Source organism: Mytilus galloprovincialis, chromosome 3 (genome assembly GCF_965363235.1).
Source record: "Mytilus galloprovincialis chromosome 3, xbMytGall1.hap1.1, whole genome shotgun sequence".
Taxonomy (NCBI): domain Eukaryota; kingdom Metazoa; phylum Mollusca; class Bivalvia; order Mytilida; family Mytilidae; genus Mytilus; species Mytilus galloprovincialis.
The window spans coordinates 28377497-28447602 of NC_134840.1; the positions used below are offsets into that span (position 1 = coordinate 28377497).

Genomic DNA, 70106 nt, shown 5'->3' on the forward strand with positions numbered 1-70106 from the left:
TCCCTCGCCGGGTGTAAAAGGCAAGTGCTTAGCCTGGACAAGAGTACTTCTACGCACCACATCCATTATGTATTGTTTTTATCGTTGTAGAGCCTGGTCGAGAGGGGTCATGTACACTTGGGACTGACTCGAGATAAAAATAATCTGATAAACACAGTACTTTAAAAGTTAAAAAGTTACTTAAAAAAAAGGCTAAACATAAATGGAATAATGTACAAACGATACGCGGGACTAATGATGAGATATTTACAGCTAAAATATACGTTCAAAAGGGACAATAGCTCCGGATTGCAGAAAAATAACAAAATTGTCAAGATTGCGGTACTTTTCCTAAAAGATCGGCAAGTACAAAACAGCTAATAGTGTCAATGGGATAATTAAAATCTACCAAGGAACACTTAAAGTTAAAATCGAAGTTAAAATGTGATTATGAGCACACATACTTGATCCAGTATTAAAACTATGGTATATCTGTAGTCTAAAAACTTCTAAAACTTCTTCAGCTAAAAAAGCCGTGTCAACCATTACCATGCAGTACGGATTTTTTTTTTTAGAAAAATAAATAAATGTGTTGTTCATAGTTCGAGCACAGAAGTGATTTTTTTTTAATAATTTAAATAGTGAACCAAAAGGTAAAACAATCTATACAGAGGAACAAGCGATCAGTATGCTGGAGTTTCTTATTGACAACATTTTGTTGAATTTGGAGGTAGACCTTTTCAACAAATTGTCGGCATTCCTATGGGAACGAACTGTGCGCCTCTCCTTGCCGAACTCTTCTTATTTTCATATGAGTCGGAGTTCCTTCAGACACTTGTCAAAAACAAGAAGATAAAAGAATCCAGATCATTTAATTTCACATTCAGATATATTGATGATGTTTTTTCCATTAACAATCCTAAGTTTTCTGATTAAATTCCATTAATATATCCCTCAGAATAAGAAATAAAAAAAAACAACAGACACGGCTTCCTCCACCTCATTTTTAGACTTATACCTCGAATTTGACATACGCACACATCTCAGTACCAGAATCTATGTCAAACGAGACGATTTTAATTTTAAAATTATCAATTTCCCCAACCTCAGTAGCAATATACCAACTTCACTTGCATATGGGATATAGTTATGAAAGGTACCAGATTTATAATTTGATACGCCAGACGCGCGTTTCGTCTACATAAGACTTATCAGTGACGCTCAGATCAAAATAGTTAGAAAGCTAAACAAGTATAAATTTGAAGAGCATTGGGGACCCAAAACCAAAAAAAAAAAATGTGCCAAATACGACTAAGGTAATCTATGCCTGGGGTAAGAAAATTCTTAGTATTTCGAATATTTCATAATTTTACAAACAGTAAATTTATAAAAATGACCATATAATTGATAATCATGTCTACTCCGAAGTGCTGACTACTGGGCTGGTGATACCCTTGGGGACGAAACGTCCACCAACAGTGGAATCGACCAAGTGGTGTAAATAGTTATCAAAGGTACCAGGCTTATAATTTGATACGTTAGACGCGCGTTTCGTCTACACAAGACTCATCAGTGACGCTCAGATCAAAATAGTTAGAAAGCTAAACAAGTATAAAGTTGAAGAGCATTGAGGACCCAAAATTCCAAAATATTGTGCCAAATATGCCTGGGAAAATATATGTTTCGCAACGTTTTAGGTATTCGAGAGCTTGCAGCTTCTACTTTTAAAACGACACCACTGTCTGAGTAGAAAGTTGACGAACTAGTGGTATGTCAAAGAACGCCTTGTCCTTTTTCTAAAAAAAAATTCATCGGAAGGTACCAAGACCTTTTGATAAATATTCCGTATCAACTTTACAAATAGTACATGAGGGTCTTGAAGTATAGATTCTAGGTACTTACGTTGTTTAGCATCTTAATAAATTGTTATAATATTCTTTTATTTGTTTTAATGATAATACTTTTACTGTTTAGTCTGTTTTTAGTGATACCCATTTGACGTGGCTCTGTACTTATACATTGTCATTTTGTTATTGTTCTATGGTAAAAGATTTGTATTCTTGTCTTTCATTTTCCCTAATATTCTTTGTCTATATGCCTTGTTGTGTTTCTTTTTTACATATGACGTGTCCTGTACTTAAACATCCCGTCGTTGTGCTATTGTGCTATGGTGTATCCTTGTCTTTCATTTTTGCTAATGTGCTTTGTATATATGTCTTTAATATTGTGGGATTTTTTTTTGTTACATGATTGTTTGTATTTATAGTGATTTAGATGATAACATAATGTTGACTGCTTTACCTCTATTCTGACATATTTACCTATTATGTCTATTTGTTTTGTTCACACACCGTTGTCAATACAATGGAATTTTATGCGACTGTTATACAAGTGAGAAGTAAAGGTAGCTTTAAAACTAGGTTTTATCCACCATTTTCTACATAAGAAAATACCTGTACCAAGTCTGGGATATGACAGTTTTTATCCATTCGTTTGATGTGTTTGAGCTTTTGATTTTGCCTTTTGATTGGGGACTTCACATTTTGAATTTTACTCGAGTTCGGTATTTTTGTGTCAAGATTCAAAGTTTTATTTAGAGTCGATATTCAATGAACTACATAACACAAACTCTAGTGAGCTTTTCAAATCGACTTATTTTAATTTTTATCACACACTAAATACCTATCAAATGTGGTATATTTTAAAAATGGTGAGATGAGATTTAACAAGAAATGTGGAAACATCAAATAACAAAAATGCATTACAAATTGTATCAACAAATTGTATTAACACGAAAGTACTCGCAGTTACCGAAAAGTAGTTTTAAAAAAGCCAAAAACAACTAGTAATCCTGTGTTAGGATGCTAACACAAAAGTCGCCAAAACGGACCCCTATTCATTGTTCTGTGGTATCCATAGTGCTTCTTAACATTTATGAAAAGTGTCATTATATTTAAAGTATTTTGACTTTTTTCACATTTTTGCTGTTTCCATGGTAACGGCGGCCATTTTGGAAATTTTAGTGTCAAAAGTCATGTTTACATATGCTAGGCAATGTTTGTTTTAAGTTTCATCAATTTTAAACCATTTTGAAATTTTTCACATTTTAGCAGTTTCCATGGCAACGGCGGCCATTTTGGAAATTCTTAATCCAGAAGTCAGGTCTACATAATCTAGGCAACATTTATTATAAGTTTCATTAAATTTGAAGCATTTTGAAATTTTTCATAATTTTGCTGTTTCCATGGTAACGGCCGCCATTTAAAAAAATCCAAAGTCGAATTGCTGATGCAAATTGTTCTCTCCATAATTAATAATAATAAATCATGCATCAGAGACTGAAATCAACCAAAACACTCCCCGGGGATTTATAATTCGTTAGTAAAGTTGTATGACCGAGAGCCCTGGTCTCTATCACTGAGTCTCCGAATAACATATTTCGTTATCTTTAATTATTTATGCAACGCATATCTTCTAAGATGCATATTGATTGATTGACTGGTGTGTAACGCCACTTTTAACACTATTGTCCTATTTCGTAGCGGTCAGTTTTTATTGGTGGAGGAAGCCGGACTGGAGTGCCTAGAGAGAACCACCGACCATTGATAGAAAAACTGAAAGATACCAGAGGTACAGTCAAACTCATAGATCGACAGTAAACTGACAACGACATTGTTAAAAAATAAAAAAAAGACAAACAGACAAATAAAAGTACACAAGACACAACATAGAATACTAAAGACTAAGCAACACGAACCCCATCAAAAACTGGAGTGAAAGGATCTCAGATGCTCCAGAAGGGTAAGCAGATCCTGCTCCACATGTAAAAGGTGCTAAAAATTGGAGATCTATGACACAATTTGTCGTCAAAAGTATGCAATCCTGTTGTTACAATTTATCACATTTAACCTACTCATTAATTCGCACTTTGATTTTAAAGACGCACACAAAACAAAATTGTAACAACGAGACACCCTTTAATGACGTTATGAGCATTGCAATGAGCTAAAATATACATAGGAATATATCGAAATATGGAACCTCGATCAAAAGCGAAGAACTGGATCTTTCATCACTGTATTGGAAACCTAAACTACCTAGATTAGTGTAAATCAGATGTGGATCAGATTGTTTGTCGAAAAACACGTCATCCAAACGTAACACATATGTTGTCAATCAAGAAATCAAGCATCTTGATAATGTCAGTTTCAAAAAATTTTGTTGTTTGAATCAGAGTGATTTTTTACAAAGTAGGATTTATCCCTCCTTACGACAAGATACCTGTTTTAAGGTTGGCCATTCTTTTTTTATGAAACAAATCAGGACCAACTCTTGTAATTTGACCTTTAGTTTGGTACGCGGAATCATTGTGTAGAGTGAAGAAAAGTCAAATGTTTTGATACTATTGCAAGATGTAAGAGTCTTAGATGTGTATGTACTTTTAAAGATCTTTTGATTTTTTTAGTATCCATATCTGATTCACGCCACCATTTTTCCTTTGTCTGTAAGGACACTTATATTGTTAAGGTATCCAATACAGTGATTGAAGATCAATTTCTTCATTTATGTCCAAGTTTCAAAGTAACTTAGAACAGACTTATAATTATCCCAGATTTCCTCTTCTGCATGTGGCGTGGGTGTATTTGAGTGCCCAAGTGAATAATCCATACCTAAGTCATTTATCAAGCAGTTTATGTAATATGATTTACACACAAAAACGATGTTGTTTGAGGCTTTATCTGCAGGAACAGCAACATATTTGTCATGGAGGTAGGACAAGTGTTTTGAAACATTTGGGTTTTTAGATATTGATGTAGGATTAATAGAATCTTTTAGTTTCCTAATACTAGTACTGATTTGTATTAACGATCATACAGTCTTAATCCATTCGGAAAGAGTATTTACGTCTGTTTTCTTGCGTTTAACCCATTGCCTGGCATAATTCTAGACTTAATCCATCAGTATTTTGAAGTTGTATATCCAATTGATGTAATTAGGTTCATGATATTTCGGGCTTTTGGATAACAAATTTAGCAGAGAAGTGTTATTGACAATTTTTAGGTCACCAGTAATTACGTGGCTAGCCAAATTATATAGGAATAAGTAACTAGCACAGATGCAAACAGGAGATTTAGAATTGAACTTGTCAATATTGAGATCCTGCAACACGTGTTGATGAATTGAATTTTTTGTTGTAATTGGTTTCGTATAGGTAATGATAGATACAGATTGATCTTTAAAATAGGGAGGTATTTTCGAGTGAACTGATTTATGATGAAGGATATTGCCACAGTTGATGAAATCGAGACCTTTGTTTGCAAAGGAAAGTTTAAGAAAGGATATTTTATCTTTTTATCTTTTCCAATACAAACTTGTTTTAAAAGTCTGTAACTCGCAATATCTGAAATGGTAGCTATCAGTTTGTATCGGTTTGAATAAGGGTTAGTAACAGTGGTTTCCAAACATAAGTTGCACAGAAAATGTTGTTTTGAAAGGGGTAGTGTAATACTTCATGCAATTGGGATGAATATTTTATGGCTTTTGTATAAATGGCAGCAGGTCATTATAAGAGACATCTTGGACAGTAGGTGATGTTAAATGTAGATGACACTGTTAAATGTAGATGACCATGACTACGTCTACGTAGAGGAGTAGAGTTGAAAATGTTCATCACATTCACTCAGCTACATGCAGGACTGGAAAGAATACCTTACTATCAATTTTGTGACTGTAACCATATGGTGTCGCAGTTCCCAAATGTTAAATCCAGTAGTCCTCTTTTTGTCTACGGAGAGGTGTTGCTAGATGCGGATTGTTAGTCATGTGGAATATTTTTTCGATGATGCAAACTTATATAGAAAGGATAGGATGACCAGGTTGACTAAAAATGCTATTATGTATATTTATTATTTTAAAAGCCAAAACTAAATTAGTGACTGAATTCACATTTTTTTCTTTTCTTCTTATCTTCTTTTCTTAAATTTCAGATTGCTGACCAAAGGTAATCATTATTGATTTCATAAAATAGCATATATTCAAGATCACAATATCCACAATGCTGCAGTTTATGTTTTGAGCGATTCGTTACTAAGTTTAATAATTTCAACTCAATAATGGAATTCTACCTTCAAAGTAAAATAACAAAAATACCGAACTCCGAGGAAAATTCAATACGGAAAGTCCGTAATCAAATGGCAAAATCGAAAGCTCAAATCAAAGTGAGCTTTAGTCTTTTATGGTAAAAATACGAATTGGTTACAAATGCATTTCATGAAAGATACCGATATATTATACAGTTTTCTTCTCCAGATTTTGTAAAATTCCTAAAAATATGTGGGATTTTGTAAAACTTCGAGCAATTATAGTAATTTTGGCTAAGGTACTACTTGACATGGATCCGGTGCTGTATATTTTGAAACTATTTCGTTCCTGGTATTGTAAAATGTCTTGATTTGCAAAACTTGTTGATTTAATTATTTGTAATTTTTCAATAACCGTAAGGGGATTAGGAAGTGGTCATATCAGAACTGTCAAAATGTAACTAAGAGAGTTGTTAGACAAGGGTCCAAAATATAGAATTTCCCAGCCCATCAACTGGGAAAAGAACTTCAGGTTACTGATGGATGCAGTTGAGGACTATGCTAGAAAATGGGTAAAGCGCGAACCAGACAAACCAGAACTGGACACTTTGTCTGAATGGATCAAAGCTATTCGATCATTTATTCAGAAACGCATTCAGAAACTACGATGTACTATGAGCACAAGGGTTTCTAACCCTTTCAAGAATCCGGAGGTTGTGGATGCTTTATCCTCTTTGCATGACAAACATGTCGTTGTTTCAGCAGATATTGCCTCCAATAATATTGTCTTCATATGTAAAAGCCACAACAGAGTTTGGAATAAACATCACAACTGGCAAGCCTACATATTCTTTAACCTAATTTACACAGGATCAAATTTTACAAAATCACAAATCTGTCTTTCTTTTGGTCAACATCATTATACTAGATACCAAAACTTCACAAAACTCCTTATAAAAACGCTACATAGCTGGATCATCAAAATGTTCGACTAAACATATTTCTGAAGTACTGACTACTATTCTTTCTACAGTAAAAAGTAAGATCACAAAAATACTGAACTAAGGGGAAAATCAATTCGGAAAGTCCATAATCACATGGCAAAATCAAATAACAAAACGCATCAAAAACGAATGGACAAGAACTGTCATATTCCTGACTTGGTACAGGCATTTTCAAATGTAGAAAAAAAAGATGGCCTTCAAAATTATTGTGATGAGATATATTCTACCAGTGGTGTTAACCAGATGTGGATTCTCAAAAATTCTAAAGATCTATTGCTTAATCTTAGATCACAATCTTTGCAATTTTGCAGCAACATTAAGAATTTTGATTTTTCTACGTTACTACTATTCCTCATGCTTAATTGAAAGATAGACTTCACCATCTCATTAAACACAGCTTTTTCTATAAAAATGTGAATCGTAGATACAAATTTCTTGATTTGGATTATAATACTTCTTATTTTGTGAACAACCACACTGAATCTACCAGAAAATATACTGAAGATGATATTATAAAAATGCTTGACGTTTTGATCGACAACATATTTGTTGAGTTTGGAGGATTGCTATTTCAACAGACAGTCGGTGTTCCAATTGGTACTAATTGTGCACCCCTACTGGCCAATTATTTTTGTACTCGTAGCAGAATTCAGTCAGAAACTTCTAAAAGACAAAAAGTAAAAGCACCTTGCGAAATTCTTTAATTTTACTTTTAGATATATTGATGATGTCCTATCACTGAATAACCCATATTTCAGGCAATACTTACATCTCATATATCCCAGTGAACTTGAAATTAAGGATACTACTTATACTAGAAGGACTGCTTCATACCGTAATCTTTTCCTCAATATTGGCACAGATAAACGACTTCACATCAAAATCTATGACAAACGGGACGATTTCAACTCCCCAATTATCAATCTCCCATTTCTCACCAGTAACATATCCTCTGTCCCTATCGTATGGTGTTTACATATCTCAGTTGATAGCTTAAACATATTCATTTATAGTGGATTGGGAAACAAGTAATTGCAACTTATATTAATCCCTTTCCACTTTGCGGGTGCGAATGCTGCCTTGTAGCAGCTTTAACCTGCTCTTTTTCGAAATCTACAAGGGTGTCTTTTACGTGCAAGAGATATAGCTCTCTCTTAACACGGGTCAGACATTTATCGTCCCCTTCCGACAAACTATCATCGTTTCTCAAGACCATACTCGCAAATGGGGTCAAGGGAGAGCCGAAATTTCAGTCCCTGAAATTTTCTCCCAGGAACGGGGATCGAACCAGGAACCTTTGTGTTGATACGTTATGCTCGTGCATGTTCACACTATACGGACTTCGTATACAGGAGTGTGCTCCTTACGCAGAAACTGCTCCAACAAAGTTATGAGAAGGAAAGATTAAAAATGACACTCCGTAAATCACGAATTGGTTGATCCATACGATGTGTGTGTGTGTCTAAATTAAGGACAGTTTTACCACGTCTTGGATTGTGATTTACCATTACGTATTTTGCTGAGTTGCTATTAGACGTGGCACGGTATTTGTTATCCAGCATTTATGTATTTAGTTATGATGTTGTATTTGTAATTCTGATCGGATATTGTAAAATGTCTTATCGTTTGTAGTTGTAATTCTATTTTTATTATTTTCTATTCGTATGTAAAAGTAAAGATATATATCACCCAGTTCCTATCTAAGATTTTAGTTTAAAGCAACTATACGTACACTATTTATTTGTTTTACAGTTTGGAAAAAAATACCGACATAGCTAGACAATACAATTAATTAACTTATTTCTAACACAATTCTATATTAATATTCTTGTAATTGTTATATAATACATCAAATGACATAGTTACAAACCTGATCTTCATCAGTATTAAAATATTAAGAAATTTACCTGTGACGTCACTTTTGTGGCGTTGACTGCGTCGTGTGAAAGACTGTTTGTGGTTCTATTGTGCTGTTTTGTGTGCTGTCCTATGTTGTTTTACGTGTTCGTTTTTATTCTGTGAATAGCATGTCAAAATGTTCTATTGTATTGCTTATTTGTGTATTTCTCTGTCCTGAATGTTGTTGGATTTATTTGTGCTGTATTATTGTCATGTAATGGTGTCATTTTAGTGTTATATTTAACATTGCTATGAAAGTGCGAGGTTTGGCTAGCCACAAAACCAAGTTCAACATACCATTTTTTTTAAATGTCCTGTATCAAGTCAGGAAAATGGCAGCTGTTATCTTATAGTTCGTTTCTGTGTGTGTTGCATTGTCGTTTGTTTTTTGTTCACTTCAGTGTTTCTGTTGTTTCGTTGTTTTCCTCTTATAGTTGTTATGTTTCCCTCGATTTTAGTTTGTAACCCGGATTTATTTTTGTCTCAATCGATTTATGACTTTCGAACAGCGGTATACTACTGTTCCCTTCTTCATGAAGGATTCCATGGCAGATAATAAAATATTAATCGCTTTGAAACCAGTTTTAATCCATCATTTTCTACATTTGAAAATGCCTGTACCGAGTCAGGAATATGACAGTTAGGCCATGATTAGGTACTTTCCGATTTGATTTCCCTCTGAGTTCAGTATTTTTGTGAATTTAATTATTATTTTTATTTGGAGAATTCGTCGGAGTTATGGTCTAAAATTTTCATTTCATTTGCGCAAGTGTCGTATTTGTTAATTTATTGAGTATCGCCTAAATCGTAAGTTGTCCAGTTGTTGTAAAACAAATCGTATGTCAATGCTTTCAATGGAGTTTATTGGAATTAACTCCGTTTTTTAATCAGCTTTAAAAAAAAAAACATGAAGTTCATGGAAATTGTTTTCTTTTATTTCAATAACATTTAAACATCAAATATTTGACAACAATATGCATAAACTAATTTAAAATGTAGTATGATCGAATCATTGCACCAGCTACACAATAATACACAATTATAAATATATAGTAAATAGATAATAATTTTTTTTTGTACACTGTAATACGGAAGCCGTTGATATGCAATTCAGTTGCTATAATATAAGCATGCGCGATAGATTTCAATGCATTATTTTTATATTCATCTTTCCTACATTGGCAGCTGAAACTTCCACACTTTGTCTTCTATCTTTGGAGTATATTTTCAAACCCCTGTACCAATCATCATCAATTTGAAATTAAACAATTATTATGGGTCTTTGCTGGATATGTTTTCGTTTGTTGTCTTTTCTGCTTTTAGTATGATATTTTTTCGTCATAACACAATGAAGCAAACGCGTATATATTTGAAAAAGAAACAATGTAAAAAAAGTCGAAAATATCAATGTAAACTGTCCTTTTGTGATTCAGTCTGTGTTTCTGAACACTGCTTACAACTACTTTGTAATATAATAGTGTATTCAAAGCATAAAAACACATACACTGCGGTTGATACAACACTTGGAATAATGTCCTGGTGTAGAAAACCATACATGGAATAAATAATGATTACCCCAGGTCTGATAATGTATATACATAGTATGTATGCAGACAGAATTGTCCGGCAGACATAATTCTGATACTGGCATGATTCACATACGTTGTTATCATTGCAAGGCACAAAGAAATACATTTCTTGATACCTTTCTGGAAAAAAAAGATAAATAAATATTTTGAAAAGGCAAATCTTCTTGCTGAATATCATCAATAATTAAAACAAAAATGCAACATCTACGTGAAAGAACCCTTGGCCTTGCATCAATTCTTTGATGCGTAGAAAAATACCCTCATTTTTCTTTAACAGTTCAAATCTCCGAACTTTCACCGAAGACAATTCCCTTGCACAACCAATATATTATATTTAATAAACACTAAAATTTGCCCATGTGTACGTCCGTCCTATGAAATTATCATTTCATTTACTTAGGAACTGCAAAAAATAGCTTCCTTAAATTTGGTAGCAAGTATATGTAAGCATCCTATACCGTTTGGGGCGATTTCACTTTTATCGCTCAATAATTTCATGTTTCCAAAAATGGAATAGTTCATAATTATACTTGTAGTTATTTTTTTCTTGTCCTGAATGTGTATGATTCAAAGTCGCCAATTTAATACCACTATGTTAAATGAACACGTGTCCGATAATAAAAACAAAATATGTTGATGGGGGAGGGGCCCTGGATATATGAATATGCAGTCACATCCGATTGGATTTGGAGCGACATGTAAGGAGCGTACCATTTTCTCTTTATGGAAACCTTGCAAAATCTTTTGAGCGGTCCGTGGTGCCTTATACAAGATAAGATTTCTGTCCCTATCAAACAAAAGCTCTTTTCCAATACATGCCAAACTACCCGCCGTTTATCTTTGGTTACCCACTTTGCAAAGCCTATGATTTATTCTAAGTTTAATATCTTATAAATAAAGGCAACAGTAGTATCCTGCTGTGCTAAGGTCAAAAATCGATTGAAAGAAAAAAAGGGTTACGAATTAAAATTGAGAGAAACACATCAACTATAAGAGGAAAACAATGGAACAACAGAAAGACTGAAGCGCAAAAAAAAAACGCCAATGCAATCTACATAGAATCATTAGATAACAACTGTCATATTCCTGACTTGGTACAGAACATATTTAAAGTAAAAATGGCGAGTTGAACCTTGTTGTGTAGCTAGTCAAACTTCACGCTTAATTGCAATGTTAAAAATACCGCTGAAATGAAAACTTTGCCTAACAGGAATACAGTACAAATGAATGCAAGAACGCTCAGGACAGAGCAATACATAAATGAATAATAAAATAGTACATTTTGACATGTTTACCACAAAATAACAACGAAAACCTAAAATTAATTGACGACAGTACACAAAAACACGAATTATTGATAGAATTACGAACTGTGCGTCATACGAATGTATCAACGCCACAAAAATTGACGTCACAGCTTTCAGGAAATATTTGTCGAAATGCGTGAAGCAAATAAAAGAATAAAACAAATATCGAAAGTATAAAATGTTGACTACTTTAGTATAATTCCAAGATTATTTTTGGTTTGTTGTTGTCTTCGTTTTTTGTTGTTATTCAGGTGCTTTAATTTTTTGGGGGGGTTGTTTTTTGCTTTTTGTTTTTTGTTTTTGCTCTTTCAAATGATTTGTACATTTTGTGCTTTCCAGACTTTCAGTTTCCAGTTTACTGGATGCAATATAGCTTTAAATATGCAAATAATATTGCATTAGAATCCGTTTACAAATTAAAAGTTCAATTTTCATTTTACTTACTTCAATTATTTTTAAATCCAATATGTTGATGTTAACATGCCTTTTGCCTTTTTTTTATGATGGTTGAGTTGCTCCATCATTGACAAATACCCTACGTCTCCTTTTATTTATATCTTAAAATTAAATTAATTACCTTTTGCCTTTCGTAATCGAGAGTACACAACCAACAATGCAACTCCCATAGGTATGTATAACAAAACATATTCACATGCAATAATGAGAAGGTGCTCATTCGGATTAAAACCACAAGTCATTGGTTCTAGTTGAAAGTTTGATGTCACGTCAATTCCATTGGGTTGGTGAGGAGTTGTAACACTTTGAAGGGCAATAACACTTAGCATACAAAGAGCTGTGTAAGTGAAAAACACGTATTTCAGAATAACAATTTTTGAATTTCTAAAATGCACACCAATAGCGGAACCAACAATTACAGCTATTGACAAAACGCCACAGAACATTGGAATTGGATAGAAGTCACTGCATTGTATTGAGTTCGGTTCCGGTTTTAAGTAGGCGTGTCTAGCAACAATTACATTAGCTGAACAGTAGCATATTTGTATAAATCCAAACAAGTTCGTCCACCATAGACTCCAAACTGATGTTCGGCGTCGCTTTTCATGAAGTGGATATAGCAGAAAGAAGAATCCAAAGAACAGCGATAGAAAAATGACGGTCATCTGTACCACTTCAAACATCTGCATTAGATCATGGTCAGCTTTTAGTCTCCGTATTAGCTTGGTGATAAGAATGTGGATTCGTGGATTGTCAGCAATAGTTGGAAGATCTATGTGATTCATAATCAAAGTGTTGTTCGTTAACTCTGTTAATTGAAGATCTGTGTGGTCCATTGTGGAAGTGTTGTATGTTAAGTCTGTGCAATTTTCCTACCAAAGATAAAGTAAACAAAATCAGATATTATAATCTGTCGACTTAATTGGTCCAATGTTCAATAGTTCTTAATGACTGAAAAGCGAGAAAAAACACAATGCAAATTTCACCAAAAAAAAACTGTTGTATTAAATTGTCTTATAAAATGTTGGGCGTAATCTCAGTTAGATTTATTTTGTAAAACAAATTGAAATAAAAGGAAACGGTCGTAAAGCAGGTGGAATATGTAACATATGTGAGTAAAAACAAATGAAGTTTACGTAAATAAGGCAGCGTAAATACAACAAACACAATATGTAAGAATATACAACTTCCAGACAACATATCAGCCCTCAACTATGTCAACATTAGACAAAAATCAACTGTATGCTAAACCGGCCAAAATCGCCAGAGGGTATATATTATTTGTTATAGGTGAAAATGTAAAAACTATAAAATGAAAATATATCATACTTTATATTGTAAAAGATGTGGAAAAGATGGTTCGTTCATGACTGAAGAATTACAAAAAATGATATTTTCAAATTCTTTTATCGAAAACCTCATATAATCTAACAATTGACACGCTTATCGGGATTAATGCATCTTTGGTTTAAACCTTACACCCAAGAATGATACTAACAATTAAAATGTTGCTTCGCTGTATTTGTCAATGCGTCAAATGGCAAATAGAATATGCAATAAGTCGAATTAAAATTGATGTCTGAAAAAAGGCCAAAAATAAGACAGGACACGATTTAAAATGGTAAATTACTGCTGTGTTAATGCATATGATAAGTACATCAAAAATACATTTGAACGAAAGTATTTCATTCAACCAGAAAAAATAAAAACAAACTAACAAAACGTTGATGTATAGTTAGTTTGCGATTACTATAGAATCAAAATAAATAAACAACATACTTTGTAACGTCTTTTCTTTTACTAAGCTTGCATTTCCTATCCTATGACAAGTAAAAACAAGGTGCATTTTTCACCGTACCGGGAAGCAGCCAGAGGCAACATGTTATTTACTAAATATCAAAAAATGGTACTTCAGGTGTATAATCAATCTTGTTGAATTTGTTATATTTTCGGTCTTACTGGTGGAAGATTCGATATGATTATTACTCATCAAAATTGAGTTTTCCTCTTTTTTTTTTTTGTAAATGTTCAAAAGAAGGATAGGAAAAAATTCAAAAAATCATTATAAATCGCCTTTTCTTTGCTTTCTTCCAAATTAGGATCACTGTTTGTGTCATAAATGTGCTTAAGTATGTAATCAGTATCTTCCATAGATTTGATATGCAGTGGTTGAAAGGCTAAATTATCATAACTTTTTGTGTTTCCATGGCAACAATCTGCATTTTTCTGCTATAAATGTTGCAAAAGAGGAATAAAGATGTCACATAGTTTCCAACAACTCGGCCAGAAGTAGAATTTTAATCACTTGGTGTGAGACCTTTTCTGAAACTTTTTACAAACCATCATCAAGAATGAAATAAAAATCATATGTATTTCGTCTCATTTTTTGCATAAAAAAACTACGTGTAGAAAAAGTGTTTGTATAAGTTCATTGTTTGCAAAAGTATAAATTATTCGAAATACTAAGGATTTTCTTATTCCAGACATAGATTAACTTAATCGTATTTGCACAACTGTTTTTTGAATTTTGGGTCTTCAATGCTCTTCAACTTTTTACTTGTTTCGTTTTCTAACTATCTTGATCTGTGTGTCACTGATGAGTCTTGTGTAGACGAAACGCGCGTTTGGCGTATTCAATTATAAACCTGGTACCTTTGAAAACTATTTGCAAACATTACATTAATTACTGGACCTGTGGTCGGTCTAGCTAGGAAAATACGGACAGTCAAACATAAAATAGCCCATAAAACATGTAAAAAATAATCTTGATGTTCTTATTAACAAATTTTGAAGGCTCAATTCGTAGTCCACTGTCTAAATTTGATTTTTATTGTAAAATAAATTTCATATTTGAAAAATCTAAAAGTCCAAAATGCGAAACCAGCAACTATGTATTGCTACCTTATATTTGGCGCGGAATCAGGATAATAAATATCGACTTTATTTGATACTAGAATCGATTTTAGAGTTCTCAAAATAATTTTTTGTTTGAACTATTTTATGGTATACTAAATCCAATTTGGTATATACTTAGATAATTTCAGGGTAGTCTAAAATTGATTTAGTTCATACTTTAAAAATTTAAGGGTATTCTAAAATCAATTTAGTATATATTTTAATTTAAGGTATTATACAATTTCCAATATAATGAATTATGCAGCTTGTACACAAACATTGGCACAGAATTCAGGCCATAAATAACGATTTTAGTATATACTAAAATCGATATGTATGACCTTGATTCCGACAATATCATAACAGCTGTTCACATTTACGTTATTTGTCTGGCAATGCCAGTGACGATTTCTTTCACGTTAGTACCGTACCAGAAGTCATTTTATTTTAAAAAAAATTATAAGAACAGCTATGCAGCCAATCGTTATTGAAGGCTCTACTGTTAACTGAATCAGACACTATATATATGTGTCTCTGTCTTAATTGATGGGTAAATATTCACATCATGGGTGCGTGGATATTCAGTTCATAAGCCAACTCTCACCATATAACCCTATTAAAAAATCACAAAGACCAACTTTAAAGGCGACTTTTTAGAATATACAAGTGATCAGTAAAGTTTAAAGGTGTTCTAGTAGTTGATGCTTAATATTTCACAATACATCAGATATCGTTTTAAAAAAAATATTTAGAGCGTTACTTCTTCACAAAGCGTAACTTAAGTGTATCATAGATGTTTCCATTGAAAATTGTTTTAAATACCCTCTTCGCCCAGATGCTCTTTGAAGTAATTTATTAATCGAGTTTTTTTGTGTGTGTAAAAAATCATATCGTTGTTAAATCTTTGTTTGCTTTTAGATTTTAAACGGATCACTATTTCCCAAAGAGATCACTTCAAACAAAATATTTGATGTCATGTTTTGCATATCTATCTGATCCAGATTTAAACTTGTTTGGAAAAATAAATGGTCAAAAGATGGATTAACGATTAAAATTCGCATTCATGTCTGCTGTCACTCTAACATTGATGCCAATAATTACAACAAACAAGCACCAAAGGTTTGAATGGACAAGTTTAAAACTTCGATTTAATATGTTTACATCCTTCCCCACAACAGAACGTGATGCTCTCCAAACTGGATATACAAAAATATCGGAATGTGAAAGCAACCATATCTTTAGAGGAAAGCAGTTTATGAAGAATGGGGATCCACAAGATATTCTTCTGTTTGACGTTAACGGAAATATTGCAGGACTACAATCTGGAATTCCTTTTGATATAGATAACGAATATCCACCAGATAATATGCAGCCGCCATTTATCCCTGATGGAGAACTTTATAAACTGACAGCTTATTTTACACCCAAGCACTATTTGTAAAAGAGGAAGATCGCCACAGCGAATTCAATTGCACGGAATAACCGAATACCTACTAATTCAGAATGGTACTGAACCGGAAGAAGATGTGATAGAAATGGCCTTAGAAGAGTCCATAACAAAAGGCTATGCTTTCCCGGTATGGGATTTCATTACTTTTACAACATATATCTTGATATGAATTGCTCTAACTATTTCCCGGTTGCTCTTCTGTATTACCACGGACAACTGTAAGGATTTGTTTGGTCCTATGGAGCCGTGCTGAATTAAACAATTATTCCATATGAATACCCTGAACCATCCTTTTTCGCAAAATTGATGGAAGAGGACCCTCTTTGTTAAAGGAACCTAAGAAGATCCACACTTCATGTTTATTTCGAAGAAAACCCGAGCAAATACGATTGTGTTTATTTCGAAAAGCGATCGGAATGCAATACGTCCACTGCTGATATGTTAAAAGTGTCAACACTCGTATTTTTTTTCTGGACACTTGCGTTTACTTTGTTTCGAAACTAAATTTTGAACAGTCATAGTACACTTTAATAAATTTCAGATTTCAAAAGTGGAAATGATTTAATCATCTTTTCAGGCCATACAAAATATCATTGCTGCATGAAAACCGTGATGATAACTAAATTGTACAAAATCATGTTTAGTGCTCTTGTCATTTACTCTCATTGCATTGTCATTCACATCTAGAAATTGACAATGAGGGTCGGTTGAAAACAAAACTGTACGACAAAAAAGATGATTTCAGCTTCCCAATTGTGAACTTTCCACTTCTATGTAGCAACATTCAAGCAGCGCCTGCATACGGAGTATATATCTCCCAATTGATACGATATACCCGGGCTTGTATTTCCTATAATGATTTCCTTGATAGAGCGTTGGTGCTTACAAGTAAGCTAGTAAACCAAAAGTTCCAAATTGTGAAGTTGAAATCATCCCTTCGTAAATTTTACAGTCGCCATCACGAGTTGGCTGACCGTTATGGAATATCCGTTTCACACATGATATCGGATATGTTCCTTTTGTCGTAACTACCATCCCGTTTCCTTTTCACGAATGTGACCTACCGAAATAGACTTATTACCGGGTTTGTAATAGCATGAGTAACAAGAAGGGTGCAACATGTGGAGCAGTATCTGTTTCCCCTACGGAGCACCTGCGATCACCCCCAATTGTTGGTGGGGTTCGTGTTGGTAAGTCTTAATTTTTCTATGTTGTGGTTTGTGTACTATTGTTTGTTTGTCTTTTTCTTTTTTAGCCATGGCGTTGTCAGTTTATTTTCGAATTATGAGTTTGAATGTCCCTCTGGTATCTTTCGCCCATCTTTTGCAGAATTTAAAAGAACGAGACAAATATAAACAGAAGATGTGGTGTGATTGCAAATAGGTCACTGTATGGCTTTCAACAATAAGCAAAACCCATACCGCATAGTCAGCTATAAAAAGCCCAAAAAATGATAAATGTAAAACAATTCACCACGAAAACTAACGGCCTAATTTATGTACAAAATAATGATCGAAAAACATAAATGTTACAGAGAAACAACTGAAAACTACTGAATTACAGGCTTCTGTCTTCGAACATGCACAACAGAATATGCGAAGTTAAACACTTTTGAAGGCGCCAACCCTATTATGGGACAGTGTTGTAACAGTAAGAACATACCATAAAAATCAATTGAAAAAGGCTTAACTCATGGGTATAAATATAGAAATACGTCTAGAAAAATATACATGGACGTGAACGGGTACTTCCCTACTACAATATTGAACTATAGATTTGAAAGTATTCGCACTGACATTTAGTTCAAAACCAATACCAACTAATAAAAAAATATCATGCATCTAAGATTAAGTTATTAATCACTACACACCCAACAGCCAATGGATTTAGTGTAAAGACGTCAGAGAAAAAAAAAACGTGACATTGTGCAATGCTAAGATGCAGGTATCGAAAGATTGTAGAGCCATGAATGTGTATATAAAATCATATATAGTTAATTTTAATTTACTGATAACAAAATCAATATTGATGCTAATAAAAACATTATTCATAGACCTAATTACAATTTTGCTTGGTCCGTTTCTGTGTGTGTTAGTTACATTGTAGTGTTGTGTCGTTGATCTCCTCTTATATTTATGCGTTTCCCTCAGTTTTAGTTTGTTACCCCGATTTTGTTTATTGTCCATGGATTTATGAGTTTGAACAGCGGTATACTACTGTTGCCTTTATTTGAATAGGTAACCTTTTTGAATAAGTTTATTCAAAGAATCGATAAGTTTACCCGGATTGTTTGTAAATGTCCGGGCTCGGTAAACAACATCTCCGTAAAATTGAGGATGTAGTAAGATACAAAGATTTGAATTGGACGTTTGGCTGCAACTTTTTACAAACGAGATATCACATCCTTATTTTACAGTGACGTCGTTTACCGGGCCCTTAAAGTTAGATACGATCGGAAAAACTTTTCGATTTTTTAGATGAACTTATTCTTAAAAGTAACTAATCTAACACTGTACTTATATCTTTCAATAATGTTTTATCGGTAAACATATTCATTTTGTTATCGATAAATTAAAACCAAATTGAATATTATTCTTGCACACATACATATATTGTCCTATCAAATAGTGTCCCCAAGACAATATTTATGAAATTGATTCAACGGAAGGACCAAGCGAGAAGTTCAGCTAGCTTTAAAACCAGGTTTAATATACTATTTTCTACATAAGAAAATGCCTGTACCAAGTCAGGAATATGACAGTTGTTATCCATTCGTTTGATGTGTTTGAGCTTTTGAATTTGCCATTTGATTAGGGACTTTCCGTTTTGAATTTTTCTCGGAGTTCAGTATTTTTGTGATTCTACGTTTTTCCATACGAAACTTTGTCTATATACAGACAATATTTCATAGATAGATAGCATGAAATTTTGTCTTGCTAAAGGGAGGTTATCCAAGGTCATATGTATTGTGTATATTGATATATTGATACAATATTTCATATATGGATAGTCATGAAATTTTGTGTCATGAAAGGCAGGTTGTAAACATTTAAATTTTAAATAATGATATTATAAACGCTTAGAATTTGATTTTTATACATACAAACCTGCATAACTAATTTATGCAACTATTTATGGTTATACACTAGTTCGAATAATTAGAAGAAAATTAAGACGTCATGATTTGGACAAGTTATAAACATAATTTTCATCAAAAATATTTAAAGAATTCTAGAAAAGCTCACAAATATAGTTAGAGGAGTTCTCAGGAAAAACATAATTAGATTATGGGACACTGCAGATCTTGAAAAAATCGTCATTTCAGAGCCAAAACTCCAATCAGCAATTGATTCATAGTTCCGGTTATAATAAATCAGAAAACTCTCGTGAATTTAGGACATCAAAATGCACGTATTCAGATGGTAATACAATAATAAGAAAACATTACCTCAAGTTTGATTTAAACATTTGTTTTTCTAAACTCAGCCTTTCCATGATTATACTAGATATTACAATGAAAATAAGTCCTGCCAGCGGCAACTTATAAAATATTTATTGTCGAATAGATGTATTGTGTTAGGCGTACATATTATTAAAAATTAATCTAATTATCTCCATGTAAGACAAATTTTAAATAATCGTAATAATGTGTTGTTATTATTGATTGTCGCGAGAAGAGCACAAGGAAGAATTTAAATTCTCAAAACCAAAATGCTTTTAGACACACTTTGTTGCATGTAAGTGTATCGTATAACTATTATATTATGAATATCTTATACACTAGAACAACTTCATTTAATAGCATTGTATTCCAATCATAATCTATAATGTTTATTTTTTCACCCATTTTCTTTGTTATTTAGTTTCGTTATTATCATTATATAAATAAGTGCTATTCTGTAATCATAGTTTTAAAATCAAATTAATTCAAATGTCTTATCTAGACGAAGAAAACATGTTTTCACATAGAGTGTAAATATAACTTATAATAGTTCTAAGACTAGTCTGATTAGGACATCTTTGATTTACAGTCTGAGACTCATCCATGGATGATCATTGGGCACGTCTTGGGATACTTTCAAAAACCAGACCCCAGATTAAAACATTTTAATATTCTGCAAATTGTATGTATTTAATCTTTGTTTTGATTTTGTATATCATTTTTCCTTATATATCAATATGTAATATTGAAGGATGGATGGACGGACAGACGGATGGATGGGAATGTATAGATAGTTAGTTGGATAGATATATTTGACCATCTATCGTTCCAACTATCCACCTATTTGTTCATCCATCCAAAATATAGGACTATGAAATAGGCAATATAATCAATTCCCCCAAATTTGGTTCAATCATCGGGAGAAAAACCCGAGAAAAGATCCATCGGAATTTGAATAGTTGAAAGAATGTACATAAAAGATATTCCAACACATGAAAATGAATTCCATTAAGTCAAATTTTATTCCGCGCTATACGATATTGAACTGAAGATATTTTTGATAAATATTGTATTTTATCTTTTACATTTTGCATAAAAATTTGCATAGCCAAAATGCATTAACTTGTAACTGAAAGAAAATACATTGCTTTAAATTCGTTAAAATTTATTCTTATCACACTCATAATTTGACCAAAACAAATCAAAATTGCAGTTTTAAGCAACATTTAAACATTTGTTAATTTCAATACAAGTTCAGAAAAGTGACACAGTCTTGTTACTAAAATATATGATGTTAAACTGTAATTTTCATATCAGATTGTCAAACTTTTTTGAAATGATTTTGCTGAGAAATTAATTCATGTGAAATTGATCATACCTCTTTGATTTAATCATACTATCTAAGTAAATAGTAAATGTCATTTATCGTAGTCTAGATAATGTATACGCTAAAGCATTTTGTACGGTATATTTTATTGTATATTACAAACAACTCTTCCATAACAAACCAATATAGACGTGAAAAAATAGTTTATTTATTTGTTTGTGATAGCAAATCACCACATTTAAACATATATTCAATCATTTACATTACATGTTATTACTGACTATAACAAACTCAGTAAATAAATTCTAAATTGTAATAATAATCATAAAATCCACTCTCTGTTTTACTTTTTAGGAATTAATTTGTATTGATGAAACCGACATACAGCTACACATTAATGTGTCATAAAGTTCCGCCCATGTCTTGTAATTTCATTGCTATATCGTCCAATTGTCTTTGATTTCCAGGAAAGCCTAGTAATATCGAGTAATCTGAGCATTCATTAGCCAATAAATCTTCAATATCATCGCTCAATTAAGAAGTGTCGTCGCGATTAACCATTTTATTCAATGATCGTATTCAAGATGCAATAAAATAGAAAAGCATAGCATTAGATAGAAATGACAATCATTTGATAAAAATATTTTTGTAAAAGTTTCCAATTCAATATTTCGGGGGAAAAAACATCCGAATTTCAGACAGCAGTTAGATCTTAGGCGGTATTAGACAAACAGTATATTGAATATAAATTTTAAAAAAATAGTTGATCTTTTTTAACAAAAAAATAAATAAATGGATATGTAAAAAAGTAAAAATGGAAGGATTAGCTGCATTTGTGACAAAATCATTCAATTCGGACTCAAAGGGGAGTTCTGAAAAAGAACTACAAACAGAGATGAAGGAAGAATTGCCGATCCCTGATGAACCAACAGATTTAAGTTTAAAATCGAAAGAAGAACCAGACATTATAACAACACCGGAAGATGTGACGAAAACAGAATATATAGAGACCAATGAATTATCCGATAATGGTATGTATCAGGTTTTTTTTTTAATCTTAAATTGAGATATTTCTAAACTGCAAAACAATTATTCTATATTGGTATTGGTACTTTTTAAAAACATTGTTGTAATAGTATAAAGGTATAAGCATATAAAATAAGTACGTATATTTATGAAAAAGAAATACAACAGCGGATGGTTTCTGTTTCCTGTACACATAAGTTCCAATTTTTTTCAACGTGAAAAATCATACTAGAAAAAAAAATAAATTGAGCTTCTTTTGCATTTTCGAGATGACATACTCAGCCTCAACTTTGCTTCTATATACATCATGTTTTTATTTTATTTTTTATTTTTTTGTACAAAATATGTTTTCGTCCTATTTCAATCTTTTCGAAAAATCACAGTACATTTTCATGTGTTCACTTTTAGTCTCTATTTAATATTATGACGTATACCTCTTAAATTGACCAAATTATAAATATTTAGACATTTAGTTAATTCATTATAAATAAAATGTCATTAGATGCAGATTATTTCAAAATCATGAAACATGTACAAAGTTGTTCTAAATTTGTTTAAAACAGCGTTGAATAAGATTGATATTCTATGCTTAGAAATACGTAGAATTGTTTTAAATAAACTCATCAAAGATACCAGAACTAAATTTTATATATACGCCAGACGCGTGTTTCGTCTACAAACGACTCATCAGTAACGCTCGAATCCCAAAAAGTTAAAATTGCCAAATAAAGTACGAAGTTGAAGAGCATTGAGATCCAAAATTCCTAAAAGTGTTACCAAATACAGATAAGGTAATCTATGCCTGAGATAGAAAAAGCCTTAGTATTTCAAAAAAAAATCAAAATTTTGTAAAATGTTCGAAATATATTAAGCAGATTATCTAAGTTCCTATAGGTTTAAGCAAAAATCTGTTGTTGGCCCATAATTTGAATGAAGTAATTACAAAAATGACTTACTACTATTATAAAAATATTCATCTACATTCTGCTTCATTAATTTTTAAAACAGAATTTTTTAAAAGTTTAATTTAAAAATATTACGATTCTTAAATTTAATGTTTAGATTTATTTATGTTCAAAGTATTTGTTGCCATTGACATTATTTGTGTAATGATTAATCCCAAAAATAATTTCATTGGGGGATGTTTTTTTCAAATTATTCAGAAACCAACTGTTGTGTCAACAACATACATTAACAAAATTTTTGTTTAATCACTCTCTATCTTTTTTTTAACTTATATATACCAACAATATATATGTTCCTTCAAATTGGTTATTCAAACATTTAAAAATCAATTGAAACAATTCCGTTAAGAATAAAAGCCAACCACGAAAAAATGAATGTCGGTACATAAAGCAACTTGTTTTGATCATCTGTGTAAGTCCAGTTAAAGAAAATACAAAATTAACAACGAAACGTCACGAGAAAATATTTTCAAAAAAGAAACCAACATGAGTTTATCCAATACGATTTTTAGTTCATATTTTAAAATACGTGTGTGGTAGTGTAGTATAGGCTTAATACCAGAAGTTCGATAAAGATATCTTATAGTTGTTGTTGACCTAGATGAAAAGAAACGCTAACTTTCGATTTCATTAGTTTCATGAGTACACTTATTAAAATTTGCTGTTACAAAATGATAGAAATTATTATAAGTTAAGGAATGTATCTCCCTCATGCAAAGCTCTGATTCCTTTCACGGATTTGGTTTTACTTTTTGGACCTATTGGATTATAGCTCTTCATCTTTATAAGCTTTGGATTTCAAATATTTTGGCCACGAGCATCACTGAAGAGACATGTATTGTCGAAATACGCATCTGGTGCAAGAAAATTGGTACCGTTAATTTTATTATTTAAATTTGAAAACAAAATACCGTCCATAAGCATTTATAATTACTCTAAATATCAGTACAACAAGGTTAAATCTGCAATGCTCGTTCGTCCCTCGCCTGGATTTAAACTCATGCTTTTGGGATATCGAGACAATACTGCCTGCACTGTGTCTAGCGCTCAAGACCATTCGTCCACGTAGACTGAAGTTATAATTCAGCTTTCGGTAGCCTAGTGTTAATATATATAGCAGTTAGGCTATTCAGCTTTCGGTAGCCTAGTGTTAATATATATAGCATTTAGGCTTAAAGTTCTTTTGAATGATATCTAAATCATTTTGAGAAGATGGAAGATATATAAAAAAGAAAAGATGTTACATTGATCTTTGAAACCCCTACAAGACAGGAACATGTCAATCGCATTCATTTAATACAATATGTATATTCTATTTACCGGCGTTGTTAGTTGTTTTGATCAATTTGATGGATATCTTTTTGCTACAGTATATTCCTGTTGCAGTTTAATGTTTCAATTGCTGGTCTGGTATAAATGTCTTTGTATAAAGGAGTAGGTCCAGTAAGGGCCGATTTTGGCCCCAAATTTCAGGTTCATTTTATGATAGATTATGGACACTTTTTAAACACTTAAGTGTCTACTTCAGTCGATTCAATTAGTTTTTGTGATAGATTTGAACTGATTTTGTCATTTTAGACGCTCTTATTCAAGCTTAATATGAAAAATCTATCAAATATGCCATAATATGTAACTTTTCAGATGGTTTTTGTCAAAAATGAAAGTGGACGCATCCGTGTTCACTCTCAACCTTTATATATGTTATGTATTATCATCAAATACAACTTACATTTAAATATTAAGAATGAACACGAATGTGGCCACTTCCATTTATGATGGAAACCGTCTAAAATTTAACTCAAATGTTAAAATTGTGAAGATTTCAGCAATTTAGCATGACTTTATGATGCTACTACCCGATATATGTGCAGTGTTTTGTCAAAAACAGCCCATATTTATGTAGCAGAACTATTCTCCTTTTCAATAAATAGCTAAAAGTTTGTAAAACTGCTATATTTTGGGGCCAAAAAGGGGTCTTACTGAACCTACTCCTTTGGTTTAAGACCCATGAGAAACAGACGAATTAGTCAGATATGGTACAATTTTGTTTGGTATTTTGTCTTGCTCTTCAACTTCGTTATAAATCAAACCTTCCAACTGGTTCGAATAAATGAGTCTTGTGTAAATTAATCGCGCGTCATCGGTATCACATCATATGCATGCTACCTTTGGTGTATTTTTTTTAATTATAGCTTTAGTCGACGATTTTTTTGTTTTGCCCTTTTGGTGCCACTGATAAATATAGTTTGATTATAAAATGAAATATTTGCTTGGATATATAAGGTTTCATGTGTTGAATTGCATTGATTGTTTAGCTTTTATAAAAAAAAATCCAATCACCAAGTCTTTATATTTATAATTTATTTATGTCGCATTTCGTAATCATAACGATCGTTTTATCCGAATATTCAAATTTTTAAAATATAATTTCCTGTTTCTATTTTTTTCAGACATAGTTTTAAAAATATTGAAATGATAAAACTTTTAAAGTCGAATTGGTTATTATATAATATTCACTATATTATTCTATAGTGCAAGATTTTACATAGTTCGACATACATATTATACATTGTGTATACGATTTATATTTGTTTATGGTAATAGTTGTATGGACGACCATTTGATAACCTGTGAGTAGGGAAGGGTGGAGGGGGAAACACAAGAATTTTCCGAATCGACTGATCATTTTCATCTGTTGTATGCTAAATGTTTTTCCGCGATGATATATTTTCACTTTCACAATTAATTCATGCTTGTGCGAACTATTCAGTTTCATAATTGGTAAAATCTTTTATTTAAGCTCTTACCCTTACCAGACCAAGATATGAATTTTTCAAAACCCTCCTCCCTAGAAAAATCATTTTGTCGTAGACCTAGAACTAATGCAGTGAATGCTTTGCTTGGAAACCAGATAACGGGTCATAAACTACTGATAGGCTCGCTCTTTAGTGTAACACCGTAATTGATTTTAACGAAATAAATCTCTGTATTACTGAAAACTCATCGTTTTCGATGTCACAGACTTGTCAAAACATTTATTAGATTTAATCGGTAAAAAGACATCGATTTAAAAATTAAAAATCAACTTGCAGATACATCTTTCAGATATTTCAAATTCAATCTGTAATGTTTATATTATATACAAACCATTACAATGTCGCAATTCACTTAAAAAGCTATCCAAACCTTTGAAACAGACTTATTCATAATAGATATAATTACGTACTGTTTTCAGGTCATTAAAGATTGCATTTTTTGAATTAATATTGATTCACCAATACCTGGTCTTTGCATCGGAAATAAACACATTCATTCTAAAACCAGAGTTTCACATGATACCGGTTATGTTCTTTTTTATGGTATTATAATAGTCCCTAAACGGTTTTTCTATAATCGTTCAATCAATTTAAATGAAGTCTGTGCTAGAATGTCAGTTCCTGGTTGTAGTCCTTGGTTTATATATATATATATTGAACAACAAATATTATATAGTTATCAAAAGTACCAGGATTATAATTTAGTACGCCAGACGCGCGTTTTGTCTACATAAGACTCATCAGTGAAATATATAAAAATACAAAAACTGAAAAAAATGCATTCTCCTGATGGCAAAACAACAGTTCTCTTTTCAAGTTTAAGATATATTTGTCTCGTCGGAAAAAAATTCAAAGACCAAAATTTATATACATATAATATTAGTATATTTTTCGGAAATTTATAACATTTTCTTATTTGTTCCCTCGTGGTGATAAAATATAAAACCCATACTTTCATTTTTCTTTTCTTTTAAAAGTTGAGTGTATGTATGTTAAGGATCTCTACTTTTGCTTCATACCCTACTTTTGCTGAAAATAAGAGAATACTTTATTAAAAATTGTTATTCAACATTCCAGTATCACTAAAATATTACATCAAGATGTTGATCATGAAATGTAAAGTGAAGGTATGGGACACAACATGGAAACGTATTTCGTCTACCACTTAATTGCAAAACAACGCCATGGCTAAAAATGAAAAAGACAAACAAACAACAGCACACATGACACAAAAGCGAAAACTAAAGAATAGACAACACGAACCCCACCCAAAAAACTAGGGGTAATCTCAGGTGCTCCGGAAGGGTAAGCAGATCCTGCTCCACATGTGGCACCCATCGTGTTGCTTATGTGATAACAATTCCGGTAAATAGTTTAATTCGGTAAGTCACATTCATGAACGGGAAGGGGATTGTAGTTACGACATAAGGAACATATCCGATATCATTTGTGAAACGGTTATTCCATAACGGTCAACCAACTCGTAATGGCGTCCGAAGGGTTGATTTCAACTTCACCATTTGGAACTCTTGGTTTAATAGCTTCCTTGTGAGCAGCAACCCTCTATCAAGAAAATCATGATAGGAAATGCAAGCACGGGAATATCGTATCAATTGGGAGATGTATACCCCGTATGTAGGTGCTGCTGGAATGTTGCTACTTCGAAATGGAAAGTTCACAATTGGAAAGCTGAAATCATCTCTTTTGTCGTAAAGTTTTGTTTTCAACCGACCCTTGCAAATTGAGCAATTTATCCAAAAATTTACCATGAGCACTAATTACAAATGATGCTGGGGAGTTGTTCATACTATTAGCGTAGCACTCTCCCAATAAATTAATACATTTTAAACGAAAAAATATACTCATGGGTTTCTCTTAATTGTTGAGGGAGGCTTGTAAAAATAATGTTTAATCATCTTCTATGAATATATATATATGTATATTGTACAGTGAAATAAATTGATTTGGGAACCGTTCATATTCTGTAGGGCATAGATTTTAATTGGGATAATTTTCCAACTTTAATAATAAATCAAAGAGTCTCTTTCCAAAATCAAAGTGGAACGAGCAATTTGGTTTAAAAATCAATGTTGTTAGTTTTACCAATTTTCAGATGCTAACTATGTTTTAACTTTCAAACTGAAACATTATTTATTTTGAAGAAATTAAGAATCAGTTGATTTTTAACTAATGCTATTTCTCTCTCCCTAGCTACAAACACACAACACAAGAATGTGCTTTGACTAATCAGTTGCTGTTTGCGACGTTAGTTGAAGTTTATCGATGGACCAGGATAAATATAATGTGTCTCGGGATTTCACCAAAATATCATTATCAATATGATAGTTTTAATTTCTACAGTCTTCATTTTTTTAAATGTGAAAATATTAACTTCTCTACTTATTAAAGCTAAAAATTATATATTCTTACACATTCAATTTACAGCAGCCTAATAACACGTCTTTCACCTAACTGTACCATTCCCAGTGCGCTAACATAAATGTACTTCATAATACCACTGGTTTTTACATCGTTTAACATGCAAGAATTTCTGGAGTTTCGAATTTGTGGCAATTGTCTGAAATGATCACAAATTATACGACTTTGATACAGGTATATTCCATAATAATAGACTGTGTTTAGAAGAAGCAGATTAAATTAATTTCAACATCTTTTTCACAGAGAGAATTGCAATTCACTTGAAATGTTTAATGAAGAAACGTATAATTTGTCACTCTCTGATTTTGTCTGGCGAGTGAATCTTATGACAGTAATGACACATGACGTTTTCTCTTCGGTGGTCAATTATCGAAATAGATAGCATTGCTCTCTAATTTGTCTTAATAAGATAAGATTAGAGTAATCAGCGCTGATTTTCCTCCAATCGCATTTAAATCTACAATTAACTTCGGAAATACAATGTGAAAGATTTTCTTCGTTGTAATTATAATCAAACTAGTTCTTTATTTTACTTCCAAATCTTTGAAAGTAAGGGAAAGATCAATTTTGGTTTTATCTATTTCTGAATAATTGTTATCAATTGAAATATATTCAAATTATTGCTCCGTTTTGTCAATTGCTAATTGCAATGTAGAAAACCTGGAAATGAGGCAGATGTTAAAAAGAAGGATAAAGATGAGGAAGTCAGCATTGATATAATGACAGATACATTTTAGTAATTGATGAAATAATCACTGTAATGTCCACCAATTTTCCCATTTTCGTACTAAAAGTCAATACAATACGGTAAGCAATGTTTTTTCTTTGCCATCACCGAGTATATTCTATATAATTTTTTTATTCAATTGAGGAAATCCAAAAAACCGCATTAACCACCATATATGATTGTCTCACAAAAAATAAGAATATATTTTAACTAACTTTAGATCTATAGATACCAGGGGCCAGTTTCACAAAGCTGTATTTGAATGATCTTACGACATATCTTAGTCCTAAGTTGGTCTCAAAAAGATGTCATAAATAAGGACATCTTTTAAAGTTGGTCACAAAGCTAGGACCACAGAAGGGTAGTGTGGTGATGGTCTTATGATAGTCATAAGTATTTTTATATAAATAACACTCATTTATTAATATTTATTTTGCAAATTACATAATCATAATCTAAGTGTCTTTTCTCCTTTTCCTACTCATAACTAAATCTTTATAGGTTAACGGATTATTATGATTTGTTATGATGACCCTTTAACCTTATTATGACTGATACAGTGACAAATTCAACTCTATTCTTTTTTATACATTTTGTATTTAAATATATCATATGTTTATTGGTGTCATATTTATAAATTATTTATATAATTAACACTTATTTCTGTATGTTCATTTTTCAAATTATCTAATTATATTAATCAATACTTAAGAAATGTAGGGGGAAGACATACTACATTTTCATAAATCCCTGTCAATAATTGAAAATTTAAAGAATTTGCGAGAGGGTTAGAATATATTTGCCAAGATCATCTTAAAAGAGGGCGAAAGATACCAAAGGGACAGTCAAACTCATAAATCTAAAATAAACTGACAACGCAATGGCTAAAAATGAAAAAGACAAACAGACAAACAATAGTACATATGACACAACATAGAAAACTAAAGAATAAACAACACGAACCCCAGCAAAAAATAGAGGTGATCTCAGGTGCTCCGGAAGGGTAAGCAGATCCTGCTCCACATGTGGCACCCGTCGAGTTGCTTATGTGATAACAAATCCGGTAAAGAGTCTAATTCGGTAGGTCACATTCATGAAAGGAAAGGGGATTGTTTTTACGACGTAAGGAACATATCCGATATCATTTGTGAAACGGTTATTCCATAACGATCAACCAACTCGTGATGGCGTCCGTAAAATTTACGAAGGGATGATTTCAACTTCACCATTTGGAACTATTGGTTTAATAGCTTCCTTGTGAGCAGCAACCCTCTATCAAGAAAATCATGATAGGAAATGCAAGCACGGGAATATCGTATCAATTGGGAGATATATACCCAGCATGCAGGTGCTGCTGGAATGTTGCTACTTAGAAATGGAAAGTTCACAATAGGAAAGCTGAAATCATCTCTTTTGTCGTAAAGTTTTGTTTTCAAGACAGCTTCGAAGCGAGGTATGATATATCTCCTAAGATAGTCATAAGAGGATCATCAGACCTGTTCTTACATATATCTTATGACAGGTCTTATGATAACTTCGTGAAACCAGCCCTAGGATTGAAATTTTGTATTTGCGGTAGACGCGTGTTTCGTATACAAAAGACTCGTTGCATTTTAGTTTTATTTCATGTTCATTTTTTTCAAAGTAAAATAGAATCTTTGGCCCTTTCAGTTCTCTAACATAAACAATTTTGATAGGTATAATAGTATAATTTCTGTTTGTAATCAAAACAGTTCCACCCATAGCGCAAATACTGCGAAGAGATGCGCACAACTTATTTGTGTCTGTTCTTGTTAATTTAATATTTTAAACTTTTGAAATATTTTATTTAGTTGTGGGAACAAATCTTTATGAAACATAAACTTATCCTCAGCGTGTCAATCTTATGCTAATTTTAATTTAGAATTGATTATATGTACCCCGGTTTATCGAGTAGATAACTTCAAACAAAATGTCCTCCCGTAAAGTCACAATAGAAAGAATAGTTTATTAATTGAAAATGCTATTTGATAAGGGACTTTCCTTTATAATTTCCTCGGAGTTCAGTACTTTTGTGATTTTTCTTTTTTCTTCAATTGACGTAAGACACGTGTGATACCGTGCTTTTTGTCCGAGATTTGCTTTTTGACCATTATTGCTTTTTGTCCGATTTCACTGCAGCCCGATTCATGTTCACATCGAGTCTTAAACGCTCAAAATAGTTCATGTTTCAAATTTTAGATACGATTATACAATTTTTACAATTCAATAAAAACAACGTTCGTACATTAGTCACATCAAATACTAACGTTTCCCTGTTAATTTTTAGAATGTGATAGAGTACCATTGTACGAAGATGATCAACCAAAACTAAAGCAGAGACGAAGTAGAACAAACTTCACCCTAGAGCAGTTAAACGAGCTGGAAAGATTATTTGATGAGACCCATTACCCTGATGCTTTTATGAGGGAAGAACTAAGCCAGAGACTAGGACTATCAGAGGCAAGAGTCCAAGTTAGTACAAATAACCATTTTACATTGTATTTTATATAATTATAAAATAGAAGTAATTTTCTTTCACTTATGATTTATGAGAGAGGGGCGAAAGGTACCAAAGGGACATTCAAATAAATGGTATCACCACTTTAAATAGTTCAGTGACTTTGAGAGTTCACGCATGTTCAATGTAGATATTAGATATTATTATTAACTCTGTAAACGATTTAATCAAGAGTTCCTCAGTAAAACATCCAGTAGTGGTATTGACTCAGTGTTTGTATGTACTGAGAGTCCATAATCTACAAGTAGTATTTACCAAGTGTCAGTATATATTTAACTAACAGTCCACCGTCGAGCAGTGGTTTTTACCTTATGGTTCTACATACAGCTGTAGCATTATCTTTGTTGTAGTATATTTGTTTTAACTACCGTTTCTATTCATCTTGACCTGAAGTGAAAATCTTCCACAGGAACCATCTTATCTGTAAACTAAAGCACTTAATTAAGTTGGTATGATAGTCTAAAATTAAAAATGATAGAATTTGTTCATACTTTGCAAACACGTAGTATCTATTGATATATGTTCAAAACTATAGTAAAATAATAGGCCACAAGCTACAGGTTATGACAAATTGACACATTTTGGATGGATTATACAGGAAAAAAACATCATTATGTGATTAGAAGATAAACTAAATGACAGAATTGTAAGACAGAATACGAGAAGATAGCTTTTTGAAAATGCTTTTAGAATATCAAAAGAAAAGATAGGATCACCGTGCATTTTTTCCGGCTAGAATTCAAAATAACAAAATTCCATGTTAATCCTTCAAAATATGTACTATTTCAGAGTTACCTCCCCTTAAAATGCCAATTGAAGAAACTTTAAAAATCATGTTTAATAATTTACACTTGTAAAAAAATGAATAATAATTTATAATCTTATAAATGCAAATTCACATTTCTTCACTGCATTTCTGCATCAAATTTTGCGAACTTGATTGAACATCTGGACCTAAGATTCTCTATTTTTCACAATCCAAAATGGCGAAAGACACCCATACCACCTTAGGTTATTAATCCTAAATCAAAAACTTTAACTCAATCGAATTTATATGCATGTCGGAATTTAAATGTCTACTAGTAGAAATTTGGTTTAAATATCTACAAAAAAGATTGTGATATCCAGGTTTGTTTTAGGAGGATGATAATTTGTTCTAAATTTCTAGCAAAATCTATGATATGACTAAAACTTCTACTTAGTATAATACTGTATTATACCGATTTAAGCTATTTAAAATCGAAAAGAAATCAAAATTCAAATATCAAACTTTGAAATCAAAATTTGTACAATAAGGATCCTTATTTGTTCTCAATTTCTTGTAGGATCTAGGATATTACTAAAATTTATAGATAGTTTCATTGTGTATTGTATTTGGTGTTGTTTTTTAATTGCTGATTACATTTAATCAACAAGAAAACAAAATACTCGAGGACACATGTAGTTATCAATTTATTACAAACAAAATTGGGTAAATTACAAAAACAGTACTAATTGAATTAGAAATTATGAAGAAACTAAGGTTCCCATCCCTCAAAATAGATCTTAAACTAATTTGACAAATTTAAGGTCTCTCTTGGTCATATGTCTCATAAAAACAGTTATTTAAACCTCATTTCATTTGGCTCTAAATTTTTGGGTTTGGCCGTTCCTGATTAAGGTAAGTTCAGATAAAGCGTTTCAAAAGCACCATATGCATAGCGTAAGCAAACTATCAGTTAAATCATCTCTTAAGTTTCTTTTCTTGCTGAATGACAATTTTTATTTTAAATTATTTTATTATGATGTACTGGTAAATTAAAATATCTATGTTATGCATAAATATCGTGTCTTTTGATTCACCTTGAACATTCCAGAAACATCTAAGTACAGATATTGATATCACAATTTCTACTAGTAATTATACTGGATTTAGATTAGTATAAATTAGTATTCAATTTTCTACTAGTAATAGTAATATTTGCACTAGGAGTACTATGTAGATCCTACTGAGTTTCAATTTAAAATATAGCCTATAGGTATAACTACAAAGTAACACCAAAGAATTACCACTTTTTATATCAACCTCGTTCTTGAAGGAGTTGAGTCAAAGGTTGTATTTTAATATCTAAGAATTACAAACTGAGAATTCATATAAAAATTATGAAAAAATGAAACAATTTCAAGCTTTCGAGACGCTTTTCTGGATTTACCTTCAACAGAAAATATCGAAGATAAACTTTGCCTGAGGTAGTTGAAACCTTAGTTTCTTTGTGATTTTAAAATTAATATACGTAATATTTAAAAAAGGTTTGTTATAAATCATCGCAGTACCGAAGTATTGACTACTGGGCTGATGATACCTTAGGGAACATATAGTCCACCAGCAGAAATATCGATCCAGTGCTGCAAAAATGAAACACTTCAAAAATACCATGCATTCGAAACGCTCTTCCTTCCTCGTGAACGCTCAAAAGCCGAATATTTGAAAGCCAATGATGCTTTAGAACCGAAACTGTTAGAGATTTGTATGATAAAAAGGACTGAAACAGTAGACAAATCCATCAAAGGTGGAGCAGTTAATAAATCTGAAGAGATAACTAAAGTCTACCTTTGCTGTAGAAAAAAAAATCATTCATGGATGGATTCAAATTCAATATTTTATTAGGGTCGCATCATGGGTGGACACGGATAAAAACAATCATGTGATAAAATGATACTTTTTTTTTATAATTCACTCTCAAACTAAATGTATTAAATGTTGTTCAGTTAATCTAATATTTTCACTCAGACTAAATGGAAAAAAAATAAGATAACTTACATTAAATGTTTTTATGAAGTGTGAAAGTATATATTTCTATGTTCATTTTTTTACAAAATTATTAGTTAACATATTCTGAAAGGTTTCATGCTATGAATACAATACTTGAAGACAAAAAGAATAATGAAGATTTAGACAAATGTTTTTATCGGTCATTACTTTAATGGACCTTGTTACTATATTTTTATTTGAATTTTCTTGGAGACATGGACACATTTAAAAATCTCTTTGTTCATTAAGTGATCAGGAAATTTGATGACGATACCACCAATAGCTCTTAATATGAAGATTCTTTGCCTGTTTTTTTCTAAATTGGTAGACGTTTACCCATTAAGTAAAAAAATCGTATTAGCATGCATTTAGATTAGTTCAGTAGTGGACATAAGTATAAGAAACTTATAATTAGTATTCTAATACCATACCGACGAGGAGAAATGAATTCTTTATACAAATGGTAAAATTCAATTTAAGTTTATAACTAAATGAAATTTGTTGTCTAATGATATTATGGATTAGTACAAAAGGCAGAAAATTAAATTTCTGTTAAATTTAAGTGAATTGTATTCATAGATGAATTTAATCAATTTTTCCAATAACGTCCTATTTCATATAACACGAATCGCTTCATTGAGCGATGACTGTTTCAAGGAAAAAGACAAGCTTGGAAAGAATAATGTAAGAGGGTAATACGATGTATGAATCTCCTCAAATACTACAAAACAGTATAGCAATAGATAAACGTCAGTATCTTGTACTTTTCATTTCAGAAAATCAAAGAAAACTTATTTTATGGTCATTAGTTGTCCGAAAAAAAGGCCTTTTATTAAAATATGGACTCTTCCAGACCAAAACCTTTCAAGATATTTACTTAATTATTAGGGTTAAAAAATCACTCTGATTCAAATGAAAAAAAATATCTGAAACTGACATTATCAAGATGCTTGATTTCGTAATTGGAAATATATGTGTTATGTTTTAAGGGTGCGATTTTTTTCTCACCCAAACCATTTGCATTCCTATGGGAACCAACTGGACCATATTCAGTTCCTTATTCAAATGAGTCTGACTTTATACAGGAGATTCCTTCTGTATAGATGATGTTCATTCACTAAATAATTCAAAGTTTGGTGACTATGTTGAACGCATCTATCTCATTGAACTTGGAATAAAGTATACACCAAAAGCATTTAAGTCCGACTCATGTATTGACTTACATCTAGAAATGGACAATGATGGTCGGTTGGGAACAAACCTTCATGACAAAAGAGAAGAGTTAAGCTTTCATATTGTGAACTTTCCTTTCATAGGCAGGAACATCTATGAATCGCCGGTAAATAGGGTATATATCTCCAAGTTGATATAATATTCCGAGACTTGTGTTTGCCATAATGACTTTCGTGATAGAGGGTTGCTGCTCCCAAGGAAGATGTTCAACGAAGTGTTCTAAATGGTGAAGTTGTAATCATCCCTTTAAAAGTTTTACGGACACCATCACGAGTTGGTTAAACGTTGTGAAATATCTGTTTCACTGATGACGACGGATATATTCTAATCATCGTTATCCTGTTCTCATTTTCCCTAATATGACCTTCCGAACTAGATTTATTATATTTATCACCGGGTTTGTACTTACATGAGCTCTACAATGGATACCACAAGTAGAGGAGGATGTGAGTTCGTATGTTCCTCTGCTATTTTTCGGTTCTCTTTTATACTGTTCATACATTTGTATTACCTGCTCTCTATCAATTAATCTGCAATGTTTGTTATAAAACCAGGTTTAATGCACCATATTCTTCATTTGAAAATGCCTGTACCAAGTCAGGAATATGACAGTTTTTGTCCATTTGTTTTTGAAGCGTTTTGTTATTTGAAATTGCCATGTGATTATGGACTTTCCAAATTGATTTTCCTTAAGTTCAGTATTTTTGTGATTTTACTTTTTTTGTACCAAAATTAATTTATATTACATTTCAAATTAAGTACTAGTGTAATATATAATAATTTCCTTTAAATCCTTCGATTATTGGTTGCAAAAAGGTCTAGACAATTATATCAAGTCAGTTGTTATATTTTTCAAATGATAGATAAAGGCAATAGTAGTATACCGATAGTCTTAAATCGATTTAACTGAAACAGATCCGGGTCACAAAAAGTAGATGTTGAATATACTTTTTAAAAAATCACAACTATTCAAAAAACACATATAGAAATCAAATAATGCATTCAACAACAAACATATGTCTGTACAATACGGCATGCTCTGATATATCCATAGTATAAACATTTTGTGAATGTATAAAACAGAAACTATCGAAGATTTGTCATCAACACCAGATTCTCCAAATAAGGAATACTCTATTTACATTTCTAGATATAGCAATCAATCATCGCCGGTGAGGTTCCAGGACATTCACGTGAACACGTGGCTTTTTTTTTTTTAGATATAAACCCTTACCCTTGTGTGCTCGACCAGTGGACTTTGCTTTGCCATTCAAAACAAGACGAAATAGTGTAACCGAAATTTACGCAATACCATTTTTATAATTAAAGCTTTCGTTGAAAATTGTGGAAATGTTTTATAAATGGAACAGATATCAATCTAGCTTGCCCTAAAAGTATACCAGCTTATCCGAGATACCAAGAGAATTCAACACAATGCAACATATTGATGAGATATACAAAAGATGTACGATTCCTAAAAATTGCATTACAATTTGAAAAAAAATGTAGTTATACGAGCCCGGAACCTAATATTCATTTACAACGTTATTGACTCCAACGATTTAAAACTAAAAAAATTATCTAACATTGAAGTTCGTTTCTTGACACCTAAATCACTATGTTTTATTGTTGTCAATGGCTATCTAATTGACGTTTCCCCCACAAATTTGTTTTTGATATTATAGACAGTTATGATCATATTGTTCAATTTAAATCCACAAATAATTTACGTCTTTTTCAAAACTTGTCGTAAAATATGTCATTTATCGGAATAAAAATGTATATAATCAAATAAAAAAAGCAATTACTACAATACCCTGTAAAGATGAACAAGGTCTTCTTTACTGGTACCCTGTGGATTGATGGAAGACAGAAAATCAAGGAAGATCTAAAACCGCTTGTCAGTCACTGTGAAGATTTGAATTAGAATGCATGTGACCCCGTTCGCAGGTTGATACTCAATAATTTCCTTGGCAGTCTTAAGAAAGGAATGCTCGATCTTTATCCTCAACGGAATCTGCCATAATTGGTTAACAGTGTCTCAAACGTTTCTTAAATTACTATGAGACTTCAATGCTTATATAATGGGTATTCTTAGGGCATATTCAAAGCGCAAGATAATCGAATTAATTAAGAAGTGAATTGATGAGACTTAGACAATTGAAGTCTATAATAGGCTAAAATTGATGGTGTGCATTCCCTTGTTAATACAGTCAACACGGTTAAGGTTATTTCTTGTCCGTCAAGTAAAATTTCTCGGTTGATTACCACGAATTGTGTATCTAACGTGATAAAAGCAAATGCCCTTGTAAAATAATGGACGAATTAGGAAGAAGTTATCCTGTTGTTAGCACTTAATTTACATCTCAAAGTTTTATTTTTAAAATTGTCTGTAATTTTTAACGTCTGCTAGTGTCTGACTAATATATAACATAAAAAGGATTTAAAGTAGTTTGCACTTATCGAATGTGGTGTCCACAGATCACATAACAAATTAAACTGGAAAAAGAATGCATTTTGTACTTAGTTCTAGAAACTACGTTTTACGGCTTTATCGACGCGACGACATTATAATTATTTCATTTTTTTTTATTTTTTTTTTTTTTTATTATGCAGAGACCAAAGTCAATTATCAACTATTTTTAGGATTGCCGTTGAAAAAAAATGTAAGCAAGTCATTTAATTAAATAGATTATATTTATGATCATTAGTTATGCATGTTATAGGTTAAATTCTAAATCATTCTGTACCATATATTGTCACATGACCGGATATATCTTTAAAAAGGTGTTTTGAATAAGATAATAAAAAATAAGTTGATTCCGCTTTAATCTGATAATGTATAGCCATTAAACTTGTCGTGTAAGATTGAAACAAATTAAGCAATTCCACAAACAGCCAAACAACAACACACCAATGTCCAAGAAAAAATCAAAACGGGAAGTCCTTTAACAAATGGCAAAATCAAAAGCTCAACCACATCAAAAGATAAGGAAACACCTGTCATATTCCTGGTACAGGCGTTTCCTCATATAGAAAATGGTGTGGTAAACACTTGTATTACAGTTGCATAAAATTCTATTATATTGACAACAAAACAAACATAATAGGAAACATTGTCAATGAACACTTTGAAAAAGAACGACTTGAACTTTCTTTATAAGCCATGGCGTTGTAATTTTTACTTTGGCTGATGAGTTTAATTACAACCGCTGTGTCAATGCAACAATTGGTGGAGTTGGGTTTCGGTTGTGTCGTGGTTCTCCTCTTATATTTGATGTGTTACACTCAATTTTAGTTTGTAACCCAGATTTTTTTTCTTTTCAATCGATTTATGAATTTCGAACAGCGGTATACTACTTTTGCCTTTATTTTCAACGTTGTTTCACCAGCCTAGTATTCATAGATAATCAATGATATGGTCAAAACTATAGATAAACTGTTTCATTTTTATGTGAGCGTCACTGATGAGTATTTTGTTGGTCTTGCATACATAATTTAAATCCGGTATCTATATTGGATTTGTTATGTGCTTTGAATGGCTTCTTGGTATATTTCAAAGTCCTTGATTATTATAAGAATTTTCTTTTTATTTGAGCTAGCAATCTTTCAAACTTTACTACTGTATCTACCAATTCACAGATTATTGTTTGTATGATATGTTGTCTTTTAGCTTATTTTCTCTATCTGATTTTTGACCATTTTTTTTGTTTTATATATAGATATAGGACTCTGACTTTTCGTCAGTCGTCTTGAATTGTCGAATAACTTGAAGACTAAATTTTATTCCATGAACTCCATGCTATAGCAGCTCTAAATTGTCAACGTAATAAGTGATATAGTCAATATTTTATTCAAGTTTTTAAGGGTAGTTGCTGTTAGCCTTTGATAGTTACTGTTAAATTATTGCAATTTTTTCATCACCTGGGACGACGGACAGTTTGGCATAAGTTTTATATCGTATGTTTATCCGTTAACGTTTCATGATTTTGCAGTCTCATTGACTTTCCAAGTCTTCTTGTATTCATATTTAATAGCAGACAAGTGGGTAATCTTTATGTCAATCTTAAAATCCCCTATAGTCTAGACAAGTTTTGAATTAATTTAAGAGACTATGAAAGTGCAACTATGAACAAATAGTTCTTAAAGGACAAGTTAAAGCAAATAATTGTTGAGGTTACAAATGATATATATATATATATATATAAAGTGCCTAGAAAATCAACCTAACGATGTTAGAGTAGATTTGATTCGTAACTTCCTCCCCGGCGCCGGGGTTGGAACCTGTACTTTATTTTCTAACTTCTACGACAACACCGCCTAGCATTGCGCAGAGACCTTATCCCCTCCTCTAACTCTAGCTTATAAAAATAAGCTTTCGTTTCGGGAGGTGTTACCTTCTTGTAGGAATTAAACAAGGATCTCTGATACAATACACGAAGTATTTATTTTTAGTGTACAGAAATGATCATCTACTCATCTCTTCAGTATAATTGCAGGATGCTAATCTATTTTTAGAAGCATACAATCACTGTAAATAAATATATGTATATGTCTGCCTGTGTGTAGTGACAACTGCAAATTATACCTTGTCCATCGGATTTATATATATATACATAAGTACGTCTGAGTCAGTGACAACTCTACAACAGAAGTATCCATCGGATCGCCATCAATGATGGTGATACATGGCTGTGTACATAATGTATATACAACTCGTCTAAACATCAACCCAACAATGTTAGATCTGTAAATTTGCTTTCGCAAATTCTTGGTTCTTCCCTCGCCGGGATTCGAACCCATGCTACTGTGATATCATGACACCAAATCGCCTGCACTGCAGCCGTCCCGCTAGACCACACGACCACCTGGGCTCTCCTGAGAAAGCAAATTTACAGATCTAACATTGTTGGGTTGATGTTTAGACGAGTTGTATATATATATATTTGCATGACAGGTTTCCGATTTAAGATATTGACAAATGGGAGATAACTATAATAGCAGTGTACCGATGTTCAATTTTACCTCAAAAGTCTTTATATAAAGAGAGAGAGAAAATGACATGAATAAAATAACACATTAACATCATAAAGGTCAATTATAAAGAAAGGAGATCCTGCAAAGGTTGACATGTTCCATTAATTATTTTTTTTTTTTTTTTTTAAATTTGATCATACTTTATTGATAGTTTGACATTTGTTAGTGGATACATCAAATACCGGTACCTTATCCCGGCCTCGTTAACCGTTAGTAGCATATAGTCAATTTGGTTAGTATTTGTTAGTTTTTTTTAACTGTAATATATACATTTATAAATCATTGTAAATTATAATATATCCAACTAAAACATTATCAATACAGAATGATCAATAAATCTGAATATATAAAAAAAATATAAAAAATAAATAAATAAAAATCATAGAAATTTGGAATTTTGGAAAAAGCAAAAATAAAAAAAAAATTAAAAAATTAAAAAAAATTAAAATAATAAATATATTTTACTTACAGCATTCATAATGTAGCTTGCAGGATTTATTTATTAAAATATTTGCGTACAGGCAATAACTTAGAGGAACATACATGTAGTTATAAACATAGACTAAAACATCAAGCATATATATAAACCAACATATAACAGTATCAAATCATAACATAGGTGGCGATGTGGATAAGGAGAGAAATGTACATAAAAATAATTCCGGTACATGATGTACCAATTTTTTGATAATCAACCTAGTATTCTAAAATTGGAAGCCAGGGGTCCCAGCAGATATTGGCCATATGAAAAGGTTTTTTTTTTAAATAAATTCTTTTCTAGTGCCAGAGATTCTTTGAGGTAGTTTTTAAGTCCTGTAAAATTTACCTTTTTTTCACATAGTTTTGTTCTGTAAATATAGAATTTTGTCAGGAGTATTATTAAGTTTTTTATCATATTATTTCCATGTATGTCCATTAATTATTGTCGAACAGTAATAATGTCCATGGGACAAAGAATTTTGTTGTGCATGCTGCCTTTCGTTGGCAATCGGTTATTACTGTTAAACTAAAGGGTTTAATTTATACCGTCGTCATATTGTGGTTGAATTTAAATTTACTATTCAATCAATCAATCAGACTAAAATTTGTTTATATTTTATATTGTTATATATATATTACCATAGTTCATATGGCGTTTCTAATGTCAACTGTTGTTATCTATAGAAATTATTAATATTGTTTTTAAAAGTCATGTGTACTATATACTGCATTCTTAATAAACAGAAGTTAATAAAGAACTATAACTTGAATTCTATATTCTATCAGGTTTTTTTAAGTAATAAAACAGCTAGCAACCGTTTCTTGTCCATAGAGAATGTTATGATTTGGATTAGTGTCATCAGCAATTGATATTCTTTGCTCACTGATTGAATCAATGTCTCTAATTTGGACATATTCCCTTGTTATGGATAATCTCTTTTCAGATAATTCTCTTGTTGTTTCAACATATTGTGCTCTATCCTAAAATTATCTTAATTTCGATGAAAAGACATTAATAATCTGTAGCAAAAATTGATAATTATTTGCTATTTGTCTTATTTTGCTTCCTCTACAAGCTACATCACTTGACAATTACACGACAACAAAAAATCAGAAGATTAATGGAATAATTAGGAAAACAATTATTAGATTAGTTTCTATATTGTAAATGTTCTTTACTCACAGATGGGACGTCGACAGGGTTAATATACATTTACTAGTGATTTTTTTAATATTGCATAACTTGTGATATGCTAAATAATGTAACAAAAAATGTGAATCGCTGATAATAAGACAATGCTTTAAAGAATGTAATTTTCATTAAAAGCCATTTGAAAATTTTAGACATTGACATGAAATATATCTGAATTAAATATGAACGGAGGATATTTTAAGAAACGAAATTTATTTAAAAACAAAAGTGATCTTTTAACTCCAAAAATGAAACTTCAAAAAAGGTATATAAGTATCTTTTGATAACAAACTTATTTCGTAACCATTTTCATTTATACGTTACAAAAGCAAATCATCCAAAATTAAAGAAGATATTTCTTCTTCGTCTTGTTTCTTTTGTCAACCGTTAATTCATTTACGATCATTTCGACAGCCACTTGAAACACAATCAATTATATTTCCCCAACAGTGTCCATACAAAAATCCTTTATACTATTAAGCATATGAGAACTCACTTCTTTAACGTTGTATACGCAGAGTAATTAATTTAATCCCGAAAATGAAAATCTAATTTGAAGGTTAAGGTGATGAAATAAACAAACAAATCTAATTAATTTTATTGGGAGTACAGATTATAGTTGATGAAAGTAATGTAAATTGATTTAATTTATTTTTTGTCAGGTCTGGTTTCAGAATAGGCGAGCAAAATGCAGAAAACAAGAGAGTCAGATGCAGAAAGGTAAGGTTTCCAAAAGGACAGTTTTCATTCCAAATATATATTCTATTGATTTATACCGTCATTCTTTCCCTCTTGTTCTTGCTTGCTTTTTGGCTTAGTTTATGTTAATATATTGCTGCTACTTCTCTATATACGGAACATATCTCTAGTTTTTCTTTGTCGGTGTACTTTTTTTTGTAAGAAAATCAAGAGCATGATATAAGAAAACCTTTATTGTACTTTAATTCATATTAATAGATAATATAAGACTAAAACATTATTCATCATTCAATTCTAATCATGATGTTAAAAGATGCTTTCATCAAAATATTATCTTAATTTCTATGAAAAATACATCAATTATCTTTGGCAAAAGTTAAGTCTTATTTGCCATTTGTCTTATATACCGTAGACCGTCGTCGATATAAATATTGCTTTTTCACGAATATGTCATGTGGCTGCCAAATTATTTGTCTGTTGTCTGATCAGTTTTTTTCTTAGTTTAAAGTAGTAACTGGTGGTGACGGACTGTTACATAGAACGTGCACTGTCTTTCGATATTCGACAAAGAAACTGACATCGTTCTATCTATGCCATTAAAATCTCAGATATTTCTAACGAATATTATAACTTGTGTTGGACATCAACAGTAACAGTTTCCAATTCTTCTTAAAGCTTAAGTTACACTAGAAACGGTTACGCCGCTTCCCAACATACGTTTGTCTCTCAAAAGAAATTTTTCATTTATTTTATTATCATTTGGTCTTCATGATACAGTCCAGGAAGAATATGATATTTTTAGAGAGGCGAATTTAAACCACAGAGTCTACGTAAACACATTCCAGTTGTCAAACTTTTTGTGCACATGGTTGAAATGTGGATGGCTTGATGGTCAAAGGATTTTCTTATCCCAGGAATAGATAACCTCACCGTATTTGGCACAACTTAATTTTGAGTCCTAAATGCTCTTCAACTTTGTACTTGTTTGGCTTTATAACTGTTTTGATCTGAGCGTCACTGATGAGTCTTATGTAGACGAAACGCGCGTCTGGTGTATTAAATTATAATCCTTGTACCTAACTATTTGGTCAGAACTTGAGGTATCTTTTTTAAGTTTTTAATACGGTTCTGATCGACAACTGTTTAATATCGTCGTCGGAGTTCTCAGAAAAGAGGATAATGCATCCTGACTTCTGGTGGTGTAATTTCATCAATTTAAGGTGATCAGCCATCAACATGTTAACCATGTACACAAAGGTTTAAAAAAGGAGAATGCAAAAAAACACCTGGCGCAGGGGACTAACAACTGAGCCGAGCAAAAGTGGGTAGACCTGGAAAGAAACAAAACTATTCCCAGGAAAAAAATGCCCTGTGGTTGTCCTATGTCTCCCTTGGGACGAAGTGGATTAAGTCAAGTCAGACAAAAATTTGATATCAGAAAAGTTACGCAGAAATTGTGGTTTACATTCGCCTTTCAACCTTAAACGAATGTGTACTACTTTCTGATTCATTTCAGACTTTAAACTAATGGTATCGTGCTCCATTTTGGCCCTTATATCGGTTTTCCTATACAGGTCTGTTCTTCTGATATCGATTCTCTTTCAGGATAAAGACTATGGGTTTTTTGCCATTTTACTATATTCCACCAAATCAAATATTCTTTTCTGACTAATCATACATGTTGTAGCTGTTCCACTATACCGGCGTTATATAATAAAGGCAACAGTTATACATCAGTGTTTGAAAGTCATAAATCGATTGAGACAAAAACAAATTATTCAAAATACGGTTAAATAATTAGAAAGTTATATGAATGAATCACGCTTTCACAATGTTAAAATAAGTTGTTTCAAGGGCCAAATAAAGTACACAGTTGAAGGGCATTTAGAAAGGTTTTGTTAAATATAGCTATAGGGATCTTTTTCAAGGGTAAAAAATCCTTGGTATTTTAAAAAGTTCAAAGTTTTGTGAACAGCTAATTTATAATTCCGACTATTGGACTGGTGATATACCCGTAGATGAAACCACCACCAGTAGGGCTGATGAAACCACCATCAGTAGTGCTATCGACCCAGAGGTTGTATCTAAACTGTTTGTAGATTCATCACAACTTACGAATTAGGACTTTAAAAAGTGCATGGATAGAAATATGCGTACTTTCAACTGTATCATGTAGTGTGTTAACATCAGTCTGAAATAATCCATGACATATGTATGTTTACATACTAGTATTCCTTGTATTGCTTACAGATTATGTAAGCTGTAATCTTATCAAAATATTCTCACATAAGTAGTGAACCTATATGATACATGTATGTATATGTTTATTGGTGGCTTTTATTTCCTTTAGTAATTTCCTTGATAAAGGGTTGCTGTTCGCTATTAATCAAAGTGTTCAAAGTTTTGACGCTCATCACTACCCTACGAACAATTAATGGACAAGAGTTGTTTAACAGATATGGAAATTCTGGTTTACAGATGATGACGGATTTGTTCAATCACGTCCCCTTCCATCGTATGTAACATACCAAATTAGACTTAACGGGTTTGTACTTGCATGAATAATACCGCGGAGGCCACATGTGGAGCAGAATCTTCTTACCTTTTTGGAGCACCCGATATTACCCCCAGTTTAATAGGGTTAGTGTCGCGCAGTCTTAAGTTTATATGTTGTTTTATATTCTATTGTTGGTCCGTTGGTCTTTTTCATTTTTTGCCCTGGCGTTGTTGAATAAGAATTGACACGAGTTGGAATGTTTCTTTCGTATCTATCACTTCTCCCAGTAAATCAGTGTATCAAGTAAGTTATGACTCTTGATAATTATCACTGCCTAAAGTTTCCTCATGTACATGTAGTTTGATGTTTAAAAATATATATCCGTTTCTGTGTTGGGAGTAAGTTACATACCTATGGGATGATAAGCGAAATAAAGGGGTTTACTTAGGCGATCTGAGTGTACGAGATTGTCATCAATTTCATTCTATAAGTACTAGAATTTTGAAGGTTTTTGGCAGTTTGCGTGTGTGTGTATCTTTTGCTTATATGTCTGCTTCTACTAGACGTTAGTTGTACAAACAAATCAAATGACACAGAGGGTAAACGAATTTGAAACTATGGGAATATTTGCTACAATACTATCTAATCAGCCAAAATTCTTCTGAAACGCCGTCAAAATCAAGCAATAGTCACGTTTTAAATGAAATAAAGGCAACAGTAGTTTATCGATGTTCAAAAGTCTTGAATCATGAAGATAATCCAAGGCTACTTCAATTCAACATGCAACTAATCTACCTGTCAGGTAGTGTCATCAGGGACAGGTAATGTCAAGTGTCATCAGGGACAGGTAATATCCACCAGTGGAAATATTCAAATCTCACAGATCGATTAAGAAGAGTAATCAAGGTTAACCTTTATTACCAAGTAACTTCCCTTTTTTTAATTTATTTTACATCCATCTTCAATTTTTAGATGTTTGTGTCTGGTTATGTATTTTAGGATTGATGATTTTTAATCAAAACCAGACAGAGTCGGGAGGTAAAACTTGAAAACACATCATATGTAACAGAATAAATATACTGGGAAACATATCGTGAAATAAACTTAAAATAGTTTAAAAATAACAAAAATACAGAACGCCGACGAAAATTCAAAATGGAAATTCCGTAATCAAATGGCAAAACCAAAAGATAAAACACATAAAAAAAATAGACAACATATGTCATATTCCTGACTTGGTAAAGTCATTTTCTTATGTAGAAAACGGTGGTTTGAACACGTTGTTATGATTAAACAGGGAAATGAATATATAACTAATAACCATATTTGATTCAAACTTTAAAAACAAGCGTTCGTTCTTTAGATCTTTTTTTTTATTATTATTTTTCATCTGATATTAAGCTTTTGATTCCTTTAATTTACTATCTGTCTCTACTTTTATCATAACGGGTTTTTATCATCTCCCGCTTCCTGCTTTAATAAACACTGTTTTTCCAAACTATCAAAACTGTGACTTTACACCTTGAGTGGAAAAGATGACACCATTCGATTTCTATCATTTGTACAAGTCCAATAAGAAACAAGATTAAATTAGCGTCGCTGAAATTGATTTTATTAGTATTGATTGTATTACTGAAGAATAGAACTTTATTGGAAATAATTACTGTTATTAATCTGATTTACACAATTTGATAACGGTTGTTTAATGTCTTTGACGAACGACTCGCATTAACAGTTCAATGCTATTTCATTTTTATGAAATAGTGAAAAAGAAATTTGATTATCTTTATAAAAATGAATACTTGCTTTCTTTTACTTGATTTCTATGAGTTTATGGTTGTGGATTAGAATTGATAATTAAGTATTTTGAGCATCCGAGTTCATGTCTAATCATGGAGTTCGTGTGGAAGTTAATCTTTAGTAAGAAGGAATATTTGTTCTACCTAACAAATACTCTATATATAAAAGATGAATGGAACAGGGAACAACAATAAAAGACTAAAGGTATTGATAATTCCTAAGAGTCACGATTTATATACAGCTGTCCTTTTGGAACAGTCGTCAAAAATGGTCACACCATTTAAGCACTGGGAACACGCAGTTATACAATCTCATCATCTTTACCTCGAATTTAACCTACCTTATTGTTGTTTTTTTTAATTTCTTTTTTTATTATTTTTTTTTTGCCATGGTATAGGCAGTTCGTTTTCGACTATTGAGTTTTAAATGTATTTTTCCCTGGGGTATCCTTTGCCTCTTTTGCTTAACACATTACATTGTTGGAGAAACATAGTATTTGCTGTTTTGAAAGTTAATTGATGATGACGTAAGTTAGAGTATGAAAATGATGTTCAAAATATAAATACTGTAGGAACTGTGACTGATTTAAAAAATTTCGTTGGAAAATCCAGATCAACGGATCTATTTTACTCAAATCCAAGGACTTTTCTACAATGTTTATCTGTTCAAGTGTAGATCAACAAACTGAGTCCTCGATCAACCGAATGATGTTATTGGAGGAGACGCGGCATATATACACAAGTCTCTGAACTGTGGAATAGAAAATCTGTGGAAAAAAAACGAAAAAAATACTTTTAGTATTATGATCCATCTTTAATACAAGCTAAATGATGACCATCAAAAAGAATAAGATGCATATTTTATTTTAATATCCAAGGCTCCTTGCCAATAACGAGAATTTACCCAGGAAAACAGAATATCGCTATTGTTATTATCTAATACTATTTTTTGATGACAATAACTTCAGATTTTTAATCCTTTTTTGTTCATAGTTTGTATGCAATGTTTACGTAGAAAAAAATCTTCAATTGATTGCATATCTATTGTACATGCAGATTGATCAAGATTAATCTCTATTTCATTGCTGGTGATATAATATACACGTTACCATATATGGTTCATTTGAAAATAAGAATTTGTGCAATGTTTGATTAACTATGAATGGTTAACCTTAAATCGACAGTTTTGGGCAACCCTTGTGTCGAGTGGAATGACAAGCTTGGTTCCTTGATTAAACCTCATCGTGTAGAATTACAAAATAGCAATGTATAATCAACGCTAAATTGGCTTCATCAACTATTTTATTAGAAAAATTGTGAACAAATATTGCTTGCTGTAGCCTCTTCTGTTGACAAAAGAACAACTACGGAAAATTTGAATAGCTTACGCGATGATAAATTACCCAGCACAAATATTTGTCTATAACAACGAATTTGTATGACTCGGCCCCTCAAATTTTTCTCTTTCAAAATACACGACCTTATGCGAACTATGATGCTTCCTGCCATGAATCTATGGGATGACGTATTTGACGTATTCAATTTTCAAAAGAGCAAGGGACAGATTAATTAAAGAGAAAAACGGTTGCAGGGTGATGTTCTCTTATTAGAGATCATTAACAAAACACTTCATCAAGTCTTGGATTTGGTTATTTAATATTTTCTGTCAGAAGATTGTATATTTAAAGTAAACACTTCTCCCTATATTCAATTATTGGCTAGAAAATTTGTCAGATTATGATAAATTGCGGAACAGATCCACTGTTTGATATCCATAATTGGTATCTGAAATAATCTTAAGATCTTCACAACGTCTCTTGTCCTATATGAAAGTGACTACGAATTATGTAATCGTAACCAAAATTAAAAAAGATATCTGCTAAAAAACTGTTTTCTATGGAAAAGAGGAGGTTCTTCGTGTTGATTCCACCAAAATTTACGAAATTAATGACACTAACAATAGTGTAGAAAATCATGAAATATCATCTCATGGCGTAAAAAAATGAAACAAAAGGCAACTTAAACAATAAAAACATAAAGAAAAACTGCTTCTTCAAGTAAAAAAGAAAACAGAAAATATGGCGTTTCGACTTTTCAAAATTATGCTAAAAAATATTTTGCTGCTTAAGCTTTTATTTCAGCAGCCCAACAAGGACTAAGTGCAAGGCTTTATTGCAATACAATAAACATAACAAAAATTAATGAACAAATGGTAACGATAACCATGTCGTGAAGTAGAGAGATGATACAGTATAGATACCAAACAAATATTAAAACTCAGAAATTGAAAAAAATAATGCCATGACAAAAAAAAACGAAAAACCATCAAAAGTACTATAGTATATAAAACTCAATACAGACAAATAAAGACTAAGCAACATCAACACCTGTCAACACTGAAAATAAAAATGAATAAGACACATATGAAATTGTGCAACTAAATACATGTAGACACTCTTGAGAATAACGTTGGCACCGAAAAATTAATCATTAGAAGATATGAATATGATTTCAACTTATTTTGGGCTTTGCTTAGATAAATCCATATGACGGTTAACAAATTTAATCCAGTGAGGTGCTTCCGACAACTAATTCTGTATTTTTCTCTTATAGTTGCCATCCTTTGGACGATGCTACTGACGGTCAATTTGATTTAAAAAAAAATTGAAGCTTTTTAATTAAGATATATGTTGATCAACCTTTTTAACTTAGTAAAATAAAAAAAATCAACAATAAACCGTAAAAACTATATTGACAATATGATCATTTTGGTAATATCCTTTTGACGTGGCTTGGTACTTATGCATCCCGCCAATGTGTTGTTGTGCTATGGTAATTTTTTGCGTTCTTGTCTTTCATTTTTTATTATGTACCTTGTCTATATACTATTTTTGTTTTTCATTGTTCACATATTAGTTTGTTTTATAGTGATTTAGATTATAACACAATGTTGACTGATGTATCCCTATTTCTGACTTTTTTACTATTACGTCTGTTCATTTTGTTCACACATCGTTGTCAATAAAAAGGAATTTAATGCGACTGTCATACAAATGAGAGGTTTAGCTAGCTACAAAACCAGGTTTGATCCATCATTTTCTACATAAGGTAATGCCTGTAGTAACCAATTCAGGAATATGACAGTTGTTATCCATTTGTTTGATTTGTTTGAACTTTTGATTTTGCCATTTGATAAGGGACTTTCCAATTTGAATTTTCGTTGGAGTTTATTTCTATTTATTTGTATTTTCGGTATTTTTGTTATTTTACTTTATACTCTAATGGTTAAGCAGACCCCGAAGTGATATTCATATCTTGTATTTGAAAAAAAATATCTAATGTGTCAGTTGCTTGTTCTTAAAGGTAACATTTTTATCTTTCAGCAGGAATTATGATGCCAGGGCATGGAACTCCATTGGACGCTGTACGAATAGGAACATATGTGACGTCTCCACCAATCAGAGATGCTGTTGACAGACTTCATTTTCAACCCTTTCTACCGTACTACCCTCTACACACGGCTCCACCGACGCCACATCCGCCGGCTATTCATCCACTTCTACTATACCATCATCACTATGCTACAGCATTAAACCTTGCAACATTACATGACAGTAATTTAAAGACATCTAAAAATTCTAGCATTGCTGATTTACGACTAAAAGCGAGACAACACCTTGCAACCCTTGGAATTTGAGTGATCTATAAATATAAATCGAGTATATATTTAACAATGAGTGAAATAAGTAATCTAGCTATTCAATTGATAAAAATGGAAAATTACAGGAATACATGAAACATATATTTACAGACTCACTGAATGCGACATGCATACAAATCAATGTACATTTATATACGAACTATTGATATATATTTTAAATTGACTAACAAATATATTCTTTATATGGTCCTGTGTGCCAAAACTAATACCATGAGAGATAAATACCGCTATGACAACACATAGACGGTATAAAATACAAACAATAACCAAGTGTTATGGTATCAATAGATATGACAACACATAGACAGTACACAAACAATAACCAAGTGTTATGGTATCAATAGATATGACAACACATAGACAGTACACAAACAATAACCAAGTGTTATGGTATCAATAGATATGACAACACATAGACGGTACACAAACAATAATCAAGTGTTATGGTATCAATAGATATGACAACACATAGACAGTATAAAATACAAACAATAACCAAGTGTTATGGTATCAATAGATATGACAACACATAGACAGTACACAAACAATAACCAAGTGTTATGGTATCAATAGATATGACAACACATAGACAGTACACAAACAATAACCAAGTGTTATGGTATCAATAGATATGACAACACATAGACAGTACACAAACAATAACCAAGTGTTATGGTATCAATAGATATGACAACACATAGACAGTATAAAATACAAACAATAACCAAGTGTTATCGTATCAATAGATATGACAACACATAGACAGTACACAAACAATAACCAAGTGTTATGGTATCAATAGATATGACAACACATAGACAGTACACAAACAATAACCAAGTGTTATGGTATCAATAGATATGACAACACATAGACAGTACACAAACAATAATCAAGTGTTATGGTATCAATAGATATGACAACACATAGACAGTACACAAACAATAACCAAGTGTTATGGTATCAATAGATATGACAACACATAGACAGTACACAAACAATAACCAAGTGTTATGGTATCAATAGATATGACAACACATAGACAGTATAAAATACAAACAATAACCAAGTGTTATCGTATCAATAGATATGACAACACATAGACAGTACACAAACAATAACCAAGTGTTATGGTATCAATAGATATGACAACACATAGACAGTACACAAACAATAACCAAGTGTTATGGTATCAATAGATATGACAACACATAGACAGTACACAAACAATAACCAAGTGTTATGGTATCAATAGATATGACAACACATAGACAGTATAAAATACAAACAATAACCAAGTGTTATGGTATCAATAGATATGACAACACATAGACAGTACACAAACAATAACCAAGTGCTATGGTATCAATAGATATGACAACACATAGACAGTACACAAACAATAACCAAGTGTTATGGTATCAATAGATATGACAACACATAGACAGTACACAAACAATAACCAAGTGCTATGGTATCAATAGATATGACAACACATGGACAGTACACAAACAATAACCAAGTGTTATGGTATCAATAGATATGACAACACATAGACAGTACACAAACAATAATCAAGTGTTATGGTATCAATAAAACACTGTTACCAGTATTCTACGCTTGGCTTTTGAAGTAAAGAAAATCAGTAAAAGTTGTATACTGGGCAGTGGCTAGGGAACATAAAGCCGATCAAAGCGGGAGTTCTTAATGAAGATAAATCCAGAAATGCGCTTCGGACGCATGCTATTTATAAAGTCTTGTTCTCTGGTTTTTTTAACAATATTTGAATAACCTTTCTCTCAATGACTGAATAAACTACATTAAAATTAATTCATAATACTTACATGGTAGATATGGGATGACCGACTAAGTGTGGAACTTTTAGGTGTGGATAATATTCATATAAAAAATACTTGTACTTAGTTTATATTGTTATTGTGTTTATGAAAATGATGTTATGTATCTTTATGTCACCCTATTATTGCATTCTCTATTATATACAAACCAAATATAAGGTTAATCATAATTAAAGTGTTTTGGACGATATTTATTCACTTATCTATCATATCCTTATTTTAGAGTTAAACATATTACCTTGTTGTTTTTTTACTGTACCCTTTGTTAGGTTAATATTTGGAATAAAACAGGAAGAGTTAACATCTATAATAAAAAAAATTAAGATTAACCCTGCTAAATGTTGATGTGGCGGTTCCAAGTTATGAATCTCGTTGTGTTTGTAAATTTTCATATTTTTGTCTCAGAATGTGAGTACATGTGTGGAGATTTTATAGTTTCTAATTATATCATTTGCTGCTTTTCAAATCTCGGGGAGATATAGATCTCGACATGTGCTAGAGACACATTTCTATTGTTGGAGACAATATATGTAAGCAATTATAGGCAACCGTATCTAAAAGTGATCGCTATAAAACGTTTTTTATGTGTTTTGTCGTTTGAATTTGCCATGTGATTAGGGACTTTCCGATTTGATTTTCCTCTGAGTTCAGTATTTTTGTGATTTTACTTTTTTCTACAATTTTCACCAGTCATTCTTTTTTTCATTTGATACCCAAATTACCGAATATTCTAAACGTTTTTTTAAGTAATATTTCAGTCAAATGTGTTCTTTCTGATCGAACCCGAATTAATAGAGCCACTTATCGGTCATTTTTAGAATTTGAACAAAAAGACTGATTTTTTGGCATGTGTATTTTTACTATACTGGTCATTGCAGATAACAGCTGAATACTTCAACGAAATTCTTAAATGAGATCAAATATTTACAATCTTTTTTTTTTTGCAATTTGTCATTTAAAGAATTGAGCTGTATTTTTTTCATGGATTTTTTTCAAACACTTTTTTAACGAAGGAGGTGGCTATGTATGAGGATACTTGTTGTTCTTTTAAGTCAAAAAGATTGGCAACAGTATGACCATCGTACAGTTTTTTCTTGGATTTTTTAAAACCTTTTTGCCAGATGTTTTATTTTTTAGGTAAAGCGTATAAATTGATATGCAGAACTTACGAATATCAGTTTAAATAGTGTTAATTGTTGCCAAACTTATTCCCGCTTGTTTAGACGTTAAAAACAGTGGACACACAGGTAGAGAAGGTTTTTTAAAAGGTTAACATATGCCTTGGGTGGTTATACAAACAACAAATAAATGTTTCTTTGCCAAAGTGGGGCGTCCGTTTGGCTGTGCGGGGTGTATGAAGTTCGCAATCAAGTCCGGTCAGAACGGGGACGTTAAATACAATGCCTCGTGTTAAGAGAGTACCACGTTTTTTTTTACGTATAACCCCTTGCAACAACTCTTTGAGGGATCCGTTGGTAGCCTGTTGTAAGGAAAATTTCTGTCCCTATCCAATATAACCTAATTTTCCAGTGGCAGTCAAAATTTCCTCTACCATGAACCCGAATGGCCTCTATTATGACAAGACCTACATGTAGCTATTGTATTCATTGTTAACTTGTTCTCTTCCTGAACATGCATGAAATATATTTGACATTGGACGTTAAGCAACCAACAATCAATCAATCAATCATTTGTGTTTAGCCCATCAGGTAATAAAACAAACTTCACGAAATATTATGACCAAATACACAATAAATCTTCAGATACTTTAACATCTTTAATATAGTGACAATTTTAAGAAAATCGCTCGTAAAGTTTCTGGGTAATATTTGTTTAAAAAATATCGTTTTCTGTTGAAATGATTGGACATTTTTTTTAAGTGAGGACACATTTTTTTCCTTTGCCAGGAAATACAGAAACTGGACGTCATAGGTCAAACGTTGACGTCATTCGAATTATGACATCACGCTAGGTATGCGATACGGGTTTTGCCATGCGATACGGGGTATGTGAAACGGGATTAGCTATGGATACGGGGTATGCGATACAGGGTAGGTGATACATAGAGAATAACCAATGACAAAATCCGTATCATAAGCCGTATCATCCCGAGATACCAATATCAGCACGAGGGCCTTTAGGCCCGAGGGAAGATATTGGTCGAGGGGGATACGGCGTGTGATACAGATTTTACCATGTATTATTCTGTTTATCATATATTTTTTAAAACCAAATTAAAATTGTATAAAAATGCATTTGTGCAGAAACAAACTTCACAAAAATTATGACCAAATAAACAATAAAACTTCAGATATTTCTTCATCTTATTGTACTACTTTATATAAAAATCGCTCGTCAAGTTACTGGGTAATAATTATTTGGAAAAATATCGATTTTAGTTGAAAAGAAAGGACATTTTAATAGAAATCATTTTTCCCTAAGCCTGAAAATGCAGCAACTGGACGTCATAGGTCAAACGTTAACGTCATTCTAATTATGACGTCACGCCAGGTTTGCGATATGGATTTTGCTGTGCGATACGGGTATGCGATACAGGGTAGGTGATACAGACTGGAAAAAAGAACCTTTATTAGATATACAAAATTGCTGTATCTTGTACTAAATATATGATAAAGTCTGGAAAAAAGAACCTTTATTAAATATACAAAATTGCTGTATTTTCTACTAAATATATGATAAAAAAAACATACAGGAACAAAGTTACTGTCAAATTTTGGAAAGACACCTTATTATAACTAATCTCAATAATTAACAAAAATAAAAAAAGTTGGCTAAATGAGAATACCTTATTTCAAAAAGTTGGATAAATGGGAAGACACCTTCTGAACTAACTAAAAGCTCAAATCTTATTAAGAACGATCTAACGCATAAGTGTGACAACGGGCTACTTTATTATATAGGAATCTTTAGGTAAAGAAGCACCGATGTTGTCTTGTGCTTCTTCTTCTTCTTCTTCTTCTTCTTCTTCTTCTTCTTCTTCTTCTTCTTCTTCTTCTTCTTCTTCTTCTTCTTCTTCTTCTTCTTCTTCTTCTTCTTCTTCTTCTTCTTCTTCTTCTTCTTCTTCTTCTTCTTCTTCTTCTTCTTCTTCTTCTTCTTCTTCTTCTTCTTCTTCTTCTTCTTCTTCTTCTTCTTCTTCTTCTTCTTCTTCTTCTTCTTCTTCTTCTTCTTCTTCTTCTTCTTCTTCTTCTTCTTCTTCTTCTTCTTCTTCTTCTTCTTCTTCTTCTTCTTCTTCTTCTTCTTCTTCTTCTTCTTCTTCTTCTTCTTCTTCTTCTTCTTCTTCTTCTTCTTCTATCAGCAGCAATCAACATTAATGCATTTCTAACAAAATAAATGATCAATTATTGACCATGCTCACCTTATGTGCCATTCGAAAGCATCTTTTCTATCTTTTTGGTACATTGTCAAAAATTGGTAGTGTTATAATAAGAATAAAAGTACTCAACAAATAATAAACCAAGTTTCTTGGAAATATTTATTTAAAACAGCCATAAAATAGTCCTAAAATATATTTGTTACATTGACGACGCCTACGATATATTTAAGAGGGTGACGGAAATTGGTAAAAAGTATAAAATATTACCTCTTATAAAAACTTTTCTAAACAAATATAATCATTGTCATATTAATTCCTATTTTAACATTAGAAATATGATCGTAATGGAAAAGTGAAACATTTAGACTGAAGCTTTATTGAATAATTATAATATTATCAACCACAATCGTCAGAGTTGTCATATACATTAATATTTCAGAAACCGTAATGTAATCTGCTTTATGAAATGAAAACTGTCCGTCTCAGGATTTCACACCAAACATTAAATTTGGAAAATTTCCCTTTTTATTTTGGAATCATATTCCAAATACAACCTAATATAATTCACACTTTCCAAACAGATTCCCGTCTACAAGATTAATATGTATTGGTTCAAATTGATATTTTTTAAGAAATAAATGATGAATAAACTTAATTATTATATAACCAATTTCTCATTTTTCAGGAAACAATGTCATTACAAGACAGAAGTGTGAACTAAAATGAAATCAACATCGGACACTTCTGTGTAAACGATAATAAAATCAACAATAAACACTTTATGATAATTGATCAATATTTTTTCTAGTCATGTATAAATCATGAAAACTATACGACGTGACCAATATGATTTAAAAGAAATGCGAGGGTTTAACATCATAAAGATGACAATAAAAACGTAGGGTTACCAAAACTGACATCTCCAGATTCGTCGAGGGCGTGGTCTCATAAAAGTTAGGGTATCAATCTTACTTAGACAAGCATGCGATATTTTGAAACGAACATTGAAACTAAAGAGGACCATAAATTGAAATAGAATATGAATTTAGAAATTCCGTTTTCGTTTTCAAGCTATCTATGAAATTGAGAATGGAAATGGGGAGTATGTCAAAGAGACAACAAGCCGATCAAAGAGCAGATAATAGCCAACGGCAACAACTTTTTCTATTCACACCAAGAAGTAACTACAATAAATAGCATGGCTACTCCCTTCTTTGATGTTAAACATTTGTTGTCTACTTAACTACAGATATATGGCAACAGTCACACATTCGTGTGATCAGTTAAGTATGTAGGTCTGTAGGTTTCAGGAAAGACAGATCAGTTCTAGAAAAGGGCGACAAATGTGTCCCTTTTTCAATTCAGAAGATCCAGATAGAAGAAACGTTAGAAGTAGAAAAATCAACCAAAGCAGTGGTTTGAAAAATGAAGCAGTGTCGCACAATAAATTCTTCATGCAAATCTCTACATCGGCATCTCTATGTTCAGAAGAACCATTTAAATCTATGTTAGGTCTAATTATTCCTCGTGCGAATCACATACATCCTATAACAGATGAGATTGGAGAGTCGTAATGTAGTGGTCAGCGCATCGGTCTACTAACACAAAGGTTTCTGGTTCTATCTCCGTTCCGGGGAGTAAATTTCAGGGACTGAATTTTCGGCTCTCCCTCGACACCATTTGCGAGTATGGTCTTGAGAAACGATGACAGTCCGTCGGAAGGGGACGATAGGAAAATAGCTGACCCGTGTTAAGAGAGAGTCATTTCTCTTGCACGTAAAAGACACCCTTGTAGATTTCGAAAAAGAGTAGGCCAATGCAGCTACAAGGCATCACTCGCACCCGCAAAGTGGAGAGGGATTAATATAAGTTGCAATAACTTGTTTCTCAATCCACTAAAAATCAACATGTTTAAACTTAAGATGGAAAAGGAAATAAAACAATATGCATGAAACATTTGCCACTGGACGTTAATCAACCAAAAATCAATTAATCCTAGTCATTAGGTCTATAATGGAAAGAAAAGTCGGGTCAACAAGTGAATCAACTAGCGCTTCAACACCAAACTTTAACAACTGATTTTAAATCTCATCGATCCATTTGCTTTGTGCGACTTAAAGTTTCTTGTAATTTAATAAAGTGGCACTCTCGCTATATTAACTTAAGGGAAATTCGAAATAACATCAAAAATGAGGTGCACACTGAATAACCGGATTTTTTGAAAGTGTGTACCATATTTTTTTAGTTTTATGATATTTAGTAGTGTTGTCAACGGTTAACCGGTTAATCGGTCGAACGACCGAATACCGAATACCAAAAACGCTAACCGGTTAACCGGACTTTTTTCAATTTCGATAGATTTGATATAAATTTGTGTTGAAAATCAAATCATTAAATAGTTATACTTTATTTAAAAATTGTCGTCGTGGTAATTAGTTTGACAGATCAATTGTCCAGTATATTGATTGCTATTGTTAATCCTAAAAACATAAAATTAATTAGAGTTCGGGACAGGATCTTTAAGAAACATAATTAGTAAACATGTTTTTTTAGCAGTAACTTTAAATCAGTAATGAGATTTAATTTTACTAATTACTTCATTATTTCGTTTTCGATCTAATATTGTGTAAACCTACATTTAAATGTGCAACCTCCGTAGTTAGAAAATATTCAATTCTACGAGATTAAGATTTTTGGGGGGATTTTTTAATCTGAAGTTGGTACAAACGCTAAATTTGATACGGTGTATTTGATTATTAAAAGTCAAACTTCGCCAGGAATCCTCACAGACAAGCCTTATAATTCTAAAGGAAAAACTTCAATTCCAAAAGCGTATTTATGACTTTGATGAAAGGTTGTCAAATTGACACTCATACCACATCTTATATCTATGTGTAGGGTTCTATTGATAAGGCTTTCAAACACCAACTTATACTACCGGTTAACCGGTTAATCGGTCGAACGATTATCCGAGTAACCGGTTAGGCAAAAGTGTACGATTTGACAACACTAATATTTAGTATGCAGTTGTATTATTAGCATTGGTACTTTTCGTTTCCATAGAGAATATTTGGTTCCGCTCCATCAATCATGGTTTATTAACTTTGAAGCTTTTACTTAGTTAACATGTATTAAATTGCGATTCGGTCAGTTTTACGGAAACCACGATTGAAAGATGAACTATATTTGGTATGCAAATATATAATGCTGATGCGTAATGCAAATATGTAATGCAAATGCTTAATGAATAATGCATAATACAAATGCATAAAGCAAAGGCATAATGCAAATGAATAATGAAAAGGCTTGATGCAAATGCACAATGCAAAGACATATTACAAATGCATAATGCAAATACATAAAGCAAATGCAAATGCATAAGCATTGGTACATTTCATTTCTATGGAGAACATTTGGCTTAGCATCCTATGTAATGGTCTTTTGACTATGGATATTTTTTGCATACCTTTTTGTTGAAATTTGTGATTAAATCAGTTTGAGAGGAACCTCTAATATTAAGTCACTGATAGAATTAGCATTTGCAAGTCTTTTCTTTAGATTATTTGGCCCCATTCCTAACTTTAAAAACGTTATATTGTTTACGGTCGTTTACAGGCAAAATTTGTGTTTAAGTTAGTGCTTAGGGACCACGTATGATGAGTCAATGGCATTATGTATTCAGTTTTAAGAGCATTGGTATTTCTATTGAGATTATTGGGCTCTGCACCTTAAGTCGTTGTTCATTGACTTTGAATATTTTGCAGAGCTTATATGTTGGAATATTGCCATTTAGATTCAATATTTTCATTATACAATCAAAATTACAAAATGCGAGGCATATCTCTGCGGCAACATTTTATGGTTTAACTTTCCTATCATTTTTTTGGCCATTAATGGCATTTTACTTTACCTATTGCTAATAATTTAGTGCCTTGTTGTTTTCATTTGCAAATAACAGTCATATGAATATGCTATTTATTTTTGCTTCTATAGTTTTATTTGTGCTCTTGAAGTTGTGATATTGATTTTAATTATGTTACCGAATACTTTTATGCTTTAGAGTGTGTAGTGCTTATGTGAATGTACGCACATGTTTTGTATAGTTGGTTGTAAGAAGAAGAAAAAAACATGTAGCAAAGTTGTTCATATTCAAAGTAGGATATTCTTTCCTATAAAATATTAAGTACAGCCCGAGAGAATACTATATGATGAGGACCTTTCTTAAACGCACGAAACAAGACTATAATAGCTTAATGAAACCACTCGTATAAAATATCTAATCCGTCTGAAGTAGTTATTCTTCTCTATGTTACTCCCATAGTAGTATTTCTTTCTTAAAAGTAATTTTAAAAACTGAATCTTTTTATTACTTTATTTTTCCTCAATTCTTACAACTGGGGACTACAATAAGTTCTTTTCTATGGTCATTTTGGATACTGAGAACTGTTGATATTTGTAGTGTTATGCTCATTCGAGTTTGAAAACAGAACAAATTGTGAATTTCTTATCCCTAATCTGTCTCAACTTTCTCGTTTTTGTTCCAATTAATTGTTGAATATATATATATTTCAAGAAATACATTAAACAAAAATTAAGAGATTTTTATTTCTCAGAAACGAATAGTTATCATGGTCTCGAGGGTTTCCATCTTTTAAAACGTTGATTCAAAATATATTACACCAGTGCCAAAATCTCAAAAGCAATTTGGGAATAATTCAAATCTATTGTAAAAAGTAAATGATAAATTTCAAACTATTAAAACTTTTTCCCATCATTAACGAAAGACATAAAATCGTAACAATAAACGGAGATGCCGTCTTCATTAAATTAGTCAGTTCTTTTATCCAATTAAATAATGGGTCTTCGGGAAGAAGCTACGCAAAAAGCGCCATCTGAAGGTGTCAAATCACATTTCAGACTAAAAAGATTAAAATATGTAATTGCTCAATTACACCTAATAACAAACTATAATGTATCATTCCAACATTAATTTAGCTCTTGATTGTTTCTTTTCTCACCCTTTTTCTTCTTACGAAATAGAAAAATGTGCCAATTTGTAACAAGTTTATGACTTGACATACACTGGAGGTTAATACGGAAATTGATATTAGCGGTTATCATTTCTATTGAGATGACGACCTCATAAAATATAAAACTATTCTAATATGAATATGATTAATAATAGATTTGATGATGATTTGGTTTTGAAAAAAAAAGTATTATCATCCAATTTTGTTTGTTTACGTATTGTTTTTTTACTAATTTTTTTTTCGAACATACATTACTGGAATAAAGGAGTTTCTTGTGAAAGCTTTCGCATGTTGGACCTCATTTTATTTTCAAAATACCCTGGTTTACAGGGCTCACTGAGTAAGTCTTTCTCAAATCATTTGAAATGTAAATATGATAAAATCCCACTACTAGTAATAACATATCATATCCAGTTCGAATTTGATTGACTTCACTTTTGTCTTTCCGGAGTTGTGTTCCTCGATAAAGTGGGATATAGTCATAGCCACGTTTGTGTGGATTCCGTGCCGGTCAATAGCTCGAGTAAGCCGGCTCCACCAAAATCAATTACAATTTAGAGGTTCTATTAAAGACTATTAAAAACATCTTTTTTTATTCTGAATATCTGCTGCTTGATAAAGCAGAAAAAGCAAATTTTTTAATGTTATCATAAATGGTTTCTACAGTTAAGCGACGAGAAGAAAAACATGTATTTGAAGATTAATAATTTGTAGATATTATTCACAGTATGCGTTTCAAATGATAAAGTTTGTGCTGTGCATTCCTGATGAATGTAAATACAGAAAGAAAACCCGAATCGAACGCACACAATGCATGATCATTTGGAACACGGTTAGCAGAATATTATACTAATTAAATTGAGAATGGAAATGGGGAATGTGCCAAAGAGACAACAACCCGACCATTGAAAAAAACAACAGCAGAAGGTCACCAACAAGTCTTCAATGTAGCGAGAAATTCCCGCACCCGGAGGCGTCCTTCAGCTGGCCCCTAAACAAATACCAGTATTTCAGCATTCTATAATATATCTATTGAAAAATATGGATTCCTTCATATTCACAGTAAACCATAAAGTAAACGGTGAAACTCTTTACTTTAAGGATATTTGTTAAAAAGCTCAAATGACCTTTCTCAATATCAACTGGTTTGTATATGTATCAACATCTATATTTATACTATTAAACGAGAAGACCTCATTTTGTGTGTCGCTTCTCTTCCTTCCACAATAAATTAATCATCATGTCTCTGTGTTCTTTAGTTAACATGCATAGTCGAATTTGTCATCCATTCTTATGATTATTCAGATTAAGTTATTTTGGGAGAAAAACGACAAAATAGGTGTCCGGATATTGTTTCCGTTATCGGACTGACTTTTAGTTATCGATAAGACTTCCGGTTTTAAACATGCACAAGAACAACCAATCGTATGATAGACTACAAAAATGAAAAATAAATAAGCCAATCAGAGCGTTCTCCATATCATGTTTTTAGATCGCAAGAACCACAACTATTATACCTCCTTAGAGACAATTATGTTTTCGCGTTTATCCACCTGTAAACTACGATTATACTACTATGTCTATTTTTTTTTCTGAAATACTTACTTATCTAAGGGCCATATCAGTTGCATATATATTGAAATAAGTAAAACATGTGGAAACAAGAATGTGTCCATTAGTATACGGATGCCACATCGGGACTATCATTTACTATGTTTGGTGGACCGTGAAATGGGGTAAAATCTCTAACTTGGCATTAAAATTAGAAAGATCATATCATAGGGAACATATTTACTAAGTTTCGAGTTGGTTGGACTTAATCAACTTCATAAAAAACTACATCGACAAAAACTTTAACCTGAAGCGGGACAGTCGGACGGACGAACCAACGAACAGAAAACATAATTCCCATAAATGGGGCATAAAAATTTAATGTTGAAAGTGAAAACTTAACCTGAAGCCGGACAGAAGGACGGACGAAAGATCTAACGGACGAACGAACGAACACACGGACGAACAGACTTGAAAACATAATTCCCATAAATTGGGCATAAAAATTTATTGTTGAAAGTGAAAGTAGTGAATTGGCCATAATAAAAGTAGGGTAGATATTAGAGGGAGGCAGGACTTATTCGGGACGTCGGGATCGGGTGATCTTTTAGCTCGGGATTTCGGGATTGATCTCTACGGAATGCGGGAATATTTTTTTTTAATTTCGTAATGTCGGGATATGAATTTCGTTAAAATACGCACCTCGGGATATCATGTTTTTAAGCCCGGGATTTCGGGATCAGGGCCCCTCAGACCACCCCTCAAATGAACCTTAGTCATTTATACGAGATTCAAATCCTACCATTGGCATGTTAATAGGGCTCTCAAAAGGAAAAGCACTGATGGATTGTCCTAGAAGCACATTTTATTAGAATAATAATGGTCTATAAGTAGTTTCATTTATTTCATGTTGAAGCGGTGCAAATTTTTAATTTGACTTGACTTTCACCAAAAAATGCATTGTAGCAAAGGGGAAGAATAATTGTGGTATAAGGCCAGAAACACGAAAAAAAAAAAGGAAACAGAAAGGAAACACATAACAGACTTTGGAAAAAGGGAGAGGGCTTTTGATACCTTATATGAAATTCTCCAGTCATAATATCTTTTACAAAAAAATCATCCTACAACAGTTTACAAGCTGTTTATGCCCGCGATTTCGCGGGTGTGTTCTAGTATCTATAATACTAAAATTACGAGATCCAATTTGTCAGCCGTCATCACGTAAAAACGACGAATCAAAGAATTCAACTTTATATACAACTAATATAGTACAAAGGTGTAGATTAAAAATTACACCACTCCAGGCCCTTTTGTTTTCCACGTAATTAATATTGCCAATAATTAGGAAGTTCCGGGTCGAGTCCGATACCGATACCAATAGTATAATCACCTGTTACCTATTACCTTATCTGTACGTTCCGCATCTGACAGCGCACCACCAAACGGTGTATTCAGGATTAATATGCTATATACACGGGTCATAATCACAGGGTTGACACTACTAAATTGTCAAATTGTTACCTATTGTAGTATTTTAATCCGTAAGACTTTCTAAGATAACAATACGCATACTAAAAATCTGGACTAAAAATAAGTTTCAATTTGTTAGCGGGCATGACGTAAAACAGCGAATCAAAGAATTCAACTTTATTTATAACTAATATAGGACAAGCTGTTGATTAAAAAATACTCCATTCCAGGACCTTTTGTTTTCCAAATAATTAATATTACCAATAATTGATAAGTTCCAGTTCGACGGGTTCAAACAGAAAGATTTGAAAGCAGAGAAAATTGTGTATCTTATAATCGACATGACTTTATCAGATGACAGTACTAATACTAAAATAAGGCTTGCGCATAGTTATATACTTTAATTCAGTCACGGACCCGCGATATCACGGGTGTGTTCTATATTATATGGCAAAATGGCAAATAATAAAAAGCAAAAAATGATTAAAAACTGCCCTTTTGCTTGATTTGCTAACAGACATATACAAATTTTTTTACATGATTCAATTATTTCTGATGATTCTATAAGTCCACATAATTCTATTAGTTCACCTTTTAAAAATTACATATCATTGGCCGTCTGCTTCTTAATGTTTTCGTCACATTACTATTGGATTATACAATGATCAAAACTACCTTGTATTTATAAATACGTATTTTACTCAATTTATTCTCCATTTAAAAAGTCCCAACCTTCCTACTGATTTAACCAGCACAATGTTTAAATTTTCATAATGTATATAATTCAGATATTTGTTTTAAATTATGATTTACAAACTAATTTTAAGCACTACGTATTAACTGTACGTTTTAAATACATAGTAAGATTGACAAAGAGTAGCAATAAGACAAAAGCATATACTCTTTATAATTCATGTTCATGTGTACATTCTTGTTAGAGAAAACGGTAGTATTTATTCTAACATAGGCGACAATACTAACGTTTGTAATAATAAAAACCTGGACAAAACAGTTATGTGAGGTATTAGTACTTTATCGTATCGTTCTGTTTTTGGAATGGAAGTCAAAGAGTATCATGATCATCTTCCAACGGAGCTTGTTTATGTTATTCATGTCAACCGTCGTTTTACATCAAATTTAGGAAATTATGCCGGGAAGTCTTTTTGAATGATTCTCAAGAAAGTATTAAATGGTGTCAAAATTTAACTTGTAAATATACACACTGCGTTATAATTCATAGATAAATAAAAATAATATATACATTGTACCCTTACATTCGCTACATACAGCGCTACTAAGTTGACTTCATCGCCTTTAATCATCCAGCTAGACCATTTCATATTACCGACTTTTACCGAAAAGCAGGATGTTCTACTATAGATAAATTCCGGAGTGAAAAGTCTGTATTAAGGGGTTCAATTTTTTCTTTCTTAAAACTATAGTATGTCAAAAATTTGATCACAATCCAAATTACGACAGTATCAAGCTTGAATATTGTGTCAAAATTTGCCCCTACTTTTCAGGGTTTGATCATTGCGGTCTTATTAGGCTGCGCTAAGCGAAGCATTGTATTAACTTTTGATATTAGCCTTGGCTGCGCACCTATCGATAATGAATAACTAGTTTATAAAAAATACTTTTTATTCATAGTGGTGAAGCATATTTCCGCAATTCAGGTGTGGATTTTGTTGAAGAATTTTAGTTGATGATTAGTAGGTTTGTTTGACAGATAAAATGCGGTAATGTCTTCCTTTATTTTGCTTCCATATTCATCGTCAAAAAGGCAACAAAAACAAAACTGGCAACAAAAACAAGACTTACAACGAGCATAATCAACTTATTGAATTAGTGCGAAAAGAGACAACCCAAAAACATGAGAAAAATGGCTGTGATATAAGTATTGCATGTATTGGTTGTGTTAAAAATAATTTTGAAAATGATGTTTTCCCCCTCAAGAAACCGTTTCGATGAGTGACAAAATTATTGTATTGGAAGTTGACTTTAATAAAATGTTTTTTTTTTAATGTCATTTGTTCTTTGGTTGTATTTTTCTTTACATGATGAAAACAATAAGGGTAATAAGTAGTTTCTTATTTCAGTGATTGAACTATCATTTATCTGTAAGAATCAGTTATACTACCTTTAGCTGTCCAAATATTTTTAAGAAAGAAGACAGCTATTCTTAAAAATATTGGACAGCTAAAGGTAACATAATGGTTTCTTACAGGTAAATGATAGTCCAATCACTGAAATAAAGAACAGGTAAAACAATAGAATGACGTCACAACAATGTTTTAAGATAAGCAGGGGAGTCCTTCCTTAACATTGTCTGTCATATTATTATTTAAAAAATGCAAATATTGTCAAATACAAACAGATTTTGTCTTCAAAAAAAACAAATCAGAATTGATTAAACTATGTAAATTCATAAAGATTATTCACACAGGTGTATGTGCTCCTGGCTAAAATGGACTTCGTATATTGTCTTAGCAACTGTTTTGTTTGTTCTGTCTTGTTGTAAATATTGTAAATAATTGTCTTCTCTGTACCAATGTATATGGTTTATTGAGAATAAAGATATTAAATAATTTTTTAGAAGGGTGCAAGCGTCTTAACTGATATCTTAACGGTTTGACTTTTTTATTGTATAAATTTCAAGATTGTAACAGTTTAATCAAGAAGACTTAAAGATGATTCATTTAACATCAGAATCTGACTGAGGAAGGATATCTGTCATCCGAAATATTTATGAATAATTACATTTATAGTTATCTTTTTTTTGTATTTGGAGTTGTTGTGTACACTTTTTTAGGCGTTTATGTAACTCGTCTAAACATCAACCCAACAATGTTAGATCTGTAAATTTGCTTTCGCAAATTTTTTGTTCTTCCCTCGCAGCTTTGACATGTTGTAGGATGTTTATAAAAATATTAGAAATGGTCTTCCTCTAGGTTTAGAATTGTTTTCTTCAAATATTCAGAAATGGTATAGACTTTCGGAAAAAGTTATTTTTCGCATAAGCATAACCTCCATTCACTTGTGAATGGGATACTTTATAGATTAAATCACCTAGGGTAATTTAATATATGTTTTAAATAATTCTCCATCCCTGTATAATAAATCGTATTCAATATGCAGCAGAGTAGCATCTTCTATATCGATCATTATCTAATTTATGTGATGAATATTTTCAACTCGACTCCTCGACGTAGACGCAGTCATGGTCATCGTCATTATACGTCACTTTCTCTGCATGATGTATCTATTAATGACTTGCTGCCATTTATACAAAAGCCGTTAGGTATTCATCACATTCGCACGAAACTTTATTCATTACCCCTTTCAAAACTTCATTCTCTGTTCAATTTATGTTTGGAATCCACTGTTACAAACCCTCATTCAAACCAATACAAATTACAGCTATAATTTCGGATATTGCAAGTCACAGACTTTTTAAGCCAGTCAGCATTGGCAAAGATGAAAAAGAGAAAATATCTTTCCTTAATCTTTCCTTTGCCAACAAAGGTATCGATGGCGTCAACTTGGGCAATATCCTTCATCATAAATTAGTTCAATCGAAAATACCTCCTTATTTTAAAGACCAGTCTGTACCAATCATTTTTATACCTATACTAAACCTATTGCAACTAAAATTTTCAATTACAAACACGTTTTGCAGGATCTCGATATTGACGACTTCAAGTCTAAACCTCCTGATTGCACTTGTGCTAGTTCCCAATTCACATATAATCCTACTGGCCACGTTATTACCGGTGACCTCAACATTGTTAATAACACTTCTCTACGAAATGTGTTATCGAAAGGTCCGAAATATCGTGAGCTTAAATCCATCAATTGGAAATACAACTTTAAAATTTTGATGGATTCAGTTGAGGATTATGCCAGGCAATGGGCTAAGCGCGAGAAGGAAGACGTAGACACTCTTTCCGAATGGATTAAGGCAGTGAGGTCGTTGATACAAATCAGAATTAAGAAGCTGAATGGGTCTATCAATGCCCATGCTACGTCAATCTTTAAAGACCCAAATGTTGCAAAACACCTATCCTACCTCCATGACAAATATGTTGTTGTCCAGCAGCACCTGTATACGGGGTATATATCTCCCAATTGATACGATATTCCCGTGCTTGCATTTCCTATCATGATTTTCTTGATAGAGGGATGCTGCTCACAAGGAAGCTATAAAAACAAGAGTTCCAAATGGTGAAGTTAAAATCATCACTTCGTAAATTTTACGGACGCCATCACGAGTTGGTTGACCGTTATGGAATAACCGTTTCACAAATGATATCGGATATGTTCCTTACGTCATAACTACAATCCCCTTCCCTTTCATGAATGTGACCTACCGAATTAAGACTATTTACCGGATTTGTTATCACATAAGCAACACGACGGGTGCCGCATGTGGAGCAGGATCTGCTTACCCTTCCGGAGCACCTGAGATCACCCCTAGTTTTTTTTTTGGTGGGGTTCGTGTTGTTTATTCTTTAGTTTTCTATGTTGTGTCGTGTGTGCTGTTGTTTGTTTGTCTTTTTCATTTTTAGCCATGGCGTTGTCAGTTTGTTTTAGATTTATGAGTTTGACTGTCCCTTTGGTATCTTTCGTCCCTCTTTTATAATTTTATTTTAGGCCTAGATACTCATCAACTCCTGAGTTTGTTTTAGGACAGATGACAACAAACTTAATGCAAGGGCCCTCATTTGTGGAAAAAATAAAACATTTCAATGCAGATGCTACAAGAAAGGGCATTTAGTAATACTTTAAACTTCCACCATGATGCTTTTGACTTCCATCGTGATGCTTTTGACTTCCATCGGAATGCTTTTAACTTCTATCGTGATGCTTTTGACTTCCATCGGAATGTTTTCGACTTCCATCGTGATGCTTTTGACTTCCATCGTGATGATTTGACTAATATCGTGATGATTTGACTTCCATCATGATCCTTTGACGAACATCGTGATGCTTTTAACTTCCATCGGAATGCTTTTGACTTCCATCGGGATGCTTTTGACTTCCATCGTGATGCTTTTGACTAATATTGTGATGATTTGACTTCCATCGTGATCCTTTGACGAACATCGTGATGCTTTTAACTTCCATCGGAATGTTTTTGACTTCCATCGGAATGCTTTTGACTTCCATCGGAATGCTTTAACTTCCATCGTGATGCTTTGACTGATATCGTTATGATTTGACTTCCATCGTGATCTTTTGACTTCCATCGTGATGCTTTTGACTTCCATCGTGATGCTTTGACTAATATCGTGATGATTTGACTTCCATCGTGATCCTTTGACTTCCATCGTGATGCTTTGACTTCAATCGTAATGCTTTGACTTCCATCGTGATGCTTTGACTTCCATCGTGATGCTTTTGACTTCGTGATGCTTTTGACTTCCATCGGGATGCTTTTGATTTCCATCGGGATGTTATGACTAACATCGCGATG

The 70106-nt window shown here is 32.1% G+C and overlaps 1 protein-coding gene and 1 long non-coding RNA gene across 2 annotated transcripts; one reads left to right on the forward strand and one right to left on the reverse strand.

Moving 5' to 3' along the window:
• Positions 1 to 9966: 9966 nt before the first annotated feature.
• LOC143066374 (uncharacterized) lies at positions 9967 to 14167 on the reverse strand. The gene is made up of 3 exons (XR_012975582.1): positions 14094 to 14167; positions 12436 to 13186; positions 9967 to 10671 (listed from the first exon to the last, which is right to left on the reverse strand). It is a non-coding gene; the product is annotated as an uncharacterized LOC143066374 (long non-coding RNA).
• An 8075-nt stretch (positions 14168 to 22242) lies between these two features.
• On the forward strand, positions 22243 to 51750 carry LOC143066240 (short stature homeobox protein 2-like). Its single transcript, XM_076239232.1, has 4 exons — positions 22243 to 22459; positions 31710 to 31894; positions 43336 to 43393; positions 51052 to 51750. The coding sequence occupies exons 1-4, from the start codon at positions 22243 to 22245 to the stop codon at positions 51363 to 51365; spliced, it is 774 nt and encodes a 257-aa protein (XP_076095347.1). The 3' UTR covers positions 51366 to 51750.
• The last annotated feature ends 18356 nt before the right edge of the window (positions 51751 to 70106 follow it).

Coding starts and splice junctions, on each gene's coding strand:
- LOC143066240 (XM_076239232.1), top strand. CDS start 22,243: ATGGAAGGATTAGCTGCATTTGTGACAAAATCATTCAATTCGGACTCA. Junction 22,460..31,709: donor CAATGAATTATCCGATAATG/GTATGTATCAGG, acceptor GTTAATTTTTAG/AATGTGATAGAGTACCATTG. Junction 31,895..43,335: donor TATCAGAGGCAAGAGTCCAA/GTTAGTACAAAT, acceptor ATTTTTTGTCAG/GTCTGGTTTCAGAATAGGCG.